Source organism: Amborella trichopoda, chromosome 4 (genome assembly GCF_054954075.1).
Source record: "Amborella trichopoda isolate Santa Cruz 75 chromosome 4, AtrichopodaSantaCruz75HAP2 v2.0, whole genome shotgun sequence".
In the NCBI taxonomy this organism is placed as follows: domain Eukaryota; kingdom Viridiplantae; phylum Streptophyta; class Magnoliopsida; order Amborellales; family Amborellaceae; genus Amborella; species Amborella trichopoda.
In genome coordinates, this window is record NC_142339.1 from 16,337,099 (window position 1) to 16,409,187 (window position 72,089).

At 37.1% G+C, this 72,089-nt stretch overlaps 4 long non-coding RNA genes across 5 annotated transcripts; 2 read left to right on the forward strand and 2 right to left on the reverse strand.

Annotated features, from left to right (window-relative positions):
* The first annotated feature begins 27,224 nt into the window (after nt 1-27,224).
* LOC148782323 (uncharacterized) lies at nt 27,225-29,568 on the forward strand. Its single transcript, XR_016053279.1, has 2 exons — nt 27,225-27,665; nt 29,243-29,568. It is a non-coding gene; the product is annotated as an uncharacterized LOC148782323 (long non-coding RNA).
* A 369-nt stretch (nt 29,569-29,937) lies between these two features.
* Nucleotides 29,938-32,462, reverse strand: LOC148782324 (uncharacterized). The gene is made up of 2 exons (XR_016053280.1): nt 30,801-32,462; nt 29,938-30,355 (listed from the first exon to the last, which is right to left on the reverse strand). It is a non-coding gene; the product is annotated as an uncharacterized LOC148782324 (long non-coding RNA).
* A 10,144-nt stretch (nt 32,463-42,606) lies between these two features.
* LOC18423297 (uncharacterized) lies at nt 42,607-46,864 on the forward strand. 2 transcript variants are annotated; one of them, XR_016054244.1, is made up of 6 exons: nt 42,607-42,849; nt 43,957-45,200; nt 45,318-45,479; nt 45,562-45,773; nt 45,844-46,263; nt 46,373-46,864. It is a non-coding gene; the product is annotated as an uncharacterized LOC18423297 (long non-coding RNA). The 2 variants fall into 2 exon arrangements; XR_016054243.1 differs by lacking the exon at nt 43,957-45,200.
* A 10,057-nt stretch (nt 46,865-56,921) lies between these two features.
* LOC110008041 (uncharacterized) lies at nt 56,922-58,415 on the reverse strand. The gene is made up of 2 exons (XR_016054245.1): nt 57,585-58,415; nt 56,922-57,491 (listed from the first exon to the last, which is right to left on the reverse strand). It is a non-coding gene; the product is annotated as an uncharacterized LOC110008041 (long non-coding RNA).
* Between the last annotated feature and the right edge of the window lie 13,674 nt (nt 58,416-72,089).

Below are 72,089 nucleotides of genomic sequence, written 5' to 3' on the forward strand. Positions count from 1 at the left end.
TGGGTTTATGTGGCCTTTAAAGGCCTTATGAGTGTTTAATGAAAAGTTTTTATTATAGTGGAACATAAACTCAGTGGGAGTGTGGTCCCTCGAAGACCATACTAAGCAAATGGTATTTGCGGATATCGAACTGTGCTTGACGATCTAGGCCAGTTTATTGGAAAACCCAAGGTACCTGGGCATAAAAAATAAATCGAGAATGATTTGTGGGTTAGCCCTTGATGAGGTCGGAGCTTATGCATAGATGAGTAACTCGAGGGACTGTGTGACCCTTGTGTGTGATGGTAGGCCTACAGAGATGGGGGCCAAAACCTCATCCATGTTCCATCACACGGCATGCATATAGATAGATCGTTCGGAAAAGCTAGATATCCACCTTTGGGTGAAGCATATGCATGTTTGAGAGATACCCCTATGCGCCATAGAGCTGTGGTTGCATTAGGTCGTAGTGACCTTGACTTGTCTCTAGGGGAGGACCTGTAATCCACAGACTGAGATTGCGACTCCTTGGCTCATCGACCAGACTTTGGTGATCCGCTAATGAGCCCCTGCTTGGACTGTGGGTCATGGGAAACACTGGGTCGGTTCGATAGAGCAAGTGTGATCTGTAGTCCACAGTTGAAGGTGAAGTACCCCGTGATCGTTGATGGAATTCCTAAACCATATGGATTCACTTCCCATCATATTAATTTAATTATGTTCATTTTATTATTAAATTATTTTAGATTTATTAGTTGAATTTTTATAAGTCATTTGATATTTTATTTCTTATTTTTAGACTTATAAAAATGAAGTTATTAATTTACAAAGTTATAATGTTTTAAAATTTATTTTTTTTAATTTTAAAATATTTATTACAAAAAAATACATGAGGGCCTATAGTGCACATGGGCCCACCATGTGGGTATTAGGTGGGGCCCCACATAGCATACATGGGTGGCATGCCCCACCCTTGGATATCTTCTCTTGATTCTTTGCCTTCAAGTTTGTTAAATATGGTAACTATATCATGTAGCATATGGTCAAATATTGGTTAGGAAATATTGACCATATCTTATCTTGATTATTGAAGGAATATCTTGACTTGATATTATTGAAATAATCTTATGGAAAATATAAAATGGAATATGTAATTTATGGTATGCACTATATCTTTAATGGATTTAATTTATTTAAATATATTGATGGGAAAATGGTTTAAGGAAATGGGGATAATGGTTCATGCACTTTCTATAATGTTGATGACTCATCTATGAAATGGATGACTCAGATCTCTCACCCTACAAGTCACCTTGATCAATGGCTCATATTCAATCTCAAGAAAGAGGCAAACTATGAGACACCCTAAAAAAACCCTAGACTTAAATTGCACTATAATAGGGGTGCTCTCCCCCTATCTCAACACACCGCTCTCTTTTTCTCTCTCTCTTCCCTAGGGCCACACCCCTCTCTCTCTCTACTCTTTGATTTTCTATCTCTACTCTCTCTCTCACTCTCTCAAGATCTAATCTAAGGGTTAAGAAAATTATGGTTTGAGCCTAATTATTTTGGAGTTAGGGTTTTGTAGAGATTTAAGGATGGTTACCTAGTTTGGCAGAAATTGGCTTTCCCAGATCGAAGCTAGACCGCTGATCCCACGCCATTGGGTGTGGTGACTCGATGTGGGGTGTAAAAAGCCCGGTTGAGGTAATCTCCGACATCTTTTCTTTTAATTGTTTGTTCTTTTGTTTATAGTATCAAGCACAATATTAGGTTGTATGACTGCCATCAAGTACTTGAGATTTATTTTATTGATGTGTTATTTATTTTTGGAATTTCAATTGTTTGTAATAAGACCGTTTGTGAGTGATCTTCTTGCCAAAATTATAAGGGGTGATTATTATTTTTATATAAAAAAAAAATTTGTATTTCCCTAGCAAAATATTGCATTGGTCTTTCTTTCATTGATATCAGAGCTAGTTTTACTTGATTGCCATTAGGAGTCTTTTTTTATTTTTGTTTGAGAATAGAAATATAATGGTTGCTTGTACTTTCATCTCTGAGATCTTGAAAACCTAAAGGTTTGATGGGACCAACTTTGCTTCATAGAAAAGAAAAATCAAATTTGTGCTCTATGAAGAAAACTTGCATGAGGTACTCTTTGATGACCGACCTCATCGTCCAATTGACGGCTCATTTCAAATAATCAAAGATGAGTACGCTAACTGGAAGAGGAGGAACTTGAGATGCAAGCACATTCTTTTATGTGCCATGACTGACTCGTATGCTTTTGAGTACAAGTCAATCTATACTGCAAGTGAGATTTTTGATAAACTTGAAAGAGAGTATGCTGAACCCTCTCTCATGAAGCAAACTATGGCTATGAGAAGGTACCGAGTTTATGGATCATGTGCACGTGTTTCATGCGTTAGTCAAAGATTTGGAAGATACAGGCATGAAACCCAATGAATCTATGCAAGTGATTCATTTAATGAATTCTCTTCCTAATTCATGGAAAACTTACATCTCTGCTAGGAGAAAGGTGCCAAAATTGGAGGAACTCATTACGACCATCAAATCTGAAGAAGAAATGAGGAGTTCAAGGCAAACCCCAAGGGATGCTGTGCATATGGTAAAATCTTAACCATCTTTTAAATTTAAGAAAGGAAAGGGAAGAAATACTTTTGAGAAGAAAAGATATTTCAAAAGAAGAGATTTTGGAAATAAGGAAGCAAAGAGAGAGACTCGAACTTGTTTTATTTGCAAGAAGGTGGGCCACATAGCCAATAGTGTCGGTTCAACAAATCTGGAATTAACAAGGAATTGACATGTGTGGTTTTCAAGTCCATGATAACTAACCCCAATGAAGCTTCTTGGTGTCTTGACTCGGGGGCTACGGTCCATGTCACAGACACCAAGAATGGTTACCGTTCTTTCACTCCCATGGGACCAGGATAGCAGCATATTTATATGGGAAGAAATCAAAAGACTGATGTACTTGGAGTTCGAGATTTTGAGCTGAAACCAAAAAATAGGAGCACCTTGATCTTAAAACAAGCATTTTATGCTCCTGATATGAGGAAGTGATTGGTTTCGGTTCCTAAGATGTGTATGGCTGGATTCATAACCACTTTCATTGGGGAGAAAGTGATGGTCAAGAAGGGGAAAGTTGTGATCATGACTGGATGACTTGTAGACGCGCTATTTACTATTGAAATAAAAAAGAACGTTGCTTATGTCTGGTCCCCTAATAAATTAGATGTTACCCTATGACATATGAGGTTAGGACACATTAATATCAAACGAATGTAAAGATTAAACATGGACGAGATTCTTTATAATTATAAGGGAGATTTATCGAAAGTGTGCGAGTGATGTGTACAAGGAAAACTAATAAGGAAAAATACTACCAAGGCAAAAAGAGCTTCTAGCGTATTATAAATCATTCATAGTCACATATGTGGACCTATGAATGTGACCACCAAAAGTGAAAAAAGATATTTTATCTCTTTCATAGACGACCATTCGCGATATGGCCATGTGTACCTTATTAATGCAAAATCAGAAGCCTTAGAAAAATTCAAAGGATGTAAGTCTCAAGTAGTGAATCAAACTAACCTGAAAATTAAAATCCTTAGAACCAATAGAGGGGGGAAATATTCATCTGACCTTTTCAAAGAATTGTGCATTTGAAAATGAGATCATCCATCAATACACCATGCCTTATACTCCTGAACAAAATGGTGTAGCAGAGAGAATGAATATGACCTTAGTGGAAATGGTAAGGAGTATGATGATGCATGCAAATCTCTCATTCGAGTTTGGGAAGAAACCATATTAACGACATATTACATCCTTAACCGGACTCCCACAAAAGTTGTCCTACTTATTCCTCATGAAATTTTCACAGGTCGTACTCCCTCCCTTGAACATCTGAAGGTTTGGGGTTGCTCAATCCATGTCCTTATCCCACATCAAAATAGAACCAAATTGCAACCCAAAATTGTCAAATTCATTTTCATTGGTTACCCAGATCATGGTAAGGGGTATCAATTCTATAACCTTGAAACTTGTACGGTTATTGAAAGCCGCGATGCTCACTTCTTTGAAGAAGAGTTCCTTGAAGCAAGGGTGAGTAGAAAACAAGCCAGCTTTTATGAGGAGGCCAAAAACAAAGATGTAGTTCGAGACCCTGAACCTGAAACTTCTAAACCAACTCAACCTGTTTCTGAACTCCTTAAAGAAAGTGAACCTTTACTTGAACCAAGAAAAAGTAACCGAGTCAGTAGACCACCTCTTTACCAAGAACATTTTGTCTAGCTTAGAGAACATTTTGATAAGATTGGAGAAGATTCAGATTCAGAACCTAGAATTCACCGTGAAGCCTTGACCTGTCCTGAAAGGGAATACTTGGTAGAAGCTATGAAAGATGAGTATGGTTCCATTAACCAAAACCATGTATGGGAATTAGTAGCTCTACCTGAAAAACGTAAGGCCATTTGTTGTAAGTAGATTTTCAAGAAAAAGTTGAACTCTGAAGTGAAAATAGAAAAATACAAAGCTAGGTTGGTTGCAAAGGGTTTCACCCAGAAAGAAGAGATAGATTATGAGGAAACTTTTTCCCCTGTTACCAAATTTCCATCCATCCGAATCCTTATAGCTATAGCAGCCCATTTTGACTTTGAGGTTCATCAAATGGATGTCAAAACAACCTTTCTAAATGAGGATTTAGAATAAGAAATTTACATGACCCAACCTGAGGGATTTTAGGAGAAAGGGAAAGAGAACTTTGTATGCAAACTTAATAAATCCCTTTATGATCTGAAACAAGCATCGCGACAGTGGTACATAAAATTTCGAGAGACCCTTGCTCTTGCAGGATTCTCTAAAAATAATGAGGATTATTGCATATATCAAAAGGTCAGTGGGAGTGATGTGGTCTTTATATCGTTATATGTGGATGATATGCTAATTATTAGTAGCTCAATTACCATAGTAGTAGAGACGAAAATTTTTATTGCACAACACTTTGATATGAAGGATTTTGGAGAAGCTTCATGTGTGTGGGCATCAAGATAATAAGAAACAGGAGAGAGAAAACTATCCGACTTTCTCAAGCAACCTACTGTAAGAGGATACTGTAAAAGTTGATATGAATATGTGTAAGCCTATGTCAACCCCAATTGACAAAAAGACGAAGCTTAGTAATAAAATGTGTCATACCGAAGACATGGACATAAGAGCCATGGAGAGAGTGCCATAGGGGAGCGCAATTTGGTCCCTTATGTACGCCATGAAGGGAACAAGGCTTGACTTGTCCTTCGTCATGAGTCTGGTGAGCTGTTTCCAAAGCATTCCAGGAGAGGAGCATTGAAAAGCAGTAAAAAAAATTCTCAGATATTTAAAGGGGACCATGAACTATGCGCTCGCATACAAGGGGGGAACTGCAAGAACAATAGAGATATATTCAGATGCAAGCTATCTCGCGGATCTAGATGATGCGAAGTCTACATCTGGGTATATGTTTATGCTTAGAGGGGGTGTGGTTTCTTGGAAGTCAAAGAAATAAGATATTGTGGCTTTGTCCACCATGGAATCCGAGTATGTGGCATACTGTCTAGCAGCCAAGGAGACTGTGTGGATTACGAAGTTTCTTAGTCAACTTAATTTTCATCCTGTACGTTATGAGGCAGTACGAATTTTCTGCGACAACACGACAATTATTTGTGTCTCTAAGGAGCCTCAGTTTCACAAGAATTCCAAGCATATCAATCCGTACTTCTATCACCTGAGAAATGAAGTGAAATTGAGAGAGATCGAGATCAACTACATATCTACAGATTTGATGATTGCATGCCCTCTAACTAAGGGAGTTGTCCCTAATGTTTTTATAAAACATATGAGAGAGATGGGGATGAGAGAAAGTGAGGAAGAGAGAATGTAAAGCCTTCAAAAGCCAAGTGAGAGATGTTGGGTTTATGTGGCCTTTAAAGGCCTTATGAGTGTGTAATGAAAAACATTTATTATAGTGGAACATAAACTCAGTGGGAGTGTGGTCACTCGAAGACCATATTAAGCAAATGATATTTGCGGATACCGGACTTTGCTTGACGATCTAGGCCAGTCGGTTAGAAAACCCAAGGTACCTGGGCATAAAAAATAAATCGAGAAGGGTCTTTTGGTTAGCTCTTGATGAGGTTGGAGCTTATACCTAGATGAGTGAGGCGATGGACTGTGTGACCCTTGTGTGTGATGGTAGGTCTATAGAGACGGGGGCCAAAACCTCATCCATGTTCCATCACACGGCATGTATATAGATAGATTGTTCGAGAAAGTTAGCTATCCACCTTTGAGTGAAGTATATGCATGTGCTAGAGATACCCCTATGCGCCATAGAGCTGTGGTCGCATTAGGTCGTGATGACCTTGACTTGTCTCTAGGAGACGACTTGTAATCCACAGATTGGGATTGCGACTCTTTGGCTCATCGATCAGACTTTGGTGACCTGCTAATGAGCCCCTGCTTGGACTGTGGGTCATGGAAAACACTGAGTCGGCTCGATAAAGCAAGTGTGGTCTGTCGTCCACAGTTGAAGGTGGAGTACCCCGTGATCGTTGATTGAATTTCTAAACCATATGGATCCACTTCCTATCATATTAATTTAATTGTGTTCATTTTATTATTAAATTATTTTAGATTTATTATTTGAATTTTTATAAGTTATTTGATATTTTATTTCTTATTTTTGGATTTATAAAAATGAAGTCATTAATTTATAAAATTATAATGTTTTAAAATTCATTTTGTTTAATTTGAAATATTTATTAAAAAAAAAATACATGGGCCCACCATGTGGGTATTAGGTGGGGCCCCACATACCATACATGGGTGGCATGCCCACCCTTGGATACCTTCTCTTGTTGCTTTGTCTTCAAGTTTATTAAATATGGTAACTATATCTTGTAGCATATTGTCAAATATTGATTAGGAAATATTGACCATATCTTATCTTGATTATTGAAGGACTATATTGACTCAATATTATTGAAATATTCTTATGGAAAATATGAGATGGAATATGCAATTTATGGTGTGCACTATATCTTTAATGGATTTAATTTATTTAATATATTGATAGGAAAATAGTTTAAAAAAAGGGAGATAATGGTTCATGCATCTTCCATAATGTTGACGGTCCATCTATGGAATGGAAGGCTCAGATCTCTCACCCCACAAGTCACCTTGATCAATGGTCCATATTCAATATTAAGAAAGAGGTAAACTATGAAAAACTCTATGGAAACCCTAGACTTAAATTTCACTATAAATAGGGGTACTCTCCCACCCATCTCTATACGCATCTCTCTCTCCCATAAACTCTCTCTCTCTCTTCCCTCGGGGTCATGCCCCTCTCTCTACTCTCTGATTTTTTCTTTCTACTCTCTCTCTCTCTCTCCTAAAAAGACCCTAGGAGGCACGCCCCAACATAGAGACTCTCTTTCTCTCTTAAGATCTAATATAAGGTTTAAGAAAATTAGGGTTTGAGCCTAATTATTTTGGAGTTAAGGTTTTGTAGAGATTTAAGGGTGGTTACTTAGTTTGACCGAAATTAGCTTCCGGTTCGAGATTAAAGCTAGACCGCTGATCCCGCGCCATTGCATGTGGTGACTCGGTGTGGCGTATAAAAAACCCGGTTGAGGTAACCTCTGGCATCTTTTCTTTTAATTGTTTGTTCTATTTTATGTTCTCAAGCACAATATTAGGTTGTATGAATGATATCAAGTAGTTGAGATTTATTTTATTAATGTGTTGTTTATTTTTAGAATTTCTATGTTTGTAATAAGACCATCTGTGAGTGATCTTGTTGCCAAAATTATAAGGAGTGATTATTATTTTTATAAAAACAAAAAAAAAACTTTCTATTTCCCCGGCAAAAGATTACATAGGTATTTCTTTCAATTGACATATCATAATTATTGGGTAAATTTTTGCTTATTTGATACAAGTTTGTAGAATTGTCGTTATATAATATTTAATTATAAGTTTAACAATTAATCAATACTTTATAATTGAAATTATAACTAATTTTTTTTATCAATAGTAATTAGTTGAAACTTGGAATAAAATTAAATTCATTCTTGTTTATATTATAATTATGTACTTAAATGTCATTGATCGCATGTTTGTTGCTTGTTATTTGCCTTGATGTGAATGGGTGCTAGTGCTGTATATGGGGTTGTGGTTTACTTTATGCATAAACAGGAACTATGGGAGATTGTCGGAGGGAAGATATGCACTATTTCAAACGCTTCAAATGCTGCAATTTAGAATTCTAAGGATCAATCATGATTCTAAATCTAAGCTTCTCCTGATCCTTCCCTACACTCCCCACCCGCCCCCCCTCCCCCCCCCCCGCCCACCGCCCCGCTTCCCTCTCCCCCACAATCAACCAAAAAAAAAAAAAGGAAAAAAAATAAAAAAAATAAAATACTTATGTTCCATAGATATCACATGATGGTCAAGTAGCTTATTATGCAGGTGATGGTCCCTAAAACAAAGAAGAAGAAGTAAAATCAACGATTCAATTTCTTCTTTTCTAAAAAATATCATTTTTAACTTTTAATTTTTAGAAAAAAATCTCTGTACCCCCCGTTTTTAGTACCCGTTTCTCAGAAGATCCAAGGACTCAAAATATTTATAACGGCATAAGATCTCAATCTTTTATATCCTCCAATCCCCTATACCCCTTAGACCATATACTATTGACCCCCAACAAATGATGAAATGACATTCTTTAACAAAACCTAAACGGCTCGTCAACGTCTCTCCGTCTCTCTATCTCTCTCAAAACTCCGTGTCTTTCTCTCTCACCACGTCTCTCTCGCTTGTCTCTCTCAAATACCCAAAGCTCTTAGTTGCAAAACCCACTCGCTACATCGTCTCTCTCCTCTCCCACTCTCAACATACCACAACTTCTCTGTCTAGCCCTTGTTGCAACATACCACAACTTCTCTTTATAACAACCCACAGATCTCAAGCCATGTTGCCTTGTTGTAGCCCCAACCCACATGTCATTTAGAGGTGACAAAATCGAGCAAAGTTGTTGGTTGGACAAAAGGAGAAAATGTCAGAAAATCGAGCAAATTTGATTTATTAATTTTTTTGTTTATTTTGATCTTGAGGTTTTGAGTTTTCTTTTTGGAATGTAATAATCATGAAAAGATTAAATTAATTTAAAGTGAATTTTTATTTTGGGTTTTAACTTTGCATTATTCAATGAAGTTTGTCTTATTTTTAGCATTTATTTATTGTCATGTTTATCATAAGAGCTTCTTCCTTTGTGTTCCCTAACTAGAAACTTGAAACAACTACCCCTTCTCTTGATCGTGATCTTGCTCCCTCTCCCAAAAACTAGGTACATACATATTGATTGAATATGAACCCTAGATAGAGAGAACGAGAGAGAAAATGATATACTTGTATTCATTCATTCAACCCACGAGCCATTTACAAACTAAGGTGTGTATATATATATAGATACACAATAGACAAAATTACCCTCGAGGGTAAAGAATAAAAGAATGTCATACACAATATTACTAAAGACAATTCTGGTCTCTCTCTTAACACACAGCCTCAAGCCGAGCATGCGTCTTGTTCATTGAGAGCATGTCTGTGACTCGTAGTGTCTTGGCTTTGTTAGAGGTTTAGTAAACATATCTGCCAACTGATGGGACGAAGGGGCAAATGCCATGGAAATAGCACCAAAGATGACCTTTTCTCTAATGAAGTGGTAAACTTCTATTTGTTTAGTGCAAGCACGAAAATTAGGAGTGGTGGCTAATCGCTTAGCACTTTGATTATCACAAGCTAGGATGATGGACTTAATTGTGGAAACACCAATTTCCTTGAGGAGCATACGTAGATAAGTAATTTCTGTTGCGGCAATAATCATTACTCTATATTTTGACTCTTTACTGGATTTTGATATTAAGGCTTGTTTTTTGCTACTCTAGGAAATTAAACTTTCCCAAAAAGATACAAAATCCTACAATGGACCTACGATCATTAAGACACCTTGCCCAATTAGCATCAAAGTATGCTTTGAGGCCAAGTGAACTAGAGGAAGCCTAGAATAAATTGTTATGTATAGAACCCTTTAAGTACCTCAAAAATATTTTTGTGGCGTCCCAATGAGGTTATTGGGGTGCCTGTATGAACTGAAATACTGTATTTATGGCATAAGCAATATCATGGTATGTGAATGTGAGATATTGTAGGCTACCAACTACACTTCTGTACAAGAGGGATTAGATAACACTTGCACTTCTTTAGTCCTTAACTTTCTATTTACTTCAACTGAGGTGGAAATAGACTTGCATCCCAACATCCTTGTTTTAGAAAGTAAGTTAATAATATATTTATGTTGGGTAAAAACAATGTCTTTTTCTGTTAGATGAATTTTAATATCCAAAAAATATTTTAGTTCTCCAAGATTTTTCATCTCAAAGTTCAATTTCAATTCTTTCTTGATAAGTTCAATGCATTGGATATCATTTGCAATAACAATAATGTCATCATCCACATAAATCAGAAGAAGGATAATACCTCATGATGATTATTTTAAAATAGCGAGTAGTCAACCTTGTTTCTTTGAAAACCAATACAATGGAGTAGACAACTGGATTTCTCAAACATGCCCGAGGAGCTTGCTTGAGTCCATAAATAACCATTTTTAATTTGCAGACATAATGTAGTTGTAGGGGATCTTTGAATCCTTTGGGTTGTTGTATGTACACTTCTTCTTTCAAATCACCACGAAGGAATGCATTTTTGACATCAATTTGATAGAGTTTCCAATTAAACATAAATGATAAAGCTAAGATGCATTGAATAGTAGATGCCTTTACAACATGACTGAAAGTTTCATCATAGCCAATGCCTTATTCCTTATTAAACCCCTTGGCCACTATACTGGACTTCAACCTGTCAACTGAGCCATTAGATCAGACTTTAACTTTGTACACCCATTTTGAGCCTACAACTTTTTTGACTGGAGGTAATGGCATTAACTCACAGGTATGATTATTTTAAGTGCATCGATCTCTTCTTTCATTGAGGCCATCCACCTAGTGTCAGAGGCCTCTTCTGCATAGGTGGTTGGTTATGGAAATTGAGAAACTTGTGTGGCAAATGCTTGCTGATTGGGAGATCGTCTCTCTAAGGTAAAGTTTTCAATAGGGTATTTTGTTTTTATAAGCTTAGAGTAAACAGGTAGTTTGACAGAGTAAACATGGTAGTTTGACAAATGCTTAGGAGGTTGTGATGAGCGAGAGGTACAATATGAGGGTATGGGTGAAACTTCTAAGGGTGTGTCAGATAAATCATGTGGTAATGTGGAAGATGCATCTAAGTTTGGAGTAGGAGAGAGGGAAGGTGATGGTGAAATATCTGTTGAGGAATTAGGCTGTAGATCAAACTTTTCAGAGTGAGAAGATGATTGATGAGTGTGATGCTGCTAAGATGGTTCACTTGTAATCTCAGAAGAGATAAGAGCTTGTGAGTATACTTTTTCATGTAATTGAAAAGGTAGTGAAATAGATGGAGACACATTGTTTGGCATGACATGACTTGTGTTACTTGGGGAACACTGGTTTTTAAAGTAGAACCTAGTTTCATCAAATGTTACATGTCTTGCAATAAAGAAGCTTGCAATAGGGCATTTTACTTTCATAAGCTTAGAGATAGTGACAGGGGAGGGAATGGTTGCAGAGTAAACATGGTAGTCTGACAAATGTTTAGGAGGTTGTGATGAGAGAGGTATGACTTGGGGGTATAGGTGATAGATGGAGACACATTGTTCTGCATGACATGACTTGTATTAGTTGGGGAATACTGGTTTTTAAAGTAGAACGTAGTTTTATTAAATGTTATACGTCTTGCAATAAAGAAGCATCTTGACACCTTGTCATAGCATCGGTAACCTTTATGTTATGAGCTATAGCCAACAAACCCATTTTCATGAGCCTTAGGACAAAATTTATTTATTTGAGAAGAATGAATATGTGGAAAACATACACAACCAAAGACACGAAGAAAAGAGTAATCTGGTTTACTACAAAAAAGCTTTTGGAATGGAGATATGAAAGATAACATAGAACTTGGCAATCTGTTAATGAGATACACAACAGTGGAAAAGGCCTCTAGCCAAAGGTATTGTGGTAGGTCTCTTGCTCATGAAAGACTGCTCTCAACAATATAATGGTGCTTGCACTTAACAACATTGTTTTGTGCTGGAGTGTATGAACATGAATATTGATGATGGATTCCATGCAGACTCAAATATTCTTTGAAAACATGAGAGGTGAATTCACCTCTGCCATCAGACCTAAAATCCTTGAGTTTGCAAGCAAATTGACGCTTAACATAAGTGTGAAATTTAACAAAATAATTAACCACATCAGATTTTTGCTTCAAAAAATATATCCATGTATATCTAGTATAATCATCCACAAAAATGACATAAAATCTGGAACCAGATAAGGAAGTAACTAGAGCTGGACCCCAAGCATCATTGTGAATCGAATCAAGATAACCATTAGACTTTTTATTAGTGGCGTCAAGTGTAGACTCAGGTTGTTTTCCTAATTGACTAGAAGAACACAATGAACCAGAAGATAGTTCATCAACAACATTTGGTAGAGATAAGTTTCTCCCAAGATGGCTGACAATAGTGAAACTAGGATGACCTAGGCGCTCATGCCACAAATTAAAAGCCCATCCTCTACATTTGGAGATAGTCATAGCAAGATCGTAAAGTTGATCATTTTGAAGCACATATAAGCCTCCACTTAGCACCCCTCGGCAATCACCTTCCCATTTTGTAGATCCTTCACAATACAACCATGAAGAGTCAACTCGAAACAACACTTAAAATCTTTAGCAAATTGAGATACAGACATGAGTTGGTTCTTTAATATGGGAACAAGTAAAACATTAAGGATATTTCAAGGACCAAAGGTAGTGGAAATAGACACAGTTCCAATATGGGATATAGGTAAGGCAGTACCATCTCTAGTAAATACCATGTAAGGGCAGTGGTAAGGAATCATACCCCGAAGTTGAGAGTTATCGTCTGTCATATAAGTAGTTGCACCAGAGTCCATAACACATGAACGATCATGGGACGATGAGTCATTTTTAATGTCCAAACAGTTTTTAACAACGTGTCCATGTCTCCCACAATACTGGAAAATTACTCGAGGTGGGATACCCATTCTTGGCTTGGGAGGTTGAGGAGAAGATGGATTGGCTCCAAGAATCTCTTGCTGATATTGGTTGCGACCTCGATCTCTTACTACCTCCATGATGGCCACGTCCTCGACTATATCTCCTTCTATGCCACGATGATGTGTTCACCAAAGCTTGAGGACTACTTTCAATCATCGATGAAGATACAAACCGAGCTTCATATATGAGGAGAGAGGATTGAAGTTATAAAAATGATGGAAATTGAGGTTTGGTAATTAGGGATGTCTCAAAAGACTTAAACTCTGGACCAAGAAGAAAGGATCGAAGCTCTGAAAAGGACAAAAATTGAGGTTTAGTCATTAGGGATGTCTCAAAGGACTTAAAATCTGGACCAAGACCTTTGAGAGTATAAATGACCATATCTTGATCACGTACTGGGCTACCAATAGCAGCAAGATGGTCACATATAGTTTTAAACTTGTTCAGGTACTCAGTCATTGATTGAAAACCCTTATCTAGATTGATCAATTCTGTTTTAAGTTGAAGAACATTGACAAATGTTTCCCTTTGATATATGTTGTAAAGTGCCTCCCACACTTCTTGAGCTATCTTCACGTGTATCACTTCAGTGAGCAAGCCTTCTCATAGAGTAGAAAATAACCAACTCAATAGTGTTTTATCATCCATTCTCCATTCTAGAAATTTGGGATTCTTTGATGGTTTTGGATTGATGCCTTGATATTTCTTTTGATACCTCAAAAACAAATTCATTTTGTAGCCAACTCACCCATCAAGATGACCTTCAAGATTTAAGCCTTCAATACAATTCAAGACTTCAACCTTCTATTTGAGGTAGTTGTCTCTACTTAGTTTAATGAATATAAACGCTGGAAAATTCATTGAGGCCATGACCAAAAAAATGATTTTAGACAATTTCCAAAAATACTTTGGTACTTAAAACAACTTTCAAAGACTACTTCAGAACTTTGAATACCGAACTACTATTTGGCACTACAGGGACAACTTCGGTGCTATGTGTGCCAAACTATTACATGGAGGAAACAGAGACAATTTTAGCACCTTGTATTCCGAACTATTACTTGAGGAAATATAGACAACTTCGGCACTATGTGTGCTGAACTATCACTTGAGGAAATAAAGCCAACTTCAGCACTATGTGTGCCGAATTATCACTTGAGGAAGCAGAGACAACTTCGACACTATGTATGCCGAACTATCACTTGGTCGAAAAGAGATATAGAGAGAAAATAAGAATGCAAGAGTGCCACTAAATAAAGACGCCATTCTTTTCAATTCACACAAGATATTCAATTTACGAAGACAAACCGAGCTTTTGAAGTGTTCAATTTATGAAGACAAACAACGCTTTTGAAGTGTTCAATTTATGAAGACAACCCGAACTTTTGAAGTATTCAATTTATGAAGACTACTGGAAGACAAACCGATGAGAAAAACACCAAGAGAGGATACGGACAAACCAAGCTTTTGAAATAAAGACAAACGAAGCTTTTGAAGATGAGGACAAGGCAAAGTAGATCCACGAGGAAATGAGGGAGAGAGAGAGAGAGAGAAATATAGAAGAGGATAAGACATAGTATAAGCCAAGTAAAAAGAGCTACTTACAGCCATAAAATCTACGAAGAAATAAGGAGAGAACAAAAAAATCTAAATTTTGAGAGAGAGACTAAACAATTTTGTAGAGATAGAGGAGAGGAGAATCAATAGATAGAGATTCTGAAGAGAGAAAGAACAATATTATAGAAAGGGATGGGGCACTTACAGAAAGATGAGAGGAGAATCAATCGACAGAGAATCTAGAGAGAGAAAGAACAATATCATAAAGAGAGATAATCACTTACAAATTACACCTCTGTTGAGAGAAGTAGAGGATCAAAAGCTCTGATATCATGATAGAATATGGAACTCTAGAGAGAGAGAACGAGAGATAAAATGATGCACTTGTATTCATTCATTCAACCCACGAACCATTTACAAACTTGGAAAATGCTTGTATGCACTGGTTCGCATATGTGGGAGCTGTACACCCAACGATTGACATTTGGCGTGGGGTTTGGACGATGATAAGCTTGCTTTCTCTGCCCGACAGGCGCTTGACACCCGCAGGCCTCCCACTTTCTCTTCGCAGGCTACTCCTATACGAAGGTTACCTCCGCTCTCTCTCTTCACTCTCTTAGACTTAGAGAACCTCCGCTCTCTTAGGCTCAGGCTACCTCCGTTCTCTCTCTTGGCTCTGAAATTTGGCCTGCAAGGGGCTTACTCTGCCTCTCTCCATGCGCTATTTTCCTCTCTCTGCTGAATCTGCAAGGGGCTTTCTCTGCCTCTCTCTTTGCGTGATCTGCCCCTCTCTCTCTCTCTGTTGAATCTACCCTAATCGATCACTGGAAAGCATTGCAGGTTAGTTTTCTAACTTGGCCCTAAAGATAAATTGGTTCACCGAGGTATTTATTGAGATTCAGAGAGAATGAGAGCTGCACATTATACGGATTTTGGGAGTTCAAGAAATGCGAAAATTGTTTAGGTTTATGGGTTGCCATAGTTGGAGCTTTTGAAGCTCGTGTTTGGACTGATCATCTCTCCCCTTTCTCGTATCTCTAGATTCTCTTTTTAGGATTCATAACTGCAACTCCAAATCCTTTCTTTCTCTCTCATAAATATTTGTATCTTTCTTTGTCCCCCTTAACTCTACATAGTGATGCTCATTTTTTTTTTGATGTGGAAAGCTTATCATTTGTTTCATTTTGATTTTCGTTATTGTTGTTGTTTATTAATTGGTGTTAGAATGTTTGCATAAGAGGACTTGGTTATGAGAAATATAGAAATTGGGGCAAATATTTGAGCTTTTTTTTTTTTTTTTTGTAGATTTTGGGTTTAAGGATTTTTGTTTGTTCTGATCGTTGTTTTCTATTTAGTCCTAGTCTTTGTTGTCATACAAAATCAGCTCCTTCAATGTCATTTTCCAAGAGATACACTCAGGGTTGGTTCAGGGTTTGGGTTATTATTTAATTTGTTTATATTTTTATCATTCTATTGTTTATTCTGTCATAAACATCATTTTTAATTTGTTGAATATTTTTTAGGGAGAGTTCTCAGAAGCACCAATTCTCTGTATTAGCACCTCTTTACTTTCTCCCTTATGGAAAAAATTGGGAATGAGTAGGTGTTAGTTATTCTTGCTTTCAGTCTTTGAGCAGCCTTGTGTGTTTTACAGATAACTTAATTCCTTGAAACATTCGAATTTTCTTTGGTGAATGCGACTGATATCCAGTGCTTGGTCTCTATTTTATTATATCAAGTGCTACTTATATGTTATTTGAATTTTGAATCATTTTCTTCACCCTCAGATTTTGAATGTGCTTGAGGTACATAGTTATTTAGTTCTTGACAATGTGATTCTAATGCGAATGTTGTAGGCTATAACAATGTCATCTTATTCTACAAGTAATGGAGGATATACAACTCGACAATACCGTAAGTGTAGTATAGATTGTGTCACGAAAGCATCGGCAAGCCAAATTACCCGAGCATGATGTACTATAAGTGTCCATTATGTGGGTTCTTCTAATGGTATGATGAATAAGTTAGCCATGCAAAATGTCAATATTAGGCATCGCAATACACAACAATAGAATCCAATGGATGAATCAGAAGAGCATCTCATTGTCAATCAAGAAAGAAGTGTTGGCCATGATACGATACTTGGTGCCATAGGGCATTTGGAACAATTCTTACTCGATGCCTTTGGACGTTTTCAATAATTTCTGTATTTTTTGTGTATAATAAATGTGTACTTGCTTGCGCTCATCTCTTGGGGTTGCTTTTTTACTAATGTAATTATTCTCATTATAGAATTGAACTCATGCTAAATGCCAATGTTCCAACAACTGTCTTATAGAGAGAGAGAGAGAGAGAGAGAGAGAGAGAGAGAGAGAGAGAGAGAGAGAGAGAGAGAGAGAGAGAGAGAGAGAGGAGGGGTGTGGGGGTGAATTATTCATTGAAGCACTTTCATCATCATATTTCTATGCTGACTCTGAGATTCTTAAATTAACATATTAAACATGTTCCCCACATGAAAGAAATCCTTGATCGATTTTGTTTTGCTTTATCCATTGATCAATTCCACTTGACAATGGCAATGTCAAGCACTCTTAGTGGGGAATTTTTTATTTTGAATGAGCATTTGATTAGGGGATGATTTTATTTTTTGAAACGATGCTAGTAAGCACTCCAAATATATGAATGGATGCATTCAGTCCATCACTTGGTTATTCTCTCTCTCTCACTGAGAAGGAAATTAGTGAGAGAACAAGTCGACAAAAGAAACAGCCTTGAAAATAGTGGTTATTCTCTCTCTCCCTCATTGAGAAGGAAAATAACGAGAGAACAATGACTCTAGTAGCAGGTATATTGTGCTCAAGCATATGTAAATTCAAATATACAAAATGCAAGCAACAATACCATCTTGAGAAAATCAAAATGCAAATTACATCTTCTTTTCAAATTCACAGTTTGCAAGCAGGTATATTGTGTGTGTGTGTGTGACAGAGCGAGTAGAGAGAGAGAGTCTTGATCTTTCCATTCAATGTCCCATTATCAAGAAACAAGTCCAGAGAGAAAGAGCATTGATTTTTCCATTCAATGGAATAGTCCTAAGATACAAGGTGCACAACTTTATCTTTCCATTAAAAGTAAGGATAATGCAAACATCTACATCATTAGTTCCCTTTAGAGAACATAACAGAAAAGAAGAAGAAGAAAAACAAAGAACTGTACAACTTTTATATAAAAGTAACTCATAAACTCTGTACAACCTTGGTTCTCTCTATCGAAGACCCATCTTTCTCTCTCTAAAATGCCACTTCTAGAAATAATTCATCTCCAAAATGTTAGTCTTCCTCTAAACCAAAAGTCCAGCCGCCTCCCCATAAGCTCTATCAAAAGCCATGGACAGAAATTGATCAGCCTCTTCTTTCCCCAGAGTTCCATCGAATGCCATGTACACAGCAAGGACCTGTGCAAAAATCATTATTCCCATGAAGTCTTTGCAATTATAACAATATCCAATCGCATTTGTGATAGCAAATTATATAGAGAGATAATTACTTTAATTAAAATATCAATTTCACATGACTTTCAACAAAATATAAAAGTTAAGTGGGGCAAATAACCATAAAAACATACAATCATTATTAAATAAGGAAATATTGTTGAAACAAGATGGAGAGGTCATATATCAACTAATTAGAAGGACAAATGCATTTCACAAATAGAAGAAATCAAGTGGAGAAGATTAGGAGAATAACTTTTTCATAATTCATCATCCATGCATCGTTTACAAGAATGAATGTTAAAACATGAAAATTAGTGTTTTGGTTGGAGAGTAGGAAACTCTAAGAATAGGTGCTATTTCTTTAAAACCAAGAGCATACATAACAGTTTTGAAAGAGTGGCATATCAGTCTTTTACACAAAGGGTATTGATATTCTAGTGCCATTCCATTAAAGAATAGGTTAGTGGCTTATGCCCACCTGGCACTCTCGAAGTTGTAAATGTTTTAGAGATTGAATGACGTAACCTTCCTCTGCTTGAAAAACATTCTCAAAGTCCTTGTTCTAAGCTATTTCTGCATATAACCACTCAATTCACTTACTTTTTTCTTGATATACTCGATGCAAATCTGGACTATAAGCTCCAAATAAGAAGCACTTATTTTTCCAATTACAAATCAATTACCCAAAAATGATTCAAAATTCAAAATTCAAAATTGAATTGACGGATAAGTAGCACTTGATGTAAGAAAATACAGACCAAGCACTGGATATCAGTGGCATTCGCCAAAGAAAAATCGAATGTTTAAAGGAATTGAGTTAACTGTAAAACACACAAGGCTGCTCAAAGACTAGAAGCAAAAAAAACTAACACCTACTCATTCCCAATTTTGTCCATAATGGAGAAAGTAAAGAGGTGCTAATACAGAGAATTGGCGCTTTTTAGAACTCTCCCTAAAAATATTCAACAAATTAAAAATGATGTTTATGATAGAATAAACAATAGCATGATAAAAAATATCAAAAAATTAAATAAAAACTCAAACCCTAAACCAACCATGAGTGTATCTCTTGGGAAATAACATTGAATGAGCTGATTTTGTGTGACAACAAAGACTAGGACTAAATAGAAAACAACGGCTAGAACAAAACAAAATCCCTAAATCCAAAATCTACAAAAAAAAAAAAAAAAATTTCAAGTATTTGCCCCAAGTTCTACATTTCTCATAACCAAGTCCTCTTATGCAAACATTCTAACACCAATTAACAAACAACAACAATAGCATAAATCAAAATGAAACAAAGGATAAGCTTTCCACATAAAAAAAAAATGAGTGTCACTTAATAGAGTTAAGAAAGACAAAGAAAAATGCAAATATTTATGAGAGAAAAAGAAAGGATTTGGAGTTGCAGTTATGAACTCTAGAAAGAGAATCCAGAGATACAAGAAAGGGGAAAGATGATCAGTCCAAAACGCCTCGGTCATAAACACCTCGGTGAACCAATTTATCTTTAGGGCTAAGTTAGAAAAAGAACCTGCAATGCTTTCCAGTTATCAATTAGGGCAGATTCATCAGAGAGAGAGAGAGGCAGATCGCGCAGAGAGAGAGGTAGAGAAAGCCCCTTGCAGATTCATCATCCATGCATGGTTTATAGGAATGAATATTAAAACATAAAAACTATTGTTTTGGTTGGAGAGTAGGAAACTCTAAGCATAGGTGCTATTTCTTTAAAACCAAGAGCATACATAGCAGTTTTGAAAGAGTGGCATATCAGTCCTGTACACAAAGGGTATTGATATTCTAGTGCCATTCCATTAAAGAATAGGTTAGTTGCTTATGCCCACCTGGCACTCTCGAAGTTGTAAATGTTCTAGAGATTGAATGATGTAACCTTCCTCTAAGCTATTTCTGCATATAACCACTCAATTCACTTACTTTTTTCATGATATACTCGATGCAAATCTGGACTATAAGCTCCAAATAAGAAGCACTTATTTTTCCAATTACAAATCAATTACCTAAAAATGATTCAAAATTCAAAATTCAAAATTCAAAATTCAAAATTGAACTGACAGATAAGTAGCACTTGATGTAATAAAAAAGAGACCAAGCACTGGATATCGGTGGCATTCACCAAAGAAAAATCGAATGTTTAAAGGAATTAAGTTAACTGTAAAACACACAAGGCTGCTCAAAGACTAGAAGCATAAAAACTAACACCTACTCATTCCCAATTTTGTCCATAAGGGAGAAAGTAATAAAGTGCTATTACAGAGAAATGGTACATTTGAGAACTGTCCTTAAAAATATTCAACAAATTCAAAATGATGTTTATGACAGAATAAACAATAGCATGATAAAAATATCAAAAAATTAAATAAAAACTCAAACCCTGAACCAACCATGAGTGTATCTCTTGGGAAATAACATTGAATGAGCTGATTTGGTATGACAACAAAGACTAGGAATAAATAGAAAACAACGGCCATAACAAAACAAAATCCCTAAATCCAAAATCTAAGTATTTGCCCCAATTTCTACATTTCTCATAACCAAGTCCTCTTATGCAAACATTCTAACACCAATTAACAAACAACAACAATAGCATAAATCAAAATGAAACAAAGGATAAGCTTTCCACATAAAAAAAAAAAGAGCGTCACTTAGTAGAGTTAAGAAAGACAAAAAAAATGCAAATATTTATGAGAGAAAAAGAAAGGATTTGGAGTTGCAGTTATGAACCCTAGAAAGAGAATCCAGAGATACGAGAAAGGGGAAAGATGATAAGTCCAAAACGCCTCGGTCATAAACACCTCGGTGAACCAATTTATCTTTAGGGCTAAGTTAGAAAACGAACCAGCAATGCTTTCCAGTTATCAATTAGAGCAGATTCATCAGAGAGAGAGAGAGGCAGATCGCGCAGAGAGAGAGGTAGAGAAAGCCCCTTGCAGATTCTTCATCCATGCATGGTTTATAAGAATGAATGTTAAAACATAAAAATTAGTGTTTTGGTTGGAGAGTAGGAAACTCTAAGCATAGGTGCTATTTCTTTAAAACCAAGAGCATACATAACAAGTTGAAAGAGTGGCATATCAGTCCTTTACACAAAGGGTATTGATATTCTAGTGCCATTCCATTAAAGAATAGGTTAGTGGCTTATGCCCACCTGGCACTCTCAAAGTTGTAAATGTTCTAGAGATTGAATGATGTAACCTTCCTCTGCTTGAAAAACATTCTCGAAGTCCTTGTTCTAAGCTATTTCTGCATATAACCACTCAATTCACTTACTTTTTTCTTGATATACTCGATGCAAATCTGGACTATAAGCTCCAAATAAGAAGCACTTATTTTTCAAATTACAAATCAATTGCCCAAAAATGATTCAAAATTAAAATTTAAAAATTCAAAATTGAACTGGCAGATAAGTAGCACTTGATGTAATAAAATAGAGACCAAGCACTGGATATCAGTGGCATTCGCCAAAGAAAAATCGAATGTTTAAAGTAATTAAGTTAACTGTAAAACACACAAGGCTGCTCAAATACTAGAAGCAAAAAAAACTAACACCTACTCATTCCCAATTTTGTCCATATGGGAGAAAGTAAAGAGGTGCTAATACAGAGAATTGGTGCTTTTGAGAACTCTCCCTAAAAATATTCAACAAATTCAAAATGGTGTTTATGACAGAATAAACAATAGCATGATAAAAATATCAAAAAATTTAATAAAAACTCAAACCCTAAACCAACCATGAGTGTATCTCTTGGGAAATAACATTGAATGAGCTGATTTTGTATGACAACAAAGACTAGGACTAAATAGAAAACAACGTCAAGAACAAAAAAAATCCCAAAATCCAAAATCTACAAAAAAAAAAAAAAAAAATTCAAATATTTGCCCCAATTTCTACATGTCTCATAACCAAGTCCTCTTATGCAAACATTCTAACATCAATTAACAAACAACAACAACAGCATATATCAAAATGAAAAAAAGGATAAGCTTTCCACATTAAAAAAAAATGAGCGTCACTTAGTAGAGTTAAGAAGGGCAAAGAAAAATGCAAATATTTATGAGAGAAAAAGAAAGGATTTGGAGTTGCAGTTATGAACCCTAAAAAAAGAATCCAGAGATACGAGAAAGGGGAAAGATGATCAGTCCATAACCCCTCGGTCATAAACACCTTGGTGAACCAATTTATCTCTAAGGCTAAGTTAGAAAACGAACCTGCAATGCCTTCCAGTTATCAATTAGGGTAGATTCATCAGAGAAAGCCCCTTGCAGATTCATTATCCATGCATGGTTTATAATAATGAACGTTAAAACATAAAAATTAGTGTTTTGGTTGGAGAGTAGGAAACTCTAAGCATAGGTGCTATTTCTTTAAAACCAAGAGCATACATAACAGTTTTGAAAGAGTGGCATATCAGTCCTTTACACAAAGGGTATTGATATTCTAGTGCCATTACATTAAAGATTAGGTTAGTGGCTTATGCCCACCTGGCACTCTCGAAGTTGCAAATGTTCTAGAGATTGAATGATGTAACCTTTCTCTGCTTGAAAAACATTCTCAAAGTCCTTGTTCTAAGCGATTTCTGCATATAATCACTCAATTCACTTACTTTTTTCTTGATATACTCGATGCAATACTGGACTATAAGCTCCAAATAAGAAGCACTTATTTTTCCAATTACAAATCAATTACCCAAAAATGATTCAAATTTAAAAATTAAAAGTTCAAAATTGAACTGACAGATAAGTAGCACTTGATGTAATAAAATAGAGACCAAGCACTGGATATCAATGGCATTCGCCAAAGAAAAATCGAATGTTTAAAGGAATTAAGTTAACTGTAAAACACACAAGGCTGCTCAAATACTAGAAGCAAAAAAAACTAACACCTACTCATTCCCAATTTTGTCCATAAGGGAGAAAGTAAAGAGGTGCTAATACTGAGAATTGGTGCTTTTGAGAACTCTCCCTAAAAATATTCAACAAATTCAAAATGGTGTTTATGACAGAATAAACAATAGCATGATAAAAATATTAAAAAATAGAATAAAAACTCAAACCCTGAACCAACCATGAGTGTATCTCTTGGGAAATAACATTGAATGAGCTGATTTTGTATGACAACAAAGACTAGGACTAAATAGAAAACAACGGTAAGAACAAAAAAAAATCCCTAAATCCAAAATCTACAAAAAAAAAAAAAAAAAAAAGAAATTTCAAGTATTTGCCCCAATTTTTACAATTTTCATAACCAAGTCCTCTTATGCAAACATTCTAACACCAATTAACAAACAACAACAATAGCATATGTCAAAATGAAAATAAGGATAAGCTTTCCACATAAAAAAAAAAATGAGCGTCACTTAATAGAGTTAAGAAGGGCAAAGAAAAATGCAAATATTTATGAGAGAAAAAGAAAGGATTTGGAGTTGCAGTTATGAACCCTAAAAAGAGAATCCAGAGATACGAGAAACGTGAAAGATGATCAGTCCAAAACGCCTCGGTCATAAACACCTCGGTGAACCAATTTATCTCTAGGGCTAAGTTAGAAAACGAACCTGCAATGCTTTCCAGTTATCAATTAGGGCAGATTCATCAGAGAGAGAGAAAGGCAGATCGCGCAGAGAGAGAGGTAGAGAAAGGCCCTTGCAGATTCATCATCCATGCATGGTTTATAGGAATGAATGTTAAAACATAAAAATTAGTGTTTTGGTTGGAGAGTTGGAAACTCTAAGCATAGGTGCTATTTCTTTAAAACCAAGAGCATACATAACAGTTTTGAAAGAGTGGCATATCAGTCCTTTACACAAAGGGTATTGAAATTCTAGTGCCATTCCATTAAAGAATAGGTTAGTGGCTTATGCCCACCTAGCACTCTCAAAGTTGTAAATGTTCTAGCGATTGAATGATGTAACCTTCCTCGGCTTGAAAAACATTCTCAAAGTCCTTGTTCTCAACTATTTCTGCATATAACCACTCAATTCACTTACTTTTTTCTTGATAGACTCGATGCAAATATGGACTATAAGCTCCAAATAAGAAGCACTTATTTTTCTAATTACAAATCAATTACCCAAAAGTGATTCAAAATTCAAAATTGATCTGACAGATACGTAGGACTTGATGTAATAAAATAGAGACCAAGCACTGGATATCAGTGGCATTCACCAAAGAAAAATCGAATGTTTAAAGGAATTAAGTTAACTGTAAAACACACAAGGCTGCTCAAAGACTAGAAGCAAAAAAAACTAACACCTACTCATTCCCAATTTCGTCCATACGGGAGAAAGTAAAGAGGTGCTAATATAGAGAATTGGTGCTTTTGAGAACTCTCCCTAAAAATATTCAACAAATTAAAAATGATGTTTATGACAGAATAAATAATAGCATGATAAAAATATCAAAAAATTAAATAAAAACTCAAACCCTGAACCAACCATGAGTGTATCACTTGGGAAATAACATTGAATGAGCTGATTTTGTGTGACAACAAAGACTAGGACTAAATAGAAAAGACCGGCAAGAACAAAGAAAAATCCCTAAATCCAAAATCTACAATTAAAAAATAAAAAATTCAACTATTTGCCCCAATTTCTACATTTCTCATAAGCAAGTCCGCTTATGCAAACATTCTAACACCAATTAACAAACAACAACAATAGCATAAAATCAAAATGAAACAAAAGATAAGCTTTCCACATAAAAAAAAAATGAGCGTCACTTAGTAGAGTTAAGAAGGACAAAAAAAAAGGCAAATATTTATGAGAGAAAAAGAAAGCATTTGGAGTTGCAGTTATGAACCCTAGAAAGAGAATCCAGAGATACGAGAAAGGGAAAAGATGATCAGTCCAAAACGCCTCGGTCATAAACACCTCGGTGAACCACTTTATCTTTAAGGCTAAGTTAGAAAACGAACCTGCAATGCTTTCCAGTTATCAATTAGGGCAGATTCATCAGAGAGAGAGAGGGGCAGATCGCGCAGAGAGAGAGGTAGAGAAAGCCCCTTGCAGATTCATCATCCATGCATGGTTTATAGGAATGAATGTTAAAACATAAAAATTAGTGTTTTGGTTGGAGAGTAGGAAACTCTAAGCATAGGTGCTATTTCTTTAAAACCAAGAGCATACATAACAGTTTTGAAAGAGTGGCATATCAGTCCTTTACACAAAGGGTATTGATTTTCTAGTGCCATTCCATTAAAGAATAGGTTAGTGGCTTATGCCCACCAGGCACTCTCGAAGTTGTAAATGTTCTAGAGATTGAATGATGTAACCTTCCTCTACTTGAAAAACATTCTCAAAGTCCTTGTTCTCAGCTATTTCTGCATATAACCACTCAATTCACTCACTTTTTTCTTGTTATACTCGATGCAAATCTGGACTATAAGCTCCAAATAAGAAGCACTTATTTTTCCAATTACAAATCAATTACCCAAAAATGATTCAAAATTCAAAATTCAAAATTCAAAATTCAAAATTGAACTGACAGATAAGTAGCACTTGATGTAATAAAATAGAGACCAAGCACTGGATATCAGTGGCATTCACCAAAGAAAAATTGAATGTTTAAAGGAATTAAGTTAACTGTAAAACACACAAGGCTGCTCAAAGACTAGAAGCATTAAAAACTAACACCTACTCATTCCCAATTTTGTCCATAAGGGAGAAAGTAAGGAGGTGCTAATACTGAGAATTGGTGCTTTTGAGAACTCTCCCTAAAAATATTCAACAAATTCAAAATGATGTTTATGATAGAATAAACAATAGCATGATAAAAATATCAAAAAATTAAATAAAAACTGAAACCCTGAACCAACCATGAGTCTATCTCTTGGGAAATAACATTGAATGAGCTGATTTTGTGTGACAACAAAGACTAGGACTAAATAGAAAACAACGGCAAGAACAAAAAAAAATCCCTAAATCCAAAATCTACAAAAAAAAAAAAAAAAATTCAAGTATTTGCCCCAATTTCTACAATTTTCATAACCAAGTTCTCTTATGCAAACATTCTAACACCAATTAACAAACAACAACAATAGCATATGTCAAAATGAAAATAAGGATAAGCTTTCCACATAAAAAAAAAAATGAGCGTCACTTAGTAGAGTTAAGAAGGGCAAAGAAAAATGCAAATATTTATGAGAGAAAAAGAAAGGATTTGGAGCTGCAGTTATGAACCCTAAAAAGAGAATCCAGAGATACGAGAAATGTGAAAGATGATCAGTCCAAAACGCCTCGGTCATAAACACCTCGGTCATAAACACCTCGGTGAACCAATTTATCTCTAGGGCTAAGTTAGAAAACGAACCTGCAATGCTTTCCAGTAATCAATTAGGGCATATTCATCATAGAGAGAGAAAGGCAGATCGCGCAGAGAGAGAGGTAGAGAAAGCCCCTTGCAAATATAACAGAGAGAGAGGCAGATTGCGCAAAGAGAGAGGCAGAGTAAGCCCCTCGCACACCAAATTTCAGAGCGAAGGGAGAGAGAGCGGAGGCTCTCTGAGTCTGAGAGAGCGAAGAGAGAGAGCGGAGGTAACCTTCGCGTTGGAGTAACCTGCGGGTGTTTGGCGCCTGTCAGGCAGAAAAAGCAAGCTTATCACCATCCAAACCCCACGCCAAAATTCAAACGTTCTCCCACATACGCGAACGGGCGCATACAAGCATTTTCATATATATATATATATATATATATATATATATATATATATATATATATATATATATATATATATATATATATATATATATATATATATATATATTTATTGAAGTACCATTTTACATTTACTACCCTCATATTATTTGATGACCAAGGCCTTTATACCGGGGCATTTTAGACTTTTCACTAAAACCTCAAAAAACAACCTTAAAAAAAAAAAAAACGTGAGAATTTTGAATTTTGGCTTACGGATTCTATCCCCTCGCTGGCACGCCTCTACTCTCTCTTCCTCCCTTGCCTTCCCCATTCTCTCTCCCTCTAACTCTCATACCTTGCCCTCCCTCATGCTCTCTCTCTTTCCTAAGAAACGCAGAAAACTATGCCATACTCTCTCTCTTGCGTTACTATTCTCTCACGCCTTGCCCTCCCTTTCTCTCAAGATCTCTATTAGGGATGTAATGGTAATGATGGAAGGCACCTTTTTTTTTTTGTTGAAGATTGAATGAAGGATTACCTCTTTGAGAACCCATTATTTCATTCAAGTTCAAAGCTACCCTCAAAATCTGGATTTTGAATATGGAGGTCTCCTGCAGTTGCTGGTTTGCTTATTTTTCACAAGATAAGGAGGCATGAGTGGAAGATCTGATGCTACAATGAGAGATGGTCATGATAGGTAATGAAGCCCCCAGTTATTAATGAGCATTTTGGATCTTTTCAAAAAGCAAATTTTGTTTTTGAGCTGCTATTTCTCTTGCAATAGAACCCTATAGAACCACTGACTTTTTCATTAGTAACACATTTTGATGCATTGTACCCACTCCAATTATTGACTTGTTTGTAAAACTTGGTGAGAAACAATACATATGCAAAGTGCTCAATAAAATTCCTAATAGAGCTCTAATGGAGAAGTTACTTCTATTATAAAAAATTTAAAATAAAAAATTTATGTTGATTAATGGTAATAATAGAGCAGCTCTGTTTTGGCCCATTTATGCTTCTTACAATGCTCAGTAGCATAGTAATAATAGAGCAGCTTTGTTTTTGGCCCATTTCTATATGACTAATTGTGAAGGCTTAACATAGTAATAATAGAGCAGCTCTATTTTGGCCCATTTATGCTTCTTACAATGCTCAAAAATTTTGTGGCCTTGCATTGTATTTTTGCTTGTTCTCAAAATTCCTCTTATGTGTCGTTGTTACGCCCTCAAACATGGATTTTTTATTTTTTTCGAAAGGAAAAAACTTGGACATGCATGTCATTGTCATTCTAATGTGTTTTTTGGATGAGGGGCTGTCTAATTATTATTTTATCTCTAATGTGGTATATATGAGTAGATGATTAGTGATGTGTTATTTGCTTGTTATGGCTACTAGCTCTTTTGATATGTGGTTTACTGATATATCTATTACATACGAGTTGCTTAATTTACGTGGTTTACTTAATTTAGGTTTGGTAGTATTCAGGTTTTTAATTTATTTAGAGTTATTTTTCCATTTTTTTGTTGTTGTAGAGATTTGAGGGGTATAAAGGATATTTATTTTAGAATTTTAGGAGTTCTCCTATCTTTTAGATAGAGAGAAAATAGAAAGGACTATCTTAGATGATATGTTTTAGTCTTTATGAAGTCAGTCTTCTAGTTCGAAATTCAAACTTTTGATAAACATGTAGTTAGAAAGGTAATCATTTTTAGGAAAGAAAGAAGTTTTAGATGGAGATAGAGATTTGCATGGGAGTTAGAGAGAAAAAGATAAGAGAGTTTATTTTTTGTAGGTTGTTTTATTCATTTACTTATTTTCTTGTAAGTGTATTTAAATAGAAGAAGTCCTTTATTGTAAAGGGAAAAAGATTATAATTGAATAAAATTGATCTTGTGAAAAAATCTTTTTAGGTGGATTCCCTTGCAATATTGAGAGATAGTATATTCTCTTAACCCTTTTTTATTTTTTATTTCTATTTTTCTGATTTATTCTTTCTCCTTGCATCAATGAAGCTACAAGGCTCATCAATTTTTAGTCGTACAAATTTGGATAGAAATCATTTTGACTTAACATAGTTGAATATCGTTGAAAAGAAGAAATTGTTGTGAACTTTAGAGATGTTGGAAATTGTTGTGACTTATCTTTCTTTACTTTTTCCATGTTATTATTTGTTTTGATGATGGCTGGATTATGTAATTTGAAATGCAAATTGTCTTTTTAAATCCTTAGCCCTTTAAGATGTTATCTTTCTTTTTAAATTCTGGAAAACAGGAAGTTGGGGATTGATGCACATTGATTGTTGCTCATCTTAAGCTTCACACAAAAGAGGATGCCACAGTGCACATGCAGTCAAAGTTGGGGATGTATGCACATTGATTGTTGGGGATAGATGCATATTGATTGTTACTCATCTTAGGGTGTCACCCTTTTGGAACAAACTAAAGAAGAATGCAAAAGGTATGTTAAAAGATGTCCTCAACATCAAGTCCAAGAATACTATGTAGTTTCAAGCAATGGACTACAATTCAGTGCCTATGCATATGTATTCATAGAAGCACACCATAATTCTTCAAAATATGTAGGTTCTGAATCTTCAACTTAAATTTTTTTCCCCCAATTATCCAAACAACCCTCTTTAGAAGTTATTTATCAAGGCACATGCCCTGATCTCTGCAACTCTCGTTTCTCATCTCGACGATCTTATTAGATGCAAAAGTCCTCTTCCTTCCAGAGATGCTTCATCTTTGGCTTCCACCTACCCCTCCACTAAATTTAAAATTGACAAAATGCAATATAAAACCAGGAAATAAAACATGATGGCATGATGCAACACCAGCCATTAAGACCATCACTGTACTCCATTTTCAATTAAATCATTCGCATTAGTGTCTCTCACCAACAAAAAACTTGAAAATAAAAGAGAAAAGCCATATAAAGACTGCGGTAATGTTTCCTTCTCAAACAAATGGCTGTATAACAGTTCATTGTATTCAAACCAAAGGATACATTCATCAAAGAAAGCTAGTACTACTTTAAGTATCCAAAATGAGAGAGAGAGATACCTGGACAACTGCAAAAATATCAAATGCATTATGTGTCATTCGACAACAAAAGAAGGAAACTAACAAGGTTCATATCCTTTCATGAGTTACATAACCACAACTCCATTCCCCTCAATTACTTTTTAGAAGTAGTAGTACAAACAAAAATGCATTTGTTACACACAAAAAAATAAAAATTGTTGTATACGCCATAGGGTGTCAAGAATTTGTTCTCGAATGATCATCAGTTCGGGCTTGACCATGGGATATTATTGTGATGTTGCTGATTGATTCTTTTGTTGCATGTTATGATGCCTCAAGTTCACATTGTAGTTCAACCCTTCTACATATTGTCATTGAAAAAAAAAGTAAACTTTGGGCACTATTAGTACATTCTTCTAGGATTGGCTGGGAACTTGATGTACTTGAGTTACATGGTAAGTGGCAATGCGGAAACATCCAATTTTCATTAGGATGCACTTAGAAAAATAGCAGAGTCCACAAAAAGTATAGCAAGTCAACCAATGACTTCTAAAAATTGCAATTTGATTATGGCAATTTGCACTTTCGGTTACACTTAATGTATACTACCTAATTGCTTGATAATCAATTGAAATCAATTGTTTTCCTTGTTCAAACACAACTACAAAAAAATCAAATTGTAAAATTTATCTAGACCAAACAATAAAGAAAGAAGTATCAAACCATTCAACTGATCTTGAATGGAACAAGTTCAATGATCAACACAAGACCAACAAGAAAACAAAGGTTACTGATTAGTTGATTACCCTGCTTTGTTGGTAGCAAATATGGTGCACTTTCCTAACACTGGAGGTTCCTGTTCACAAAGTCATATCATTGATCCATAAGAAAAGAACTTCCATGAATTTCAAGGATTATTGAATTTCTGAACATGCATGAAAAAAGGAAGCAGAGAGCATAAGAACACAGGAAATAAACATTTTCTTCAAATGTATCTCAAATAATTTATTCAGATTCCAATTAAGCATAACTCAAGTGTTTGTTTCAATCTACAGCCACTTCAAGCCAGGAAATAAGGTGAACAACATGACTAACTACATAAGCACCACATGTGAGTGTTACACAAAAGTCAAAACTAAATTCAACTAACTAAATGCTGGAAAAATATTAAATAAGGTTCAATAGCCACCAAGTGTGCAGTGAAATTAATAAGGGAAAAGAAATAAAAATTATTTACTCGTATCTAGCTAACACAGCAATATGTGTCACATGTAACAATAACATACTTCACTGTACCATTCCAATTGTTGCATCTATATTAGAACAGAAACAACGCACTTCACTAAAAAAGTTCTCATTCTATAAAATAGTAAAGTACACAATCTCATAAGTTAGCATGAATGTGACTATACAAGGCCCAAATCATTCTAATCATCTGTTAAAATACTTGGTGTATTAACAAACTAACCTCCATCTAGAGATATTCAAGAAGGAAGTACATATACATACTTGACATAATTTGCATGTACCAAGTTTTTGGGTGAGGGAGAAGGATCATGATCAAGAGAAGAGGATAGCTGCTCTCACAAGTTCAGACTTGTAGAACTACTATTGACGAATTTGTACAGCGTAATACATGTACATCTTTCACGTTAATGTTAAAAAGGTAAAAAGAAAAAAAATGAAGGAGAAGAAGAGAAAGAAGTCCCTTCGTCATATGGGTAATTTCATTTCTTTAGGAAGTTGAGAGAGCTTCCATCTTGAATACACCCATTGCTTGTGCCTTGGAAACCATGGGAGCTTTCTTGCTCTATTGAAATTCACTGGTCCTTTGGCTCAGTGCAACTTCCCCAAATTTGAAACAGAGGAGGACTGCCTCTCTGAGATATCTGCAGACTCAATAAGGAAGAAGGCCACTAAAGTGGGAGCAAGGGTGGATGCATTGCAGCAGAACAAAACGTATTTCTCAACCAGGAGTTGCCGCGCCTGAGTATGAGAATTGGTTTGCTTCTTGGGAGTAGACAAATTGTGTTGATGACTTCGAAGGACCCCAGCATCGGGTTGAGAATTGACGAATTAGAAAAGAGAGAGAATGAGGGGTGGTGAGGGAAAGAGGATAGTGAGAGAGAAAGATGGCTCGTGCCATTTTAGAATTTATTTCGGACGAAAATATATAATAAAAGGTGGTTAGATGAGTTTAGCCGTTCAGCGGGTTAGAAGAAAGTCTTTTGAAAATTTGAGGCCGCTAGATACATTTTAAAAGAGTGGGCGTACGGGGAAATCATAGACCAAATTAGGGTTTATGAAGATATTTTTTCAAAAATAAATAAATGCTAAAAAAGATAAACTTCACTAAATAATGCAAGGTTAGAATCGAAAATAAAAATTCACCATAAATTAATTTAATATTTGCATGATTATTAAGCTCCAAAAAAAAAAAAAAACTCAAAACCTCAAGAACAAAATAAAAGTCAATTTCAATAAATCATTTGCTCGATTTTTTGATCTTTTTCCCTTTTGTCCAACCACAAATTTGCTCGATTTTATGACCTCCAAATGATCTTTGTTTTCAATAGGGCAACAACACTTGAGATCTATGGATTTTTGTGAGAGAGAAGTTGTGGCATGTTGGGACTGCAACAGGGGCTAGAGAGAGAAGTTGTGGTATATTGAGAGAGAGAAGAGAGAGACACAATGTAGAGAGTGGGTTCTCCAACTGGGAGCTTTGGCTATTTGAGAGAGAGAGAGAGGGAGAGAGACGAGAGAAAGAGATGTGTCTTTTGAGAGTAAGGGAGATGGAGTTTTGAGAGTGAGAGACGGAGAGTCGTTAATGAGATTAGGTTTTGTTAAAATGATATCATTTCATCATTTGATTGGATCAATAGTATATGGTCAAAAGGATCCATGGGTTGGAAGATAGAAAAGGTTGAGAACTTATGCCACCATAAATATTTTGAATGTTTGAGTCTCATGAGAAATGGTTACAGAAAACGAGGGTCAAAATTTTCCCTTAATTTTTTTAACACATTAATGATCTCCATGTTAGGGATTGTACATTCCTAAAAATAGGGTCAAAATTTATTTCAAAAATAAATTATTTTGGGTCAATAGTATATGGTCAAAAGGATCCATGGGATTGGAAGATAGAAAAGGTTGAGAACTTATGCCACCATAAATATTTTGAATGTTTGAGTCTCATGAGAAATGGGTACAAAAAACGAGGGTCAAAATTTTCCTTGTTAGGGATTGTACATTCCTAAAAATAGGGTCAAAATTTTCCCGCAATTTTTTTAACACATTAATGATCTCCATGTTAGGGATTGTACATTCCTAAAAATAGGGTCAAAATTTATTTCAAAAATAAATTATTAAGGGGGTACACATTTCTATTTGTGAGTCCGTGGACTCATTGAAACCATGTTCTTAGATTATTTAAAAATCAAATTAAATCCCATGACTTCCTTCTTAGGCCATGTCTTAGATTAGAAGTCTCCATGAAAACCATCGCTGTCAAAGATTGAGAAACGCTATGATTGAGCTAATTTCTAAGTCACATTCTCTAAGGCCATAGAGAATAAGACTTGGATTTTTTTTTTGTTTTAAAATATCTAGTTTAGCTTATAGTTTGAAGAGGTTATATCCCATAATTTGGGGTCCTAACGCTACTCCTTGGGTTTTATACAAGGGAGTAAATGAAAAATATGCTCCCTCAAGAGTATAAATGTTTTTGGAAATAAAGATCATCTTCTCTCTTAGTATGCAATATAAGGATGTGCTGTATATAAAGTTGCAACCTTAAACAGTCAAAGTAAGGTGTACCTTCAAATTTTATCATAAGATATAGTTGTGGTGTAGAAAATTCTTAAAATGGCTTAAGAATCTAGTTCCATATCTAATTATAAAATTTGTAACTTCAAAAATGGTTCGAATCCAATATATTTATAACGTTATGAAAAACTTGAAAATGGACGATCCATTTAATGTATTCCAAGATTAACTATTTTTGAGACTCAAAATAATTTTTTTGCCCCCATATCCATAATCTTGATATCAAGATGATTAATTTGGGGGTTCTTCAAAATCAAAATAACCTTTTTTGATGGATTTTTGTGGTGCACCTTAATTCTACAGTTTAAGGTTGCAACCAAATACAAATTTTATCCTTAGATACATACCAACTCAGTTTTTGATAAGGGACAATGTTTATACAAGGTGGATGCCATAAATAATCAAACGAAGGCCCAAAATTTTATTAGAATAAGTTGTTTTGATGCTGGAAAACCCTCAAATCAGATCATCTCGACCTTGAGATACATGGAAGTAAAGATAAAAGGACTTTAAGTCTTGGAAATAATACATCTTGCTATGCATTATCTAGACTGTCAATTTTTGAGGTTTTTAAGCGCTTGTAGATCTACTTGATCTACACTATTTTTGAAGCTTTAAGCTTTATAATTAGAAAACAAATAAATTTTTAGGTCATCATAAATATTTTTGGTACTAAAATGACATCTTTTGACATTATTTCAAGGTGCGCCTTTTTTTGATTGTTTAGGTCCTCAGCTTATACAAACCAAACCCTTTGATAAATTGTTTTGCCCAAAACCTAATTGGAGGTACAATGGGTAGGGGCGGAAATGGGTTGGGTGGCAGGGCTGGGCTTGAATAACCTGGCCCTAAAAAACTAGGGCCTAGGCTATAAAATGTGGCCCAAGGACTATATCAGGGCCGGACAACCATCGCTTGAAGATAGGGCTAGGTTGGGCCTAGGTGAGGGAGGGCCCGGTTCGACTTGGCTCTCATTTTATTTATTTATTTTTTGAACTTGGCTTGGGCCGTCCCCGGCCCCACAGGGCCCTGATATGGCAAGAGCCACTTTGGCCCAATCCATGCCTATGCCAACTATATGGGGATTAGGGTAGGGCCAGGAAACCCGGCCCCTTGCTAGCCCTAACTATGGGGAATGACATAGACTTCATGGAAAAGAGAAGAGCCTGCTTGATTGCTAAGCCTTTTATCACATTTTAATTAGTCTTTTTTCACTTGTTAATTATTAATCTTTGAAGATTCTGCAATAGTGCATTTAGTCGAATGCAAAGAAAATGTGTGTAATCATGCGGGGAAGGATCATTATCTAATTGCGTTAAGTCCTTTATTTTATAAAATGTTAGACTCTCGAATATCAATTTTGAAGGATTCCAACATTAGAAAATGGTTTGATAGGGCTACAACCCTATCAAAATAAGTAAAGCCTCACCTCATAACTCATTGAAAATTACAATCCAAGCACTGAAAAACATTTAAATCGATCATCTCAGTTTGAACATTATGGTTGTGAAAACAATCAAGATTTTAAATTCTAACAAAAGTGTGTATTGCAATATATTTTGCACTAAAAATAAGTGTTTAAAGATCACCATTTTTAAGTTTCAAACTTTATTGTCAGTGTTGAAAATTATTTTTTGAGGCAACATGATGATTTTCGATGCCGAACGTGCCTTCCATACGAGGATTTGAGGCGGGGCTTTATTTTATTTTCTTAAACCATAGGTCCTACATAAATTTTACCCACATTAATTATATTTTATTTGTCCGGCCAACACTTGGGGAGTGTTCATTCTGTGGTGCTTGGGCATGTAATGTGCACAACACATCTTGTGGTGCAGGAGCATGTCTATCTTGCACATGTGCGTGCTGTTATGGGGAGCGTTTAGATTTTCTATGTCAATAGGGTAAGGTGTCTTGTGACATACCCATTACAGTTAGTCTACCCTCCCCCAAATCATTTTCTAGATTATCATGGTGTATATATTCAAAATCATGGTTAGGGCGCCCCACCTTGATTTAAGGTGCAAACAAATCGATAAGTTGATAGAGTATGGGTCCTGTCAAATTACGTTCCGAGGGAGAATCGGGTCTTAAGACTTTATACCTCTTGGATTATTGATAAAGCTTCCATACTGTTTTAACCTTGGAACTCAATCGAGAAGATTTTAAAAGGGGTTTTGAGCGAAGAGGAAGATTGTAGAAAAATAGATTTAGAAAGAGAATAAAGGAAGAGAACCACAAATAAACGACTAAGCTAAGGAGATGCAAATAGACGGGAGTAAAGAATGTTACTATTAGATGCAAGAAAATAAGAAGTCAAAAAGCATGGAGACAAAAATATAAAACTAATCTAAACATGTATGACATATAATGAAAGAGAGAGATAAGAGGATGGAAATTTGTACATGGTTACGAAGAAGGAAAATGATGAGATCCTCATCAATGGGACAGAGGGATATGAATATAACATGCAAATAAAGATAATAATACAGCGCGAGGGGAAAAAATAGAAGAGAAGGAGGGAAAAAAAAACTAATATTAATAAATGACATATAATGAGAGTAATAAAACCAAATATAAGAAAGAAATAAGAGAATATGACATTAGGAATAGGGAGTAGTGCATTAAAAATGAGAGAAATAGGGAGTGGTGCATTAAAAATGAGAGAAATAGGGAGTGGTGCATTAAAAATGGGAGAAGTAGATAAACACGAATAATTAACAGCAGATAATAAATAGGTGAGAAAGAGAGATGTAGCTAAAAGGGAGTACAGATGGCTAACCTACTAAACAAAATGTTAGGAAGGAAAAAAGATAAAACAAACACACAAGAGAATGGAGAGTGAGAGGAGTGAAGAAGGTTGGATTCAAATCACAAGGTAAAAAGAAAGAAAAGAGATTAAAGCAAAATGTCTCTATCTACTAAAATGGAAAAGCAAAGTAAAAGAAGTGTCAACAAGCATTAGATTAGAATGTAAGAGAGATGGGTCAGATCTACACTATTACATGGATTAATAAAATGGGAGATAAGAGTAAACACACTCAATCAAAGAAGTAAATGAAGCAAGGCACGAAAATACTATCCATAAATAGAGAAGATGAAAGATTGGCATGAGGAGAGGGAATCTACACCAACAAAAAGGGGAAAACAAAGAAGAAGCACAACTATGATAAACTAAGAAGAAGATTAGCAATTAAAAGAAAGAAAGTCATTATTTAATGAAGAAGAGATAGGTGGAGAGAGAAAGATCTAGACCATTAAATGGAGAAACAAAGAAAAAAATTAAATGCCCAAACAAAAGGAATGAAAGCACATCTTCTTAAAAGGAAAAGATCTCATGAATAAAAAGGATAAAGAAGAGGGAATAAATATAACCAATCAAAAGAAATAAATGCAAACCTAAAAGGGGAATATGATCATATAATAACGGAGATAAAAGAAGGAAGAAGAGATTAAATCTAACTAACCTAGTACAGTAAATACTATATTAAATAAAGGAACATAAAAGGTAAAAAAGGAGATAAAATTAAAAAGAACAAGCAAATCTAGCTAAAGGAAATAAATTTTAAGTTCATAATGAGAAAAGGGGAACTACATTAAGAAATAAAGAAGAAGATGAAAGAAATCATAAATATAACTGATATACGAAAATAAATTTTGAGGAAATCAAATAAAGAGCAAAAAGAGGGGAAAAATGGCATGTAGGCCAGGCCCTCAGGCCCGATGCGATGCCGATTCAGATAGTAAAGTTGCACAATCAACCCAAACTTTCTCGGTTCTTAATAAGGCAAGTAGAAATAGGAAGAAAGGGGACCTAGAATGTCTGATTATCTGGACCACCTATGGTTTGAAATGTAGCTTGAAGGGGTTTGTATTTATAGCTTGGAATTGAAGAGTTTGGTAGGATAGGGGTTTTTCTCAAAGGGGGTCTTCTCTAAAGCTCAAGCTTAGGCTTAAGATCAAGAGATTTTTGGGCATAATCTAGGCACATGATCAAGAGAAGTCGAACATTTTTCTCGAGATAGAAGGTGGCTTTTATAGGCGAAAATGAAATCATGACCAACTGTATCTAGTTTTGTGTGGTTTTTTGGGTCTTCAGAGCTTTGACACCATTTGACTAGCGCTGGTGCTGTTTGGAATGACACCATGTCATGAATGCTGTAATAATGATGGTCAGTAAATATTAATTGCTCATTAATGCGGGTTCTGTACGACCTGTCAGATTTCGGCGCCATTGGCAATGGCATCGGCGGCATTTCCACTACCTTCAAGAACTATTCAGGACACGTATCGTGTTCTGGTAGCTCTAATTTGATCAATCGCAGTTTGAAGCTATTTTGACTAGTATAGGTGATATTTCGACTGTCACCGAGTATCAGTTGTCTAGCAGTCTTGGTTGTACCTTTATCTGATCATCAACCAATAGGAAATCGACAACCTCGTTCCGTATTGACAGCTGACATGTTAGTACGGGCCTACCACAATGGCGGGTACAAACTGACATGTCAGCCTGTCATGTCAATCACATCGGCTAGGCTGTGTCCCGCTCAGTGAAGGTCTCGGGACCTTACGTTATTGAAAATGGTGTTGACAACATTAGCTATGCTGTCAGGTATCTTGATCTTGTTGTAGCTTGAAAATGGCGATCCAGAACTTGGCGCCAATGGAAATGGCACTGGCGCCAGGCCTTTGGTGTTCTGGGTCGCCCATGCTGTGGTGCTTCTGGTACCTTGCTGTCAGACTTTTGGTGGGGCTTTGGTGCCCAATGAGATAACATCACATCCTTTCCTCTTGAATGCTTCATAGTCAGGCTACTTGGGGTTTGTCTTGCCTTTTTCAGCCTCTTGACGCTTTTGGTCTCATTTGAGCAATAAGGGTTTGGTAGAGGCTAGGTTTATGGATAAGGAGTACTGGTGGGGTGAATGGTTTAAAATACTCAAGTATTCTGCCTGGGACATTTCAACCTATCTATAACCTTTCCAGTCGAGATCAGGGTGCCGACAGTTGCCCCTCTTTGTCACTTGTGTTTCACTCGGATGGTGAGACACAAAGCGGCAAAGAAATAGACCTCTGCAGTAAAAGAGTTGGGTGGAAGAGAGAAACTGAACTCTTCATCTACGAAGTCATGATCGCTTGAGAGAGGAGCCTGCCATGTCTGGTGGTCACGCCTATGACCCGGTGGTTAGCTTAGCCCATTGTTTGGGGTGTCGCAGGTTGGTCGCTCCCGGAATCATCGCTTGGGACCCGGAGGTTATAGCTTTGTTTGTAGATTGTAGGGCCGGTGTACCACTTTTTCGAAGATTTAGAGGCAAAATCATCTTGTATGGAATGTTTGTAGTTGAGAAGGGCGGAGAAATCTCGATTGAATTGATCATAGATGGACTCATATCCTAAGTGTGTTCCTAGGGTTGTCTAAGGCTAGTGATGGCTTAGGAATTGGGAGTATTTCTTTTTGTTTTTTGGCTTTGATGGGGAAAATAGGCATGGTAAGCAGCTCCTACTTGCCATAGTTATTTCATGTTTGGATCAAGTGATTATGAGTGTAATGTAATCATCATTATTGAGGCTGTTCCATCGACTTTGTTTTTGAAAATCATTTTTCAGAGCAAGAAAATTTTGAAATCACGGAGAAAGATTTTTAGAATAAATGTTAACGCCAAGTTACGATTTGAACCAAAAGGAGTAAAGTTTTTGAAATGCCATACACAATGTGAAGGGTTTTTATAAATTCTCAGATCAGGATGGTCACTGATACTGGATATTTGGATTTTTTTAGAAGAGAGATATTTTTGAAAGATTGAAAAGAGATTGGGTTCGCATTTTAAACTCATGCAACCGAGGAGTCATCCAAGCAGTTTTACATCATGCGGTGATGGACGAGGTAAGCAGTTCTACGTCATGCATCTATAAACGAGGTAAATAGTTTAACGTTGTGCTTCTATGGATGAGTTAAACAGTTTAACGTTATGCTTCTATGGACGAGGTAAGTAGTTTAATGTCATGCCTCTATGAACGAATATCGAATTGGACTGCCCCTAGCGGATATTGCCAGTATCTGTTGGGAAGTATGGAAGGGACATTAGTTTTGACCAATTAATTGATTATATGAGGGATCTGGTATCCGTGTTAGGTAAGATCCGAGTCAATTTAGAGAATAAGATATGGCGATTTTGCCAAGGTCGCCAGTGAATTGTAATTGTATCCAAATGATAAAGGGGAACTTTTGATCATTTGCTGATACATGCCCCCTGAGGGAATCATCCATTGGGTCGAGCCTGCCCCATGTTAGGCCGGTAGGATTTTCTTTTGGATCCCTTGGGAGTTGTTGTAGAATTGTGTGTCATCGATTTGAGTGACATTGGAAATGTGTTTGGCGACACTCCGAATGTCTTCAAGTCATCAGAGGTATTTTTGTCGTTTGTCAACATATGCTTCAAAGGAATCTTTTTTCATTATAGGCTTGCCCCGATTTTGGCTTGATGGGACTACCTCTAATCCCTTGGGGATTCGAATGAAAATGACCATTAATTTCATAGGGTATTATTGAAAATGTCTCTAGTGACATTCCGAATGGCTTCAAATGGTTGAAGGGTATTTTTGTCATTTGATGACTCATGCTCCAAGAGAATCCTCCGTCATTATAGGCTTGCCCTAGTTTCGGCCTGATGGGAGCCTTTGTTTGTTTGGGGATTGGACATGCAATGATAAGTCATTTTGATGGGCATCATTAGAAATGTCTTTGGCGATATTTCAAATGGCTTCAATTGATAAAACGGTATTTCTTGTCATTTGACGACTCTTGACTCAAGGGAATCTCCCATCATCATAGGCTTGTCTTGATTTTTAGCCTGATGGGACTACCTGATTCCTTGGGGATTTGACATTCCTTGGGGATTTGACATGAAAGAAGCAGGGTACCCTGGGGATCGAACCTTCTTTGAGGGAGGTAGGTATCTGGTAGTTGAGAAGCTCATGGGTCTAGAAGATTTGATTGTTTAAGGATCTATCAGCACAAGGGTTTAAAAAAATGGCGAATCGAGCTAGACTCGCCCGGTTCGACTCGAGAATCGTCACAGAACGAGCCGGTTCCACACATAAAATAGGAATTGCTCGTGTCTAGAGAGAACCAGACGGTTTTAAACAGTAAACCGCTCGATGACATGATCAACTGGCGGTTCTGATGTCACCACTCCAATTATTCTACACAGACACGTGCAGACGTCACCACTCCGACACGGACATGCGGACACATGCGACAAAATCACGTGCCACATATCATGTGTGAGGTTGCCCCAATGTTTCGACGCGCATGCCTTATTTCATATTATATAGGTATTTATATAACAAAGTTGAATACCTATCCTTCGATGTGGGATAATTCCCAAATATCATTAAATGAAAGCGAAATGTAAATATATTCTATTAATCAGCAACTTATAATCACATGTGGCTAGGCGGCGTGATGGTTATGACCTCTGCTATTTCCTTTGACCTCCCTAGGTCGAATCCCCTTGGGCGGTACATTTTTGTTGTATAGTAGTTTTTGTTGTATATAGTGGTATAAATATTTTTGTAAATAATATAAAAGGCATAAAAAATTGAAAAATAAAAAATTTAATTATAGCAGTTAATTTTTGTTGTATATAGTGGTATAATTATTTTTGTAAATAATATGAAAGGCATAAAAAAATATAAAATAAAATCATGTAATGTACGTATTTTATTAATTTTTACATTGATAACCAAATATTTTATTTTATTTATTAATTTTTACATTATAAATCATGTAATGTACTATTTTTCTTACAATTGTCAATAATACATTTTAAATTAGATAATATTATAAAATATTTTTAATTTGTTATTATTTGTCTAATAAAATAATTATAAAATGTAAACTAATAATTGTAATTTCAGTATATAATATTATAATTAGTTAGGTTGTAATAATTTTGGATTATAGTTAGTTAGGATGTAATAATTTTGGGTTTTTTTAGCTGATTAGGGTTTTTCGCCAAAACGAGATTTTAATGGCCATTCTTTCATTGATTTAGTCTACTATTTATAATAGTCCATGTATAATTATATATTTTATCCATGGTAATTCTATGATTTTTCTTTTATGTGATGCAAATTTAATGGTTAACGTAAGTTTATACAGGAAAAGAGAATCTCAATATTCACAAATTGGTGAAAAAAATGAAAGTTAATAATGTAGTACCCTCATTTCTTATTGGAATCCTAAGAGATAATATTTATAACGAATTTTAATATTTTTTTTGGAATTTTTTTAAAGCTTAATTCGATCGATTCAACCTATTTTCGATCGAAATAACTGATTTGTCGATCCAAATGGATTTTTGAGATGCCCGATCCAGATCACCAATCCACTTTTTAAACAATTCGCAAGTACTATTCAAAAAATTGGCTAAGAGAATCAAGGCTTTTCGAAGAACGGATCCTAGAGACTTCGTGCTGCCGTATTCGAGTTGTTTTCTCTTGTTTGTATTTTGTATCGGGTTTCTTTTTATAAAATAGTTTCTTTTGATCTGACTGTTACGGCTGCCATATTCGAGTTGTTTTCTCTTGTTTGTATTTTGTATCGGGTTTCTTTTTATAAAATAGTTTCTTTTGATCTGACTGTTACGGCGTTTGAGTCTGTGTTCGTATCTTTCCTGCGGGTACCCCTAGAATGCGGACGCTCATGCTATCTGGGGTCCGCAAATACTTAGGGGTTCACTGTGCCATGCGCATTTCGGTGGGGGTTTCGATAAACCCCAACTTGTTCATTCGTTCTCACTCCTCCCATTTTCGGCCTTTGGATCCTTCTTTGCACTCTTAGTGGAGTTGGCCCCCTTTTTCTTCATTTTCCTTCTCGTACCTACCGGAACTATCAAACCCACCGGAATCTTGGCCTGGCGTGTGAACTCCGCTCTACACCAAGTCTAAGAGTCATCATTTGGCCATCATGTTGGAAGAGGAGTCGGAGAACCCAGGTTGGCACATTGGAGGTTGTTTACAAATAAGGTACGCCGGAAAAACCCTCTTCATTTAGCATGATCTTCTGATTTACTCATTTATCTTGTTTGTATTCTGAAATATCTTGCAAATCTGAGGGTAATTCTTTTGGCACAAAAACCTCAAAATTTGATGGGTGATTTTGTGGTTTTTGGTCCTTTGAGTTTTGGTTTCCGATTTAACCAATGGTGATGCAATCTTTGCGAATCGTGAATCTTCTTGCGAAGCCAAGGGTTTTTAGATCATTGTGATTCTTTTGGTACCAAACACAAATTTGATGGGTGATTTTGAGGGTTTTTGTTTGTCTCAAGCTCACCGGATTTTGATTTCCGATTAAACAAATAGTGACTGGAGATGGTCGCAAATGGAAAACCCGACCCTTCCCCTAATCGGTATTGAGATCTCCGCACACCTTATTGAGCTTTACAGCCGCCTATTAGCCGGTATTTTCCAGCTAGGGATTTCCAGGAGCCGAAATGTCATTTCCAATGGAAATGGCGTTGGGCAGGGGTTCGGTTGCCGCCCGATGCCTTGGCTCGTCGAACACCCTGATTTCAATTGTCGGGTGATCTGGGCCCATTCCCGGCGTCTTCGGGTGGTTTGGGGCGGCTCGGGGAGAATTCCGTCCGGTTGACCATTAGCGTTCATTGGAATGACGCTGGCGGGACTACGAATTCCGCCATGGTTCCGTGCTTTCTTTCAACATGTTGGCCCCCTTTCACGGGCTGCTCAGCCCATTTTGGGCGTCTTTGGGTTCTTTTGGCATTTCAGGGTCAAGCCCTTGCTTCATGTTTCCATTTTTTTTTTGTTTTTTTATTTATCTCTTCGCCCTTTTACTTTGTTTTGGACCCTAAAACCGATTTTGGTTTTGGGTTTTCAATAACCTTTGGAATGGTATTATTCCATTTCGAGGCATAATGGAGTGAGTCTCCGATGCTTTCTCCCCTATCCCTTGTCGTAGACTAGGGATGGACTCATATGCTTGTCTTGGTGATTTCTTATTTCCTCTCTCTTTCTCTCTTCTTTTTCTTTTTATTTGTCGATCCTATTATTTGGAGATGGGGATTTATCTTGACATTGGTCCTTGTCCCAACTTACCCTTTTATCTTCCACTAGCCACTTATATGGGGTACAACAACGATGGGCTAGGATTCTTCCTCCTCAGCTGAACACGGAGGTTATGGATATTGGCTTGGGCCAAGTGTGCCGGATTGACACCTTTCCTTTGGATATGGCCTTCATTAGTGCTATGTTCATCATTTTCAGTCAGGGACCGGGATTTTCTCCTTTCCTTGTGGGGAAACTGACATTAACCTAGAGGTTGTGGCTCTGATGCTCGGGGTTAGGAGTGACGAGGCGCCTCTTCTTTGTGATCCTTTGTCTGATAGTCGTTCTGTTTGGGGAGAGGTGCACGAATTGTTGGGAGATGTTCGTCCCAAGGAGTGAAGGTGGGGTGAAAAGCACCTCGCTTCGAGCTAGGCTTTGGAGGCCATTTGGGGCATCAAGCTCCGACGGTCTGAGGTAGATAAGCACACACAGAGTCTACTGAGGGCATGGGCTAGGAAATTGCTTGTCAAGCCCAAGTCGACACAGGCTAAAAATACCCTTGTAAGCAGTGTATTTGATGCTCTTATCTAAACTGAGGAGCCCATGCTAGAGCCTAAGATGAGGAGAGGGAGGCCTCTTCTTCGTATTCTGCTTCTTCTTCTGCGACTGAATCCGACGATTGGGTGAGGGATGACGAGACCCTCATAGTGACTCGGATAGATTCCCCCGGTGATGATATAGAGAGCATTGGTATAGGTCGCAAGCGCCTGAGAAGGGCTTGTAATCTTAGTGGAGTTGGGAGAAAGGGGGACCCCTCTTTGATTCCTCAGCTCACAACTAGGTGGATGATTTCATTGAGGGCTCTATTCCCTTAGCCGATGTTTGGCTGAAGAGACCTCTGGAGTTGGTGGAGCAGGAGATGCAGTTACTTTTGCAGGATCGGCTCATACAGAGAGAGTTGCCGAAGAGATTGAGTCTCTTGGGGCTGACCAGGATATTCCTGTAGAGGCTGAGGGAGAGGTTCTTGTTGAGGTTGAGGAGAGTGTTCCCGAGTATAGGGGGGTTTTCAGCCCTGACTATGATCCCCGTTGTGACAATGAGCTTACTGTGGTGGACATGCAAATAGTCCGGGGTTTTCTAGTGTATCTCTTTGGTACCCTTCTATTCCCTGACCCTTTGAAAAGTAATCCTCGGGTTCAGTTTGTTTGGGCGGTTAGGGACCTTCAGTATATACATCAGGTGGCATGAGGTCCGGCCATCTTAACATTCCTTCTCAGGGGCTTGCGAGAGGCTACTCTGGGCGCATGAGCTAGGTTGTCAGTTTTACAGCCTTCCTTCAGATATTTTGTTGTTCAGACTTCCCCCTTTTTCTTTTCTTTTTTTCTTTCTTTCCCCTTTTGGATTTCATCCTAATTTAAGGTTCTTGGTAGGTCTGGGCATGGGAGCACATAGCAGTGACCAGGCCTCTTGTTTCGGATACCGTCGAATGGTTTCCGCATATTCATCGCTGGGCACGGGGTAAGCAAGCTTGTGTTCAGGCTCTTACGGTGGATCATTACACTCTGATTTTTTTTGTCTTGGAGGAGACAGAGGTATGAGAGCCTTCTTCCTTCCCTCCTATGCTTTTGACATTGCACTCTTTTCCTGCCTATTTCCTTATTTCTCTTTCTACAGATTACATGGGCGCCTGCTTCTAGTGATTAGCCCCAGGAGATAGTAGAGGGGTCTCAGGAGGTCTTCTTGACGACCGCTGCCCTGATTTGTATGTATTTTGTGGAGGCGTATCATCCAGATTGACTTCTTCGGCACTTTGGACACCCCCAGGTGGAGTTACTTGATGTAGATGTCTTTGTCGTTCCTGGTATTAGAATGGGGCGAGATTATAGGTGAGACTTGTCTCCTTATCTTACCCGATAGGGTCAACGGCACGCATTGCTGATAGATCCTCCCGACCAGATTACCCTTGAGGAGGCGGACCTTTATCTCTACGCTTGTACACGGTCCATGTATGAGGTCACCCATCGTTCTCCTTGGCATTAGAGGCTATCAGCCAAAGCCCATGCAGTTGACGAGATGCGAGTTGAGCGTAATGACTTCAGATCGAGGTTGAGGTAGTTACAGGAGCAGCACACTTAGTTGCGGAGGGAATATGAGGAGGTTGTTCGTAGCTGTTCCCAGATAGAGCGTGAGAGGGACTCCCTTCGTCAGAGTCTTCGCAATTCTTGTCAGATGACCTCTCCTCTTCCACGCGTGGGTTCTCCAGGTGTCCCACCTATTCCACACGCTCCACAGGGGCTTTCTCCTAGCGAAGCTGAGTGCCAGCATTCTCGACTGATTCACTACCAGTCCAAGTGTCGATACCTTCGAGATGAGAGGGTGTGCATCCCTTGTATCTTCTTCTTCATGCTTTTATTTGATTTGTATCGATTTCTAACCCCTTCTCACTTAGCTTGGTTTCTTCTTCCTTGTTTTTCTTCCTGGTCAGGATCACGCTTTACGCGAGTATGCGAGCAATGCCGGTGTTGTGGCTGTTTTAGAGGGGGTTTTAGCCAGTTGGGGGACAGATCCGTCTCTTATCATAGAGCGTGCCCTGGTCCGGCATCCTCTCCCTCCTCCTTTGGAGCGTACACAAAGTCTAGCCATATCTAGGTGTTCCTTACGAGTGGGAGACAGAGGGTCTCTCCAAGTGGAGAATACATCGCGACTTGGAGCAGATGATCATGAGGCCGCTTCGTCTCACCGTCCTTCCCGGAGTCGACATTCTCATAGCCCCGCATTCTAATGATTGTCTTTTGGATTTGTATGCCTTTTGTGATTGACTTTTTTGGACTTGTGTGGCAACTTTTGTTACAACCACACCCTTTGGATTTTGCCATCGTTGTGAATGATTTCTCTCTTTTTGCTAAAATGATGGTATGCCCATTGATTGTGTATCTGCTTGTACTGTTTTGCATGTAGATGGATTGATTGCCACCAACCATGTGCAGACCCTCACATATGTGAATCTTTTCTCCGTTTTCTTTTTGTTGTTGGATACACATGAAATGAAAAACGAGTTACTCTTTAATTGCCTTAGAAACACGAGCAAGAGAGAGACATCCTTTTGTACTGGTTAGGCTTGTGATAGGCAGGGAAACACCATTTCCATCTAATGGTGGTTAGCAGTTTAGAGTTGGACTATAGATCCTATTTAGAAGATTCTTGAAAATAATTTAAAGTACGTGAAAGCCGTTTTGCATGAAATCGTTTTAAAACAGGAGTGGGCCTTATAGTTTAGACACCTATGGCCCCTTGGTGTAAAATAAAATTAATTATGTTTTTAGGGTTTTAATTAAATTCAAAAACTAGTTCAAGACCCTAGTTTTAAAAGTTTTGAAAATGAAATTTTACCCCAAGAGTGGATTCTTACGAATTGAATGACCCATTTTCTAAAAAGTGATCAATTTTTGAAAATGGAATTTAATTTTTAGGAAGCCTGGTTAGAGCTAGGCTGGTTCCGTCTTAGACCAAAAGGACTTGGAAATCTCAAGTATTTTTTGCCTCAAGCATTTGCCAGCATCAATAAATCTTCTTTGGTTTCTCACTTATCATTTTGGCCAATGAATGCCTTTCTTGGATTCTTCGGACTTCACTAGAATATTTTGAGAGTATTGGAAGGTATGTGACCCTTGAATTGACTGCGGGGCTTTCTCGATAGATCGGAGCCTTGAATGCCACTTTTGGGGCTTTCATCCATGGCATATGGTAATAGCGGCCTTTTTGGATTTTCACTATTCTTGGATTTTTGTTTCGATTTTTTTACCCATAGTATTTCTATTATGTCTATTGTTTTCATTTTTACCGATGGTGCCCTTTCGAGTTTTCAACATGTCCACTTATTTTGGTATTTTTACCCATCGGCCCTTTTTTGGGTTTTTACCATGTCTGTCGTTCTTCTCTTTTTTGTCTATATGTTTTTTTTTTTTTTTTTTTTTTTTTTTTTTTTTTTTTTTTTTTTGGGATTTTTTATGTTTCCTTTTTTTCGTGCCCCTACGGGTAATATTTCTTAAGGTATAAGATGTTAATAGGGTCAGGTATTGCCAACCCGTCTTGATTTCTTAACCTGTAAGAGTTATCGGGATGTACCTTGGTTACCACGACTGATCCTTCCCAATTAGGTTTGAACTTTCCCAATGGATGTGGGTTGGCGGATGAATGAAGTATTTTTTCTAATACAATGTCGCCTACTTGAAATTGTTTTGAGATAACCTTTTTGAGATAAGTCTGCTCGATGCCCTTGTGGTAGCTTCGCATAGTATTGCAAGCTCATAGTCTTCTCTCATCAAGAGAGAGAAAGAAGGTTAACTATGCTTCATATATTCCATCATCATCCAAAGTGCGATGAGCAAGTATTTTAAGGGAAGGGATATCGATTTCAACGGGCGTTACCGCCTCTATACCATAAACTAGTGAATATGGGCGTGTTGGTCCGGTATGCCCTTAAGGCATCTTGTAACTTTTCATGCCAGTCTTTCCCATTCTATATGATTCTATCAATGATCCTGAGAAGGGCTTTGTTGGTGGCCTTAGCTTGGCCATTCCCTTGTGGGAAATAGGGGGTGGAAAATTTCTGGGTTATGCCAAATTTCTTGCATACCCCAGTGATGGTATCATTTTTGAAATTCGTCCCATTATCAGTTATGATTGCTTTTAGGACCCTAAATCAATAAATGATGTTGTTTTTAAGGAATCACGCCACATGCCGTCCTTCAATTTTTGTGAAGGAGGAAGCTTCAACCCATTTGGTGAAGTATTTAGTTGTGGTTAGAATGAACCTATGTCCATTTGATGCTCTAGGTGATATCATTCCTATAACATCAAGGGCCCATCTTGCAAAGGGCCATACCGGCGGTGTTGAATTCAGAGGCATGGATGACACGTGAATGAGGTCCCCATATATTTGACATTTGGGACAACTCTTCGCGTGCTTCCAACCGTCCTCAGCCATGGTAGTCCAATAATATCCTTGACGCTTAATTTTCTGGGCATGGGCAGCTACCCTAAGATGTCCTCCTTCATTATGTGCTTCAATGAAAATTTTATCCATTTCAGGGTGATCGATATATCTTAGAACGACTCCATCAAATGATTTCTTATAAACTTGGTCGCCCCAGATAACAAAGTTGGCTGAAAGTCTTCTTAAGGCTTCCTTGTCTTTTGTAGATTCCCCTTCTGGGTATTCATTGCTTGTTAGAAGGGCGAGTATATCACTGTACCATGGCCTAGCTTCTACTTGTCCTTGTTCGTTTATGGCGAAGGTCCCTCCCATTTCTTCTTTACTTTCATTCATTTCACTTGTTATTGAGAGAGAGGGACTATGCTTGTGCCGAACATAGAAGGGTTTAACATCTACTCCTGGTGGGATACTAACTATGGAGACTAGGGTGGCAAGGGTGTCCACAAACCTGTTGTTGACCCTTGCCACATGCTAGAAGGTGATTTCTTTGAAATTTCTAATCAAGCGCCCTACTTTTCATAGTAGGGAACTAACTTTTCTTCTCGTATCTTCCATGCCCCTTGGATCTGGCTTATCACAAGGAGAGAATCACCAATAACCCATAATGTTTCTATCCGGAGTTCGACCGCACTTTCAAGCCTAGTTATTAGGGCTTCATATTTGGCTACGTTGTTGATGCATGAGAAGTTAAGTCACATAGTTGTGGGAATCATGGTTATTTAAGGCAAGCATAGAATGATATCCACACCTTCCCCATATTCTCTTTTGGCACCATCGAAGTGTAGCTCCCAAGTTGGATCCTCTATGTTAAAGAGGTTTCATCAAGTAAATCTGTGTTGATTGCTGTATCACCAGAGAGCACATGTTTCGTTAAGTGGTCAGCTATCGCTTGCCCCTGTATCGACTTTTGGGTGACATAGTCAATTTCAAACTCACTTAGGAGCATACGCCACTTTGCGAGCCATCTGTTGAGGATCGGCTTTTCAATGATATACTTTAGAGGGTCCATCTTTGAGATGAGTTTTATGGTATGTGATAAAACATAATGTCTCCGCTTTTGAGTTGCCCAGATTAAAGCGAGACAATGCTTTTCAACATCTGTATACCTAGTCTCATAGTCGACCAAGGCCTTACTTAGATAATAAATGGTTCCCTCCTTACCTTGGTCATCATATTGCCCAACAATAGCCCCCATGGTCTTATCCTTCACAAAAAGGTATAAGAACAGGGGTTGTTGGGAACAGTAGGGCTTAGCATCGGCGGATTGGTCAAGTAATGTTTTATCCGTTCAAAAGCTTCTTGACATTTTTCATCCCATTCAAACATCGTATCCTTTTTCAATAGCTTGTTGAAGGGTTCACATCTGTCTGCTAATTGTGATATGAAATGCCTTATGGATTGTATTCTTCCTTGTAGGCCTTGTATTTCTCTTATGTTTCTGGGAGGCGGCATGTTGGTGACAGCCCGAATCTTTGATGGGTCCACTTCGAGGCCCCTCTAACTAATGATGAAGCCAAGCAATTTTCTCGAAGCGACTTTGAAAGCGTAGTTTTAAGTTTGAGTTGATATTTCAAGAGGCGCTCAAATATCGATTTTAAGTCAGCTTGGTGGTCACACCTAGTTTTGGATTTTACCAGGAGGTTGTCAACATCGTCTTCCATGTTTATATGCATCGTCATGGAATATGGTGGTCATTGCCCTCTAGTAGGTTGCTCCGACATTCTTGAGACCGAAGGGCATGACTTGCTAGCAGTAGGTTCCCTACGTTTTCATTTGGTCTTCCTTAAGCATACAGATTGGTTGTATCCCGAGAAACAATCCATAAATGACAGTAACTCATGTTCAGTCGTATTGTCGACTAGGGCATCTATATTAGGCAAAGGAAAATCCTCTTTTGGACATGCCTTATTCAGATCTTTAAAGTCGAGACACATTCAGATTCAATCGTCCTTTTTGGGGACGACGACAATATTGGCCAACCAATCATGATAATCGACAGGCACAATGAAATTTGCCTTCAAGAGTTGTCAATTTCCTCCTTGGTTTTAAGTTCCAGGTGGGTCTTTAGTTGCTAGGCCTTTTGTTTAATAGGATTCGCCTCGTCTTGTACGTTGAGATGAAACTCAACTAGGACGCGATCCAGTCTAGGCATGTCGCTATAAGACCAAGAAAAAACATTCCGATATTCTTTGAGGAAGGTTACCATCTTACGTTGTTCTTCAGGTGATTAGGAAATCCCGACCTTGGTTATTTTTGGGTTGTCCTCGGAACCTAGTTTACATCCAATGTCTCCTCGACGACGACGATCGAGTCACCATCGAATTTCTGTTTGAATTGTTTGACGTTGGACTGAAGTTCTTCTGGCTCGTAATCACTTTCAATTTCCTCATCTGTTTGATCCGAGATAGAGAGGTCTGGCTCATCACCAGGAACTTCCATTATAGAATTCTCAAATTTGTTTGGGATTTTTACATCTTCGAAAGTGTTTTCTTCAACAAAATCTAAATTTTCATTAGATTTGTTAAGATTTTTATCATATTTAGAATTAATATTCTGTATGGGATTAGATGGGGTGACATGAAAAGATGAGGGTACAGGGCACTCCTAGGGATACCTCGCACCTACTCGTTTTTTGGCACCAGTGTTTGTTGGTGCCACCGGAAGCCTTCCAACGCATTAGAGGTCATCAGGTGAAGGACCAATTTCGTCCTTGGCCCTCTTGAGAGGTTGGGAGAGTGTGACCCTGTATTTAAGGGCATTCTCTGGCTACTCAAGTCAAGTTGGGCGAGATGGTCCTCGACTGGTCAGTGTGTGCACCATACACCTTAGCCTATCCTATACACCTTAGTTATCTTACATCTTAACCTACACCATATATATTAGTTCCTATACACATACCTCAACTTAACCCTACCTAAACCTTAAACCTTAACCCGTAACTTAGACCCGCGAAGACCAAGGCCTCTCTCTCTCATGTGCATCCAAGGGACTAATGAAGGTGCATCTCGATTCAAACACATTATAGGTTTACTCTCTCTCTTCTTTCTCTCTTCTCTCTCTCTCCCATCTTTCTTTCTCTCTTCTCTCTCTCTCTTTACTCTCTCTCTTTACTCTCTTTCTTTTTCCTTTTTCTCTCTCATGTCTTTCTTTCTCTCTCTTCTCTCTCACTCTCTTTCTCTCCTGCTCGGACCCAAGGCGGGTCTGAACCCTCACCCTCCCCCTCTCTCTTTCTCTCTCTCTTTCCCTCTTTCTCTCACGTCTAAACTTTTGGACCCGCACCTAGGGCAAGCCCGACATTCTCTCCCTTCCTTTCTCTCCCTTACTCTCTCCCTTTCCCTCTCTTCTCCATCCGCCCTCTCTCCCACCTTCTCAATTCGCCCCACTCTCTCTTCCTCTCCACTCTCTCCATCCGCCCCTCTTTCCCACTCTTTCCATCTGCCCCTCTCTCTCACTCTTTTCATCAGCCCCCCTCTCCCACCTTCTATGTCCTCCCCACTCCTCTCCATCCGCCCCTCTCTTCTCTTCTATACCCTATCTGGCCCTCTCTTCTCCCCTCTACCCTATTCGCCCCTCTCTCACTTTCTCCATTCGTCCCTCTACACTCTCTCCATCCGCCCCTCTCACTTCTGTCAGAAATGTGGTCTATCAGGCCCTTTTTCTCTTGAAAATTCATTTTTTTAATAATGGTACGAAAGCCATATTGAAGTATATGTAAAATCCCATGTGGTTAACACGAGGCAATGCCATATATATGGATCCATTTTTAAGCTTTAATAGGATGTATCACTGGAGGGAAAAACCCAATATCACTGAAAGGAAAACCCAGTGGTGCGTTTGGATTCCATGTAAATTGTGGGAATGCTTGAATGACATCCTATTATATGAGTCATTAGTGGACTAATGACATGTTTAGCTCAGTACATAGGATTAACAGTTTGGTGACAACTTGTTAATCCTAATTAACTGCACTTATGGGAATTAAGGCAGGAGTTATACTTGGATCTCAACTCTTATAGACCATGATTGTGAGAGATACTAAATAAAGGTGTTCTCTATAAAAAGAGGTTAACCCCTCTAGAAAACAGAGAGAAGGATAGAAAAGACGTGAAGGAGATTCACCAAGAGGACTCTCAAGGTAGCCTGTCATCGAATGGCTTGGTATATAGGATTTGGTATGAACCCTTAGGTCCCTCATGTGATTTAAAGACGGATCCGAGTAAGTTTTTTATCAATTTCAGTTTTATTTATTTATTATTATTTTCATTGGGACTAACAATGATATCAAAGCTAGGTTGGATGCCCACTTAGTAACATTGCTGGAGTCACATTCGACCTGTATAGCTGAGTAGTGTGTGCTGATATGGAGTGGATTAGCTATACCATGAAATTCAGTTCGAGTTGTTTCTCTTTCCATTATGATTTCCAAAAAGGCTCATTTTTCTTCTTTTGACTCCAGCCTTTACATTCTTCGCCCACCTAGTTTCTCCCCTTAAAGCTAGATTCAAGGGATGGGAGCAGGAGCATGTTAAAACTCTTTATTTTTTTAGTGTATCACTCTCTAGACTTGCTTCTTTATTTTGTTTTTTTTAGCTCTTTTCTATCTCTCTTAATGTAAGCCTCTCTCTCTCTCTTGTTGTGATATTTTTACCTCTCCTGGTCGTTTGAACCTAATCATAGTGGCCCTTCTTATCTTGAGATTGTTGGTATAGAAAAGGATTTGGAAGTGATTATGTTACTTTGCTTGTTGGCTAAAAATAAAATGTTGGTTCATTTGGTTATGTTGCTTTGCTCGTTGGCTGAAAATAACATGTTGGTTTATTATTTTTCTTTCCCATTTGATTGCGGATATTGTTAGGAAATCAGTCATGTGTTATGCATTCAATTATTGGTCAACACCAAAACATTCTGAAGTATACAAAATATCAAATTTATATTGAATGCAGCATCACAATTGGTAGAGGTTAATGGATATTTTATGCTTGCTGGAGTCAATTGTGTCATAGATCTACTACTTCTTGATACATTTTTATACAAGTAATGGATACTATATTTAAGCTAGGAGCTCTTGACTCACCTGGCTATCTATGTACAAAGTGTTTCCTCTTCAATTAAGTGTAGAGCGGACAACAATGAATTAGTCCCTTTCCCACTTGCTTAGTGGAGTTGAGTATTTATACTATGGAAAATTGATCACAATGATTTCATTGGGAATTGGGCTTGATGTGAGGTAAATCACTTTGTTGTGTTGTATTTTTTGAAAGATAACCATGGTGGGGAACTGTATACATGAAGCTGCACTGGTAATGCAGAGAATCATTGCTGCTTAATTTATAAAAGAGACCAACTGGTGTTATACATGTTCCTTTGTTATCATACATTCAAATCCCAACAATGAATGCAAATCAATGTGCATGGTAAGTTCTTTATTATCTTAAAATTAAAATTTGACAGGTTTCAATTATAAAATATTTGTGGTAAATTATTTATTGTCTTAAAATTAGAATTTGACAGGTTTCAATTATAAAGAATTTGTTGTAAGTTCTTTATTGCCATAAATTAGATTTTGACAAGTTTCAATTATAAAGCATTTGTGGTAAGTTCTTATTGCCATAAATTAGAATTTGGCAGGTTTCAATTATAAAACATTTGTGGTAAGTTTTTTATTGCCTTAAATTAGATTTTAGCAGGTTTCAATTATAAAGCATTTGTGGTAAGTTCTTTGTTGCCTTAAATTAGAATTTGGTAGATTTCAATTACAAAGCTTTTGTAGTAAGTTCTTTGTTGCCTTAATTAAAAATTTGTTGACATTCTAATTTATCTTAATAGCATGAAATAAATACAAATCAATATGCACTCCTATTTTGAAATTTACGTTACTCTCTCTCTCTCTCTACCCAAGGATATGCAAGTCTCTATCTCCCACTCTTCATTATTTTTTTTTTAAAAAAAATTATAGAAAAAGGGTGGAAGATATTCCAATTTATTTTCAACATGGGCCTCTAGCAATTATATATATTATGATGAGATATATATTAGTTATCAATTTTATTTAAAGAGATACTTGATTTGAAAATTTTCATGGTGATCAATGATTATGAAATATTTCAAGTTCAACAATATACGTATAATTTTTTTCTTACTTTCTACAAACATTAAGAATATTTTGTTTAGATTGATAATGTTGTTTATTATTTTTAACCAAGTTGTGACTTATTTTTTGGTATTTTTTTTGCTTAGTATTCTTTCGTTTATTTAGAAAACTAAATTTGTACCTATGAGGATGTAATGATGTGCTATTATTTTTCAATGAGATGTAATTATCATTGACATCTTATCATGTTTTGTGTATGTCCAAATGACATTAAAATATTTAATGATGTATCATGTTAGATTGAATTATCATATTGGTTATAGTTGTTCATTAGATAGTGGGAGTAAATCATCATTTACCAAATTAGAATTGAATTTGTTAGCTCTATAATTATCAATGCACATTAAGAAAGTGAGATCAATTACTGATCTAGCATGCTGGATTATATTGGATTAATTTTTGTTATTATGATGACAACCACATATTGAGAATAGTGGGAGCCATTATTGAATAGTTTGATACTATCATCGATTTGAAACTTATTGAACATATAAAAAAAAATGATATTATATTTCTTTCTTTTATTATTGTTAAGGTTGAGACCATTTAAGATTTCTTTATGTATATAATAATACTAACAACTTTGTCAAATTATTATTAGTTTTTATTATTTTGACCTATGATCCGAATCTGAGCTTTGGACTTTAAAACCAGTTGTGGACGACATGTTTAAGAAATATGTAAAAGCAATTGGCAAGTTTTTTCTTTCTCTTGATTAAAAGATACATGTAAATAAAATTCAACGTATTGTGAATAATTGTTAAGTTATATGAGAAATCCCATACAGGTAGTATAAGGCAATGCTATATACGAAACCATTGAGGCCAAAAAATCCAAATGTAGTATTTAATCACATTGGCAGGGTATATTAGAAATCCAAATTCCATGCAGGTAGCATAAAGCAATGCCATTTCCAAACCATTGAGGCTAAGAAATCCAAGTGTGGTGTTTGACCACATTGGTGTATATATGAAATCCTATGTAAGTAGGACGAGGCAATGCCGTATACAAGGTTATTGAGGCCAGGAAATGAAATCTAAGTATGGTGTATGACCACTCTGGTAAGGTATATGACAAATCTCATGTAGGTAGCATAAGGCAATACCATATATAAGGTTATTGAGGCCAAGAAATCTAAGTGTGGTGTACAATCACATTGGTAAGGTATAAAAAAATCCCATATAGCATGAGGCAATACTATATAGCTAAAAAATCCAAGTGTGATATTTGACCACATTGGTGGGGTATATGTGAAATCCCATGCAAATAGCATGAGGCAATACCATATATAAGGTTAAATCCCATGCAGGTAGCATGAGGCAATACCATATATAAAACCATTGAAGCCAAAAAATCCAAGTGTTGTATTTGACAACATTGGCATGATATATATGAAATGCCATGTGGAAAGCACGAAGCAAGATTCATTTGAAAAGTACAAGGCAATGCCATGTACAAGATGTTAAAAGGCCTTTAAGCCAAGTGGGAGTTGTTGGAAATGTAGCCTCTGCCACAATCCCTTTAGTAGTCCAATGAAGTGGTGGGAATCTTTTTTTTTTTTGCTTTTATGGGAGTGAGCTTAGTAATAGAAGTTTCACTCAAAAAGGAACATACCATATTCTTCTTCTCCAATCTGTTATATATATATATATATATATATATATATATATATATATATATATATATTACTACCAACTATTTAAATTTGAAGTTGGAACTGCAGCATTGCATCCTATGCACCCACATGTCCCCAATGATCCATGTCTGCCGCCTAAGAGGTCTGTGGAAAATTCTTTGAGGTCGGTAGAAACAAAAGCCACAAAAGTAGAAAAACAATGAACATTTGAACATAAGAGGTCAAATGAATGAAAAAAAACAATAAGAAAATGAAAAAAAAGAAAGAGAATTTTTTTTATTAAGAACAAGCTCGAGAAACTACCAAATTCAGGGTCCAAATGGTTCACACGATAAGAGTGTTTCAGGGTCTAAATGGTTCACACCATAAGAGTGTAGGTCGGTGCGTATCAAATATGATGGCAGACCTCGTGGGATAACCATCACGTATCAATCGCTCACTTCCATTTTTCACATTAAAGGCTATGATGTTCTTCTCTTCCTCGAAGAGAAGAGAGATGAAAAATGTATCGCCAAACAAGAGAAGAGGACGCATCATTTTAAGTCTCGAACTTCTGTTTTCTATGCGCTTCATGCTCTGAAGGTCCACTTCTATCATCTGAATCCAATTTTTTTCTTCATGTAAAACCCACATTTTCAGCTTCAGTTCTCCATTTATATGGGTAAAAGATACCTGACCATTCCATAATTGAACTTCAGAGCTCAAGCGATTTATATTCTCCGGAGTGGAGATTTCTTCCCGTGTTTCTCTCTCTACATCAAAAGCCACCAGAGTATCACCAATGAGGATATAGAAGATAGCGCCGATACACACCATTTTTACTGTACATGGGGCAATAAAATCAGGTATCTGAATTGGTCTCCATTTCCTAGCCACCGAGCAAAACAAGAGCGGTCTGTACCAACAGTACATACCTTCGAAGATCCCCAAAGCAAAGATCTTGAAATTTAGAGAGATTGGGTCAAAATAAAAACCCGTTGCCATTGCTCCGAAGATCTCGCCGTGTCTCAGAAGAAAGGTACATCTCCCTGTTGCAGGGTTACCTACGAAAAAATCCAGAGAATCTGATGCTTGGAAACAAACCATGCCATGGCTAAAATTTAACGTCACCGGCCGACAATGCGGCTGAAAATTAAATTTTTTGGGGGGTAGAATCAATTGGGTAGAGAGAGGGAGGGTTTTTTGCCCCACGTTCGGTTGGAGGAAAGTAATAGATGGTGCCATCCTCACAGTTGAGAAACAGAGGAAAGGGAGGAGAAGATGGGAGATAATGCATTGCAGCGAAAGATGAAGAGGAAAGAAGTTCATTCCACGATTTAGAAACAGTCTTGAATCTGAGAATACATTCAAGAGGGAGCAAAGTGAGGATTTTTATCATCAAATCGTTTGGGAGATCAGCCATGTCTCAGAGTTCCCTGTCTCAACCCACCCACCCAAGAGAACCTCTGCGTATCTCTCTGCTATATTGAGACGGACTAAATGATAATCATAGCATCAAGCAACGAATAATGAAAAAAAGAAAAACTTAAAACGTCCTCATCATCTCGCCCCCTCTCTCGTCAAACTTGTTGGAAACCCTCGCCCTTCAAAACTTGTTGGAAAACCCAAAACCCTAATTTTGATTTGGATGGGATCTCTCTGCTATATTGAGATAAACTAAGTTAGATAATCGTCGTCATCATCTTGCCCCCCTCTCCCTTCAAACTTGCTGGAAAACCCTAATTTTGTTTTGGATAAGAAAGTACAGAAATATGCGGGGTCTCAACGGACAGAAAAGCAAGGCGCGTCAACGGACAGAAAAGCAAGGCGCGCCCAAAAAACCTAAAATTATTATCCCAAAAGATTTGGTAAGGAGTATACTATCTATTTACTCCTTCAAATTACACTAGAGAAAGCACATGCTTTGCAAGTTATTTATTTTGATTTGGCATGATTTATGCACAAAAGTTAAGTACAAAAGTTAAGGGCCAGGTTTGATGTACAAAAATTGCAATATTTTCAAATTATAAGAAAAAAGATTGAGATGGAACTGTTTGGATAATCCATTAGATTTTATTGTCAACAAAAGCAGATTATGACGCAAAGTCAAATTTGTTCCAAAATGTGTAAAAAAAATTTCATTTAGACTCAAATTTTTTTTCGCTTTCCTCTTAGGATTTTTCCCTAAACCTTCTCACTCTGAGTCGCACTTATAAAAGCCCCTTTTCCACTCTAAAGCAGGTCTCACAGCTCTTTTCCTTTATCATCTTCAACTATACCGACTTTTTTCGCTTGTCTTTCTCCCAAACTTTCTAGCTCTAAGTGACACTTACAATAGCCTCTCTCCCACTCTCAAAGCTCTTTTGACTATGCAGATCCCATCTAGCGGTACTAGTTCGACTTTACCTTTCCATCATTACCCCTAATTTCATATAGCTCTCTCTACCATTTCTACTCTTAGATTTCCTTCTCTTACTCTTAGATTTCCTTCTCTTATGCTCTCTAGAAATTCAGGGTTCGATATCTCTAGGAACCGTGATGTTTTTCTTTCTAACATAGAGTTTCTCTATCTAAATTTAATGAATGGTTTTATGAGTATGGAGAGAGAGATGTTTTACAATCTCAAAACATTTGCAAATGAAGGTATGTAAATGACGTCTCACCTCTTTTGCCCATCATCAAGTTACTCTTTCTAATAATAATATTGAACTTGTACATGCTCCTGCTTTCTAGGTTCTTTTCTTGTTCTTCTCATTCTCTCTGTCTCCTACATTTATAGGAATTTTTTAAGAGAAATCAATATAATTAAGTGTTGAAATTGTGTAAATTGGGTTTGAGATTTTTTATTTATTTCTTTAAAATTTCATATTTGGAGTTATTTTTCTGCCATTTTCGACTGTTCTATAGAGATCAATAATATGCAAAAAAAATAAAAAGAAATTTTTTAAAAAGAATTTAGAAAAAATAAAGAAAAAATAAAAATTTAGAATTTATTGCAACGCATCCAAACAACATATCTGGCAAATAAAATTTTCTTCTAATATTTTAATAGACATCCAATGTTTCTCAATTGAGGAGGAAAAAAATTGTATTTTTTTTCATAGACAGCCAAATTGGGCATAAAATACTGGCAATAAAATACAACTATGTAACTTACTAAGATTAGCTGATGAAAGTGCTAATAGTATGCTCATATATGCAATTTAATCATATATATATATATATATATATATATGAGATGAACTACCATTACTTAAATTGTAATACTTGGATTAAAATTTTCTTAATTTATCCATATAGGCGTTAGGGCTTGACTATGAAGTTTTGACTCATATAATGTCAAAAGGCTATTGAAATTCAGTGAAATTTTGGTAGTTACAATTAAATTTTTGGTGTTTAGCGCATGAGGTGGTATACCTTGCATAAGAAGATGTAATGGTAGATCAAAGAGCTCCAATTATCCGTTTTAGGAAGCTTCAAATTTTTTTTTATCAATTTTAAAAATTAAACATCAATTGTTTTAAGGTAAATATAATACTATATTAATTAAAAATTTGAAATATATATTTATTTTTAAAGAAGCTCTTTCTGAATGTAGTAGGTGCTTTTATAGTAATTTTTAAATAAAATTTACAGTGTATTTCTACATTATGAAGGAACTTATTTTTAAGAGAAAAACTAAAATTTTATTATTAACAAGAAGTTTTTATTTTTAAATCGTACGTGCAGTATGTACCCACATGTGTAGAAAATCTGAGAAATTGTTACATGAATAGAGCACAAAAGTTATAGGTAACATAATATAATATAATATTAATCTATGAATTTAAAATTTTCATTCAATATATTATATTTTTAAAGTTTACTCTCTCTTCTTCTCTCTAAAAGGCAGGAATGTCTCCTACCACCTGTAATGAATTAGGTCTTATTTTTGTAACATGTGTCCACCCTTTAATTCTTGCTTAATAATGTAGTGTAGTATAGTATATAGATAACTATTATTTTGGACTTTCTACTATCATGGTTACATGCCCTTTGGCCTAAAAAATGCAGGGGCAACTTATCAATGGGCAGTTGCTAGCATCTTCCACGACTTAATGCACACCATCATGGAATACTACATCGATGACATTTTGGTCAAGTCAATGACCAGGTCCGATCACCTCGCTAACCTGATAACCATTTTCGAAAGACTTTGAAAACATCAACTCAAACTCAATTCACAAAAACGAGCTTTTGGAGTTAAGTCCGGCAAATTACTTGGATTTATAGTGAGCCAAATGGGCATTGAGGTGAACACTTCCAAAATACGGGTCATCACCGAAATGGCCCATCCCCGAAACATCAGAGAAATCTGTGGGCTTCAAGGTCGCATACAAGCCATAAGGCATTTTATCTCACAATTGGCAGATAAGTGCGCACCCTTCAATAGGCTCCTTAAGAAAGATACCCCATTCATATGAGACAATGAATGTCAAGAGGTGTTTAATCAAAGCAAGGAGTACCTAACCAAACCTCCTATCCTTAGTCATCTTAATCCAGACAAACCCTTGTTCCTATACATATCTGTGAAAGACAAAACCATGGGGGCAATATTAGGATAATACGATGACCATAGAAAAGAACAAACTATGTACTACATCAGCAAAACCATAGTCGACTATGAGACGAGATACGTAGCCGTGGAGAAACATTGCTTAACGCTTGTGTGGGCTATGCAAAACTTAAGAGATTATGTCTTATCTCATACAATCAAGCTCATCTAAAAAATAGATCCACTCACGTACCTATTGGAGAGACCAGTCCTTAACAGACGTTTGGCATAGTGGAGAATGTTATTGAACGACTTTGAGATCGAATATGCCACTAAAAAATCGGCCAAAGGACAGGCTATTGCTGACCACTTAGTTGAACACGCATTGCTAGATAACACTCCCGTTAACAGGATCTCCTTGATGAGGACCTCTCCACAAGGACTCAACGTAGGAGCCATACTTTGATGGTGCAAAGAATGAATATGGGTCAGGTGTAGGGGTTATACTATGCTCACCCAAAAATATTTTAATACTAACAACCATCAGACTGAATTTCCCATGTATCAATAATATTGCTGAATATGAAGCATTGATAGCCGAGCTTTATAATACCATGGAACTTAAGATCCAACAAATACGAGTCATTGGTGACTCCTTGCTCGTTATAAACCAAGTTCAGGGGATTTTTAAGGTTAAAGAAGAAAAACTCAAACCCTATCAAGAAAATGTGGAAAAGATTATAAATATTTTAAGCAAATCTCTTTCCAACTTGTAACTAGGGAAACAATCGGTTTGTCGACACCCTTGCAACCCTTGCTTCAATGGTCAACATCCCTTTAGAAGTCACAACACTGCCATTTTACATCAGGCACAAACATAACACTTCCCCACCAAGGGTCAAAAAAGAAATAGAGCAAGAAAATGAGAACGATGAGGAAGTGTCTTTCGTGGCCTCAGATGCACTAGTCAAGGCAAAACCATGGTTCCACGATGTTTTGTCCTTGTTGAAAGATAGGTTATATCCGGACGGAGCCACCAAAAAGGAAAAAGTAGCCCTCCGAAGGTTTTCTATGGGTTTCTTAGTAAGAGATGACTTTCTGTTCAAAAAATCCTTTGATGGCATCATCTTGTGGTGCCTTGATCAGCCAGAAATCGACCAAGTACTAATAGAATTACACAATGAATGAGGTCACTCCGAGGCAGCTACCTTGGCTCTAAAAATCAGACGCCAATGCTATTATTGGACCACCATGGCCGAAGAATGTTGAAAATTTGTTAAGAGGTGTCTCAAATGTCAGCTTTATGGAGACCTCATCCACGCACTGTCTGTACCACTTAACTCAACACTGCCCATATGGCCCTTTTCCATGTAGGGTCTTGATATTATCGGAATAATTTCATCGAAAGCTTCTAATGACCATCGTTACATACTAATGGCTACAAAATACTTCACAAAATAGGTAGAGGCCGCATCATTTGTCAAAATTGAAGGTCAACATGTTGCCCATTTATTTTATAAAGAATAATATTTAGATTTGGCATTCTAGAAGCAATCATTGTTGACAATAGAACCAACTTTAAAAATGAAGGAGTCATTAAGGTGTGCAAAAGGTTTGGGATAACGCAGAAATTATCCTCGCCTTACTACCATCAAGGAAATGGACAAGCAGAGACCAAAAACAAAGGATTGCTCAGAATTATAGATAGAATAATAGAATGTGGCAACGATTAGCATGAGATGCGTTATGGGCCTATCGAAAAAATGAGAAGACTCCTACTTGCATGACCCCATACCCATTAGTGTATGGTATGGAGGTTGTGCGACCCATTGAAGTTGAGATACAATCTCTTAGAGTGTTCATTCATAATGATTTAGATGAGGAACAAAAGATTGAAGCACAAATCACTGCCCTCGATACTTTGAATAAAAGATGACTATGAACAACACAGAACATCGTAGCTTACCATCGTAGAATCGAGAGGGCATACCAAAGAAAAGTTGTTCCCCAACAATTCAAAGAAGAAGACATGGTGCTCAAGAAGATATTCCACACTCCTGCAAATCCACACCCATTAGGTAAATTCATATCTAAATTTGAGGGGCTATTTGTGGTAACCCGAGTGCATGTAGGCAATTCCTATAAAATAAAAAATTAGGAAGGGTATGAACTCAATGACCCCATTAATGCAATGTATCTCATAAAATATTACCCATGTGGAAATAACTGTAAGGCTCGTCCCTCTTTGAAAATAATTTTTCAAATAGACTGTTAAAATCATCTATTTTAAAAAATCTTCCCTTTCTAGAAAGGATTTCCTCCATCACTACAAGAGGTTAAACAGTTAGTCGATCTAGCCTCGCTTTCGAAGCCAACTTCCTATGTATGTTATCAAAGCTTGAAACTAGCTAGGCACTCCATGGTTATATGAGTATAATTGTCAACTACCGCATATCGAAAATGAGTGAACCTCGCCAATGATGACATTGGCTAGTTTGGGAGCTTTTTCTCTCTCGACTAGATCCTCTAAGGTAGAAAGAGGCGAACCCATCACCGTATATGTGTATGACGGTCTGATAACAGAAATTTTGGGACAAAAACCTTATAACTAGGGGCTGAGTTTGTCGAAGTTCAGTCTGAAAAGTGTGTACAGATAAAATGTCCCTGTTTACCTCGATAAATCAATTGCACACGTAAAGATTAACAAATAAAATACCATATAACTGGGGCAATGGAGCAAAAAAATAAAAAAAAAATCCCAAAACACGGGCAAAGGCGAAAAAGAAAAAAAAGATTCCTTGGGTAAAACTACCCATGTCGTACGAGTGACAGAGCCTGTGTCAGCCAACCAAAAAAAAAAAAAACTACTAAAAAAAAATTATTTTTTTTGGGCAACACTACCATTTCGCCCAACCAAAAAAAATAAAAAAAATTCTTGGGCGACACTACTTGGTCGCCTTGTCAAAAAAAAAAACTTTTCTTGGGCTACCCGTGTCGCCCATCCAAAAAAACAAATTTGGGGCGACACTGCCCTTGTCGCTCGGCCCCACCTTTTTCCTCTAAAATAAAATAAATTTAAAAATTGAAAAAAATTGAGCGACACTACTAGTGTCGCCCAAAATATTTGGTCAAAAACTTCCCCCAATCCAATTCCAAAGCCTTTCGGGGATAAAATTTTGTTTTTTTGTCATGCAATTTTCTTACAAACAAGATGGTTTTCAGACATTTAATTAATTTTCAAACATTTTTAGATACGCCCTGGTGGCACGAGTTTAAACTGCCAACAAAAATCACAATTCAGGAAAACGTCTCGTGCGATGTAAAAGAGTCGCGACTGGAAAACGTCAAATTTGTGCGACGTAAAAGAGCTGAGACAGGAAAATGTCAAACGCGTGTGACGTAAAAGAGCCGAGACATAATAATGTCAAACTCATGCGACATAAAAGAGTCGAGACAGGAAAACATCTAACCCTGTAAGGTCGGGTCTATTCAAAAAATGTCTAGCCTCGTATGACATAAAAATTTAGGTGTATCCATCTAGCCCCGTATGACGTAAAGGGTCAGGTGTATCTGTCCATCACTGCAAGACGTTAAACTGCATAGATGCCTCTATGGTTGCAAGAGTTAAAACTGCTAACTAAAATTTGTTTTTCAAAATATATTTCTCTTTTCGAAATGATTCACTATATGTCTTGTGTTTTAAAAAACTTGAATTTCTTTGTTAAAATCGTGACCTGTCTAAAGCTCCAGGTTCTATTTCAAAATTCCCCCCTTGTTTTCAAAATTTCTAAAAAGGCTTTTAAAAATGAAAGAGCTTGGACACCCGTATATGATGATTACTACATTGCCGCCTGATCTCTCTCTTCAGAATTGACTAGGCAAACCCTTTCCTAAAACAAGTAAAACCTATAAAAGGCCTTATGAAACCCTAAGGAATCATAGAAAATGCTAGGTTTAAGAATTTGAAATTGTGAAAGCCCCTGAAGTTAAGGGGTATGGCCAGAAAATCCAACTCGAGTTTCAAACTTGTGTAACTAATCGACATCTCACGTCGAAAACTCTAGAATGAAAATGACTTAGGTGGGTGAGTGGGGAGCGCAATGTCTTGGAGTGATAGTTGGTGTGCCTTTTGACCATGAAATGTCATGTTGAAATTTAAAATGCTTGCATTATCTTGCCCTTTGAAGGACAAGGAGCACTCTTTGCCACTCACCTGTCCCTCGAAGGACAGGGAGTTCCAAAGAGGGACAACTGTAGACACCCATTTTAAAACTGGCAAATTATATGATATTCCTGAACCCTTAGGACCACACTATCTCTGTAAACTCCTAGACCATAGACCGCCATAGCCCATACTGCAGAATGCCCCGTTTTAGTAAAAAAATCATTAAAAATACGAAAGCACCTCGTTTTGACGTAAATTTTGGCAGGCAGCAACACAAGAGCCCGTAGATCTCTCAAGAGCTAGAATTTTGTAATTTTGGGCAGATTTGGTCTGAGTGTCCCTCGGGTGATGCTCCTAGTGTCGCTCAGACCAAACTGACCCAAATCAGTTGATTTTTGGCAAGTAGCATCTCGACGACCCCAAAATCAGCCTAGAACTGGAATTTTGTGATTTTTGGCAGATTTGGTGTGGGCGACACTCCCAGTGTCGCTGGGTGCGCTCCTAGTGTCTCTCGGGTGACACTCCCAATGTCGCCCGGCCTAGACTGATCCAAATAGGCTGAATTTTTGGCAGGTAGCATTCTAATAGCCCCAAAATAAGCTTAGACATGAATCTACTGATTTTTGGAAGATTTGGTTTGGATGTTGCCCAACCTAGACTGATCCAAGTCGGCTGATTTTTTGTAGGTAGCATCACGACAGCCCCAAAATCAGCCTAGACAAGAATCTATCGATTTTGGGCAGATTTGGTCTGGGTGACCTCCTAGTGTCGCCCAGCCTAGACTGACTTATATTGGTTGAGTTTTGGCAAGCAACATCCTGATAGCCCAAAAATCACTTCAGACTGGAATCTGTCGATTTTGAGTAGATTTGAGTAGATTTGTCGCGACTCTAGTGGCGACACTACTAGTGTCGCCCAGACCCCACTGCCCCAAATTGGCAGTTTCCACATGCCAACGCCTCTCGAATCATTTTGGGTAATGTTCAATGATCTTGGACCACTTTGGTTTGGGCGATACAATTAGTATCGCCCAAGCCTTGGACCACTAGAACGACAATCCAGGCTAGAAAATCTTCTGGTTACGGTATGTTACTCATTTCAGACGATTTTTAGCTTATAAAAATGTCATTTTGGGATCATTAGACTTTTTAAACTCTTGAGACTTTTGAGACTCTTAAACTCTAAAGACCTTTTACACCTGATTAGCTCTTGTGCCCAGAAAAACTTGGGGATTATGAGACTTGAAAAAATCGTAGACCTAGGAAAACCCTAACTTTAGACCACTTGAAGCGCTTAGATCAAGAAATCCATCCAACCAAGCCATGTCTTGATCAAAACTTGAAGAAAGACAAAGAAGACGCATGACATAAACTCAACCGGTTCTGATATCGACGAGGTCTCGAAGCCTCGAGAGTCCCGGGCCAACTGGCCCGATCTGGTATGTTTTTACTCTTTCTTGTATTTATTCTTATTTTTGTTTATTGTATTAGAATTAAATTAGTTTTATTACTTTTGACGTAGTATTTCGTATTTTGGATCAATGCTGGCTTTGCCACTGATTTGAGAGCAAATCTTCTCACTTCTGAGTAGATCTGACCTCGGATCAGAATTTGATTGTCCCACTCTCTATCATTCCTTTTTAAAATTAGTTTGTGGTGTTCAGATATGAGGGATCTTCCTTTGAAGATCTCTTCGATTTGCATCATAAACATTACTAATAACTACAAGATTTGCTAGGTGTAGATCATAGGATGGGGATCATGGATTATGGTGGTCTATGGTTAGGATCGACTGAAATAGTGTGGTTTTATAGGTATAGGAAAACCATGGAATTTGCCACTTTTAAAATGGACTCCCTATCTTTCAAGAGACAGGTGGGTGGCAAACAAGTAGACACTGCAGACATTTTAATTTTATCCTGACGTTTCATGGTCAGAGGGCATGTCAACTATCCCTTCAAGACATTGCACTCCCCGCTCACCCACCTAGGATATTTTCTTCCTAGGGTTTTTGGCATGAGATGTCGGTGAGTTACACTAGCTTGAAACTTGAGTTAGATTTTCTGACCATGCCACTTAACTTCAAGGGTTTTCACAATTTCGAATTCTTAAACCTGATATTTTCATTGATTCCCTTAGGGTTTCATAAGGTCTTCTATATGTTTTACTTGTTTTAGGAAAATTTTTGCCTGGTCAATTCTGAAGGGAGAGATGAGACGGCAATGCGGTAATCATCATATAAAGGTACCCAAGTTCGTTTGTTTTTTAAAAATTTTGAAAACAAGGGAGAAATTTTGAAATGGAACCCGAAGCTTTGGCATGTCACGATTTTAACAAAGAAAATAAAGTTTTTTGAAAATACAAGACATATAATAAAAGTTTTGAAATAAGAAAGGTGTTTGTGAAAAATAATAATTTAATTAGCAGTTTTAGCTCTTGCCACAATGGAGCCCTCTAAGCAGTTTAACGTTATGCCGCAATGGACAGATACACCTGACTCTTTACGTCATACAGGGCTAGACGGATACACCTGACCTTTTATGTCATAAGGGGCTAGACATTTTCTGAAGACACTTGACTTTGCAGGGCTAGACGTTTTCTGAATACACTCGACATTTTACGTCCTACGGGGTGGTTAGACGGATACACCTGACCTTTTACATCATACAAGCCTAGATGTTTTCTGAATACACCTGACTTTTTACGTCATACAGGGCTGGACGATTTTTTAATACACCCAACTTTTTACGTCATATGGGGTTAGACAGATACACCTGACCTTTTATGTCATTCGGGCTAGACGTTTTCTGAACTGGATTTTTGCTGCCGGTTTAGGCTTGTGCCACTAAGGAGCATTTTCTTTTTATTTTTATTTTTTAAATTGGTTGGTAGTTTAGGTTCATGCACCCGAGGAGCACTTTTGAACCTTTTTTTATTTTTTTGGCTGGGCGACACAGGCTGTGTCTCTTGAGCGACATGGATAGTGTTGCCCAAAAATTTTCTTTATTTGTTTTTGCCTTTGTCCCGATTTTGGGGATTTTTTTTTTCTTTCTCCATTGCTCCAGCTATGGGGTGTTTTATTTGCTAATCTTTACATGTGTATCTGTTTTAACGAGGTAGATAGGGACATTTTATTTGCACACACTTTTCAGATTGAATTTTGACAAACTCATCCCCCTAGTTATAGGGTTTTTGTCCCAAAACTCTAGTTAATGGACCGCCATACACACACACGAGGATGGGTTTACCTCTTTTTGCCACTGGGAATCTAGTTGAGAAAGAGAAGCTCCCAAACTAGCCAATGTTATCATTGACGAGGTTCACCCATCTCCGATATGTGGTAGTTGGCAGTTATACTCATACAACTATGGAGTGCCTGGCTAGTTTCAAGCCTTCATAACAGGCATAGGATTTGGCTTCGAGAGCGAAGCCAGATCGACTAACAGTTTATCCTCTTGTAGTGATGGAGGAAGTCCTTTCTAGAAAGGGTTTTTTTTTTGTTGAAAATGGATGATTTTAACAGTCAATTTGAATAACATTTTCAAATAGGAACGGGTGTTACAGTTTTTTCCACCTGTGGCCCCTTTGATGGTCAGTATCTTAATTTATTTTTTTATTCATTTATTTAAAGATGATGAAAAGGATTTCCATGATAGATGATGAGGTCCCAAGAGATTTGACATTTTCCCTTAGCCTTTGGAGCTTCCATCCTGTGTTTTACAGAACCATGATGAGTTCTTTGGGTTCTTGCCAGGCTTCCTTCTTTTAGAGGTCTCGACATTCTTCCCGGGATTCATTAAAGTATTGGATCTCCAATTCATGTTGCCTTCGCATGTCTTCCTGAGGTTAGTTATGTTGGGAATTTGTAGGGATTAGGAGGAGTCTCCATCCTCAGGGTCTGCTTATGCAGTATTATTGTGGCTTGCAAGCACTTATTTAGTACTTGAGATTTTGGATTAGCGCCTCGTCTTTGGAGGTTTTTTTTTTCTTTTACCCATGATGCCTTTTCAAGTTTTCACCACGTCCATTATTTTCATTCTTTTTTTTTTATTATTATTTTTTATTTTTTACCCGTGATGCCTTTTTAGATACATTACATTAATGGGGTCATTGAGTTCATATCCCTCTTGATTTTTTTATTTTATAGGAATTGTCTACATGCACTCGGGATACTACGAATGACCCTTGTCAATTAGGTTTGAATTTGCCTAATGGGTGAGGATTTGCAGAAGTGTGGAAGATCTTCTTGAATACCATGTCTCCTTCTCTGAATTGTCGGGGAACAACTTTTCCATGGTATGCCCTCTCGATTCTATGATAGTAAGCTATGATATTTTGTGTTGCTCGCAATCGTCTTTCATCCAAAGTATCGAGGGCAGCGACTCATGCTTAGATCTTTTGTTCCTCATCTAAATCTGTATGAATGAGCACTCATAAAGATGGTATCTCGACTTCAATGGGGAGCACAACCTCTATACCATAAACTAATGAGTATGGGGTCATTCTAATATGAGTCTTTTCAATTGTTCGATAGGCCCATAGAGCGTCGTTTAGTTTTTTGTGTCAATCTTTACCACCTTCTATTATTCCGTCTATAATTCTTAGAAGTCCTTTGTTTGTGGCCTCTGCTTGTCCTGTTCCTTGAGGGTAGTAGGGTGTGGAGAATTTCTACGTTATCCCAAACTTTTTGCACATCTTAAGGACTCTTTCATTTTTGAAGTTGGTTCCGTTGTCAGTAATGATTGATTTGGGAACGCCAAAATCTGAATACAATGTTGTTCTTTATGAAACGGGTAACATGTTGACCTTCAATTTTGACAAATGATGAGGCATTTACCTATTTTGTGAAGTATTTTGTAGTTGTTAGTATGTAACGATAGTCATTCGAGGCTTTTGGTGAAATCATTCTGATAATATCAAGACCCCACATGGCAACAGGCCATGCGGGCGGTGTTGAGTTAAGTGGTACTGATGGTGCATGGATGAGCTCTCCATAAAAATGATATTTAGGACACCTCTTAAACAATTTCTAACAATCTTCGGCCATGGTGGTCCAATAATAACCTTGACACCTGTTTTTTTGGGCTAAGGCAACTGCCCCAAAATGACCTCCTTCATTGTGTAATTCTGTTAATACTTGGTCGATTTCTGGATGGTCGAGACACCGCAAGATGATGCCTTCAAAGGATTTCTTGAACATAAGGTCATCTCTTATTAAGAAACCCATAGAAAACCTTCGAATGGCTTCCTTATCCTTTTTGGTGGCTCTGTCAGGGTATGACCCATCTTTCAATAAGGACAACACATCGTGGAACCGTGGTTTCGCTTTGACTAGCACATCAGAGGCCACGAAAGACACTTCCTCATCATTTTCATTTTCTTCCTCTATTTCTTTTTTGATCATTAGTGGGGAAGGGTCATGCTTGCGCTTGATGTAAAATGGCAAAGTGGTGACTTCTAAAGCAATGTCGACCATCGAATCAAGGGTTGCAAGGGTGTCGGTGAACCAATTAGTTTCCCTAGTTACGTGCTGGAAAGTGATCTGCTTAAAATATTTTATCATCTTTTCCACCTTTTCTGGATAGATTTTTAATTTTTCTTCTTTGGCCTTCCAAATCCTTTGAACTTGGTTTATAACGAGCCATGAGTCACCAATGACTCGTATTTTTTGGTTCTTCAGTTTCATGACCTTCTCTAGTCTGACTATCAAGGCTTCATATTTAGTAATGTTATTGGTACATGAGAAATTCAATCTGATGGCTGTTGGCATTAAAATCTTCTTGGGTCAGCATACTATAACCTCTGTACTTGACTCATATTCATTCTTTGCACCGTCAAAGTATAGCTCCCAAGTTGAGTCCTCAATTGTGAAGAGGTCCTCATCAAGGAGATTCGTGTTAACGGAAGTGTTATCGAACAGTGCGTGTTCAGCTAAGTGGTCAGTAGTGGCTTGTCATTTAATCGATTTTTGAGTGACATATTTGATCTCAAAGTCGCTTAATAACATTCTCCACTTTACCAAATGTCTGTTAAGGGGTGGTCTCTCCAATAGGTACGTGAGTGGGTCTATTTTTTAGATAAGCTTAATTGTATGAGATGAGACATAGTATCTTAATTTCTGCATAGCCCACACAAGCGAAAAAGCAATGCTTCTCCACTTCTTTGCATCTCATCTCATAATCGACCATGGTTTTGCTGATGTAGTACATAATTTGTTCTTTTCCATGCTCATCATATTGTCCTAACATTGCCCCAATGGTTTTGTCTTTCATAGATATGTATCGGAATATGGGTTTATCTGGATTAGGAGGACTAAGGACATGAGGTTTGGTTATGTAATCATTGATTTGGTCAAAAAAAATTTGACACTCATTGTCCCATATAAATGGGGTATATTTCTTAAGGAGCCAATTGAAGGGTGCGTACTTGTCTGCTAGTTGTGAGATAAAACGCTTTATGGCTTGTATGCGACCTTGAAGCCCACAGATTTATCTGATGTTCTAGGGATGGGGCATTTCGGTGATGGCCTGTATTTTGGAGGGGTCCATCTTGATGCCCCTTTAGCTTACTATAAAGCCAAGTAATTTTCAGGATTCAACTCCAAAAGTACATTTTTGTGTATTGAGTTTGAGTTGATGTTTATGGAGTCTTTCGAAAATGGTTATCAGGTTAGTGAGGTGATCGGACCTAGCCTTTGACTTGATTAGGATGTCATCAACATAGTCTTCCATGATGGTGTGTA